The sequence below is a fragment of the Notothenia rossii genome (assembly GCF_949606895.1).
Source record: "Notothenia rossii genome assembly, contig: scaffold_205, whole genome shotgun sequence".
Classification (NCBI taxonomy): domain Eukaryota; kingdom Metazoa; phylum Chordata; class Actinopteri; order Perciformes; family Nototheniidae; genus Notothenia; species Notothenia rossii.
In genome coordinates this window covers 6,126-78,214 of record NW_027640338.1, presented here as the reverse complement: position 1 = coordinate 78,214, position 72,089 = coordinate 6,126, and the positions used below count along the sequence as shown (strand labels likewise).

General features: G+C 41.7%; 4 protein-coding genes and 1 long non-coding RNA gene across 8 annotated transcripts in view; 3 read left to right on the top strand and 2 right to left on the bottom strand.

Annotated features, from left to right (window-relative positions):
* Positions 1–8,067, bottom strand: part of rfwd3 (ring finger and WD repeat domain 3) — a gene marked incomplete at its 3' end in the record, with an annotated part of 14,557 nt that extends 6,490 nt beyond the window's left edge. The window contains 5 exon segments of the mRNA XM_079694902.1: positions 130–330; positions 2,770–2,858; positions 2,946–3,208; positions 4,096–4,298; positions 7,778–8,067. Of these exon segments, the coding sequence (XP_079551028.1) occupies positions 130–330; positions 2,770–2,858; positions 2,946–3,208; positions 4,096–4,298 (756 nt within the window).
* A 4,609-nt stretch (positions 8,068–12,676) lies between these two features.
* LOC307026771 (mixed lineage kinase domain-like protein) lies at positions 12,677–27,609 on the bottom strand. 2 transcript variants are annotated; one of them, XM_079694901.1, is made up of 12 exons: positions 27,592–27,609; positions 26,293–26,559; positions 21,236–21,689; positions 19,844–19,942; positions 19,496–19,679; positions 19,229–19,329; positions 17,708–17,843; positions 17,452–17,536; positions 17,214–17,353; positions 17,072–17,121; positions 16,514–16,651; positions 12,677–13,639 (listed from the first exon to the last, which is right to left on the bottom strand). In XM_079694901.1, the coding sequence occupies exons 3-12, from the start codon at positions 21,681–21,683 to the stop codon at positions 13,590–13,592; spliced, it is 1,431 nt and encodes a 476-aa protein (XP_079551027.1). In that variant the 5' UTR covers positions 21,684–21,689; positions 26,293–26,559; positions 27,592–27,609; the 3' UTR covers positions 12,677–13,589. The 2 variants fall into 2 exon arrangements, with proteins under 2 accessions (XP_079551027.1, XP_079551026.1); XM_079694900.1 differs by lacking the exon at positions 27,592–27,609 and adding an exon at positions 26,710–26,799.
* Positions 27,610–32,802: 5,193 nt separating this feature from the next.
* On the top strand, positions 32,803–58,058 carry LOC307026773. 2 transcript variants are annotated; one of them, XR_013804449.1, is made up of 3 exons: positions 32,803–32,888; positions 56,570–56,721; positions 56,963–58,058. It is a non-coding gene; the product is annotated as an uncharacterized lncRNA (long non-coding RNA). The 2 variants fall into 2 exon arrangements; XR_013804450.1 differs by lacking the exon at positions 32,803–32,888 and adding an exon at positions 44,722–44,852.
* On the top strand, positions 38,663–41,475 carry LOC307026774 (uncharacterized protein). 2 transcript variants are annotated; one of them, XM_079694903.1, is made up of 4 exons: positions 38,663–39,164; positions 39,528–39,766; positions 40,154–40,344; positions 41,147–41,475. In XM_079694903.1, the coding sequence occupies exons 1-4, from the start codon at positions 38,701–38,703 to the stop codon at positions 41,339–41,341; spliced, it is 1,089 nt and encodes a 362-aa protein (XP_079551029.1). In that variant the 5' UTR covers positions 38,663–38,700; the 3' UTR covers positions 41,342–41,475. The 2 variants fall into 2 exon arrangements, 1 of the variants encoding a protein (XP_079551029.1); XR_013804451.1 differs by lacking the exon at positions 39,528–39,766 and having other exon boundaries at positions 40,154–41,475.
* Positions 58,059–71,329: 13,271 nt separating the features above from the next.
* The window catches only part of LOC307026775 (uncharacterized protein), a gene marked incomplete at its 3' end in the record, with an annotated part of 2,788 nt that continues 2,028 nt past the window's right edge, over positions 71,330–72,089 (top strand). Inside the window, exon 1 of the mRNA XM_079694904.1 lies at positions 71,330–71,339. The remainder of the gene's footprint in view (positions 71,340–72,089) is intronic.

Genomic DNA, 72,089 nt, shown 5'->3' with positions numbered 1-72,089 from the left:
TTATTGTGTTGCTGAGTGGGAGGAGCCTGTGAGCTCAGATCGTCCTCGTCATATCTCCACTGTAGCTCTGAACACCTGACAGTAAAGGCCTTGAACCTTGAACCCTGCCGCCGCCCGTCTCTCTCTCACCTGTGGACATTTGGCGGCGGACCCCTGAGCTTTGAGCCAGCGTGTGATGCAGGTGAACCCGAACAGGTGTCCGCAGCGCAGGGCGGAGAGTCGGTGCTCGCCTGCTGTCGTCCACGGCTCGAAGCAGATGGAGCAGACGTCGCCTTCGCCTTCTTCTCCCTGAGAAGACGAGGGGGCGGGAGCCGGGGGAGCGAGGAGCGGCTGGAGGAGGAGGAGGAGAGGAGAGTTTCAGCTTCATTGATAAGGTTTAGTGTGTTTGTTGATAGTGTCGTGGACGGTCCTCATTGGTCAACGGTCACAACAAACAGTACATGGAGCCGCTTTACCCGACATGGCTAATTTCCAGCTGATGTCCAGATTAGGGCTGCACGATATTGAAAAAAACTGATATTGCGATATTCTTTTCTCCTGCGATATATATTGCGTTTTTTTAAACTATATTTAACCGGATGAAGGATTTTAGCCACGGACGTCTGGATCTTAACTGGTAGACTCATCATACCTTAAGTCATGATCTAACATGTCACGATAATGCAGGTTGCTTCCCCTCAAATAAGGGGGTTCATCTGTGAATGAAGAAGAGTGGGGTCCAGAAGGGATCCAAGAGATGAAACGTATTACATGAAACTATACACAAGTTATTGAGCCGTTTCCGCTCTACATCCTGAACTCCTCCCTTCGATGCAATGCACTTCCGTTTTGGCGGACTGGGTTTGTTTTGCTAGCTAGCTCCGTTGTGCCGACAAAGCACTGATATCGCAGAGACAAAGAGGATATAACAATTACAACATGAAGAAAAGTGGTTCGGGAACTACGTGTGCGGTAGTTGGTTGCAATCACTCGAGAAAGCACCTGAACGAGTGGTTAGATAGAGAGTGCTACGACCACAAACCAGCACCCAGCACCCAGCCATGTTGTTCATTAAATACAGATAAACACAACAAATACTGCATGCATTGTATTTTTTAATATTATATATGAATATTTTCATAGTGATGTAATTGTGTGGGCTGCTTTTATATTTTAATTTGTAATACCTGTTAGGATTAAACATGTGATCTTTCTTGTTGAAGCCATTTCTTTAGTTTCCTCTCAACAATTAATTCATTCAGTGTTATTTATGTACAGTATGAGCTTAATATGAATGATGAACTGTGTTAAAAGAAATTGTAGCACTCTAAGGAACATATGAAATGCAATAATGCAATAACAGTGCAATAATGAAATTAAATTACATCAAACTTTATTTTCACTCAAACAGTACAGGCACATATGATATATTGCACAGCATAAAGAGATCATGTAAATTGTGCATGATGTAAACAACAGACAACTGTTGGCTCCTGTGGGCATGACCTAAATAAGGCAGTTTATTTTGGTTTTATGCTGGGCCACGTCGTCATGTTATCCTCCCAGTTTTGCACTGAATTCGGGTGGGGGAGAGTAACGCCATCTCCAGTCAAAGAAGTAGAATCGTGTTCCCAAGCTAGCATCACTGTTAGCATCGAAATCGCTGTGTTTACACCAGTGCCCGTCTGACTGTTTACATCGGTTTACACCGACAGACGCTGTGCAAAAGACTTCCGGCGGAAATGAAGTGCATTTGTGTAGGGTTATGGCGCTACCCGTGGTTTGTCGCGTAAACTTGTCTATAGGAAGCTTCATAACATTAGGGAATTAACACACGTGACCAAATCGGTCATTTCACTTTTTATTCCACAGTTAAAACCTTTTTTGTGCAAATAGCAGCAAAGTAGTGGACCTCTTTTAAACAACATTATACAAATACAATGAAGAACAGCTAGACACCAGCTCCTTTCTCATATGGTGCAACACCGGCAAAGGCATCTGGAACAGCTGTTTGCTGTGCCTGCAGACTCAGAGACTGCAGACTCAGAGCCTGCAGACTCAGAGCCTGCAGACTCAGAGCATGCAGACTCAGAGCATGCAGACTCAGAGCCTGCAGACTCAGAGCCTGCAGACTCAGAGCATGCAGACTCAGAGCATGCAGACTCAGAGCCTGCATGTCACTCACTCAAGTGCCCCTGACATGAGAGCCGCGCAAGTTTTCCTTTTGTAGCGAGCAGCAAAATAATTGTAACATGACGTGTTTGAGTTCATTTACCTACTTAATATCGAACGCCCTAACAAAAAAATAAAAAAATAAAAAATAAATTGCACGTCCCTGCGATGTGAATATCACGCATTTCGCGGTTATCGCCATGACACGGTATATCGTTCAGCCCTAGTCCAGATGATAACAGACACCTTTTTTAAATCACAGCATTAGTTATAAAGAAAGGATGGAAGACAAGTAGCTAGAGGAGAAAGGATCAAGTCACAATCACACAACAGAGCCGAGATAGGAACGCACACAGAAAGCCTAAATCACAGTTCTTGTTACTTAAATGAAAAGACGTGATTATATGACATATGCACTTCTAACCTACTCAGTGGTACACAAAGTGTTACAAATGTGCTCCTACATTACAACATAAAAAACGGTATTTGTTTGTGAATACAAAAAAACTGGATCTTATCCTGTAATATTATAAGATAGACTTGGTCTCTTGATCATCATTATTACTATGCTGTTGAATCTATTGTGTGAAATTGCTATTCATGTGAAGCCGTTATTACCTGTATGCTTTGATGTTCAGCCATGTGCGTCCTCTCAGCGTGCGTCCTCTCAGCGTGCGTCCTCTCAGCGTCTGCAGCTGAACTTGAATCTGAACACAGACGGGAAAAAGAGGGAAATCAAACTGGGATGTTTGACTCAGACTTGTGAATGAAAGCAAACTGTGTGAGAGACTCACTGCTTGGAGCGGCTTCCTGGGGTTCTGTGTGCTGGGCGTTAAGGCGAGGGCTAGCAGGCAACACAGGGGGGTCGACGGGCTCCAGAGCAGCTCCCTGACCCCCCCGCTCTTCCTCCTCCTCCTCATCCTCAGACTCGCTGATCTCCGTGGTGCTGCCGGAGCCCGGCTCAGCCGCCGAGGCAGCTGGAGCTCGCAGCAGGAAGTCTGGGAATCCTCTAGAGGGCGCTGCAGTCTGGCTGGGGTAATGCACCCTGAGACCCTGCCTAACACACACACACACACACACACACACACACACACACACACACACACACACACACACACACACACACACACACACACACACACACACACACACACACACACACACACACACACACACACACACACACACACACACACACACACACACACATTTGACTTCTTACATTTTTAACCCAAATACCTGAACTTTCTACTTCTTACATGGGGTGTAACGGTACACGTACCGAATTGGCCCTTTGGTACACGTGTGTACCGAAGTGTACCAAACGAATATAACGTTTGCTGTCACTCACTCAGGTACCCCTGACACGAGAGCCGCGCAAGTTTTCCTTTTGTAGCAAGCAGCAAAATAATTGTAACATGACGTGTTTGAGTTCATTTGCCTACTTAATATCGCACGTCCTGCGATGTGACTTTCGCGCATATCGTGATTATCGCCACGACACGATATATCGTGCAGCCGTAGTCCGAACCTTTAAAAGTGAAAGAAACGACTGAAGAGCGATCTTCTTACATTGGCTTTTGTTTCTACTCGAGATGTGTGTGATGTGTTCTTGTGTTTGTTCCTTTGGGGGCTCAACGTGGTCTGCGTTTTGTTTAATGTTAAGAATCAGGTTTATTACGTACGAGGAATTTGACTTAAAACAAAAGTAAAACTAAAATTAAAAAACACAAATAGAGAACTACTTTAAGCAAACTATAATAACATAACAAAATATTTAAAATAATAAAAAAGATATTAAACTATAGCAGCATTTATATAGAAATAGAATGGAATACAATTCGGCAGTAATAACAAAAGGAAAATAGATATTGTGTAAATTGAACCTAATTCATTTCTGTGAAAGATGCTTTACTAAATAAACGTATTATATTAGGATCTCACCTGAGTCTCCTGCGCATGGGACCCCCTTGAGCAGCTGATCCCACCGCCCTCTGGCTGAAGGCCCAGGTGGCAGGAAGTCTGGGAGGAGATCGAGTCGTCGCCTGTTCTCTCTGATCACCTTCATCGTCATCGTCTTCGTCTACCTCCGTGCTGCTGCCGGAGTCCAGGATGATGAGCGAGGAGTCCACCTCCATGGCCTCCATCTGCAGGGAGAGGAGGGGCCATCAATCAAAGTTTAAAGGTCCCTCTGACACAGTGTTTCATCAATATGTCACAGGTCTCAGATATATCCAGAGCCTGTCTCTGATTGGCTGAAACACCAAACAGTTCATTGCAGCATTACCCATAATCCCCTCTGTTTCAGCCCTGTTTCCAAAGTGCTGATTCTCTGTTTGTTACTTTAGATGAAAATAAGGAGCCCCTCCCCACGCCCCTCTGTGAGACATTTGGTTACAAAGAACTCAATGGTGCTCTAGGAGGAAATTCAGGTGATAAGGGGGGGGGGGGGGTTACCTTGGTTGCTGATTGGCTAATGGTTACACAAGACAAAAAATCGTTATGACATCATAAAGTGGCCAAAATCTGATCAGCTCATTTTCAGACAGGTTTTTATAGAAATGGATCAAAAAGAGAGAGAATCTTTGTTCCTGAAACTTTCAGAGTCTCTTTCCACAGAGGGGACACATGTTGATGTAGAAGAGACATGAAGAAGAGGGGACACATGTTGATGTAGAAGAGACATGAAGAAGAGGGGACACATGTTGATGTAGAAGAGACATGAAGAAGAGGGGACACATGTTGATGTAGAAGAGACATGAAGAAGAGGGGACACATGTTGATGTAGAAGAGACATGAAGAAGAGGGGACACATGTTGATGGAGAAGAGACATGAAGAAGAGGGGACACATGTTGATGTAGAAGAGACATGAAGAAGAGGGGACACATGTTGATGTAGAAGAGACATGAAGAAGAGGGGACACATGTTGATGTAGAAGACACATGAAGAAGAGGGGACACATGTTGATGTAGAAGAGACATGAAGAAGAGGGGACACATGTTGATGTAGAAGAGACATGGAGAAGAGGGGACACATGTTGATGTAGAAGAGACATGAAGAAGAGGGGACACATGTTGATGTAGAAGAGACATGAAGAAGAGGGGACACATGTTGATGTAGAAGAGACATGAAGAAGAGGGGACACATGTTGATGTAGAAGAGACATGAAGAAGAGGGGACACATGTTGATGTAGAAGAGACATGAAGAAGAGGGGACACATGTTGATGTAGAAGAGACATGAAGAAGAGGGGACACATGTTGATGTAGAAGAGACATGGAGAAGAGGGGACACATGTTGATGTAGAAGAGACATGAAGAAGAGGGGACACATGTTGATGTAGAAGAGACATGGAGAAGAGGGGACACATGTTGATGTAGAAGAGACACGGAGAAGAGGGGACACATGTTGAAGTAGAAGAGACATGGAGAAGAGGGGACACATGTTGATGTAGAAGGGACATGAAGAAGAGGGAACACATGTTGATGTAGAAGAGACATGGAGAAGAGGGGACACATGTTGATGTAGAAGAGACACGGAGAAGAGGGGACACATGTTGATGTAGAAGAGACATGGAGAAGAGGGGACACATGTTGATGTAGAAGAGACATGAAGAAGAGGGGACACATGTTGATGTAGAAGAGACATGAAGAAGAGGGGACACATGTTGATGTAGAAGAGACATGAAGAAGAGGGGACACATGTTGATGTAGAAGAGACATGAAGAAGAGGGGACACATGTTGATGTAGAAGAGACATGGAGAAGAGGGGACACATGTTGATGTAGAAGAGACATGAAGAAGAGGGGACACATGTTGATGTAGAAGAGACATGAAGAAGAGGGGACACATGTTGATGTAGAGGAGACATGGAGAAGAGGGGACACATGGTGATGTAGAAGAGACATGGAGAAGAGGGGACACATGTTGATGTAGAAGAGACATGAAGAAGAGGGGACACATGTTGATGTAGAAGAGACATGGAGAAGAGGGGACACATGTTGATGTAGAAGAGACATGAAGAAGAGGGGACACATGTTGATGTAGAGGAGACATGGAGAAGAGGGGACACATGGTGATGTAGAAGAGACATGGAGAAGAGGGGACACATGTTGATGTAGAAGAGACATGAAGAAGAGGGGACACATGTTGATGTAGAAGAGACATGGAGAAGAGGGGACACATGTTGATGTAGAAGAGACATGGAGAAGTGGGTTTTGCAGAATAGGTGAGCACAGGTTTGTAATTCAATACTTCTAGGTTTTGTGGAAAGGTGGGCGTGCCAAAAATGATGTCTTTGTGTATTTTGGTTATCATGAAGGCTCTGCTGTGTTTGTGAAACTCGTGAAAAGTTAACACCTGGTTGTCACTGGACAAAGCTAGGAACAAGTCATGACCTTATAGGAGGCTATGAGGCATTGCAGTTCATAAAAGGAGTAAAAAAGCCCAAATTAGTACTGAAATGTGGGGGGGCAAAGTCTTAAAAATACCCCCAAATACATGTAACAAATATATATAAAATGGTCAAAAAACACACATAGGATGATCTTATAGAATGAGTTGCAGTGCTGCAGATTGAACAGTTAATGAGTTGAGTAAAATGCAAGATAATGCAGCAGTACCATTCCTCCACAAACACCATAACAATGACATGTCACTGCACAACCAATACTTGTACTTTAAATTCAATTAAAAGCCTTTACTGTGTGATTTCAGTTCTATTGGTTCACCGAACGCTTCGATACTTATTTCACAACTGCTGCCTGATAAGAGATGATATCAAATGAGGTGTTCATCTTGTTCTGCAGTGCAAACCCTGCACAGTCAAAAGTTACACAACCTAGCATGTTGTGCTAACTAGCCCGCTAACGTGTATATGTAAAGATAGATAGACAGAAAGCCAACAGAAGCTCTTTGGGTTTAAAATCATACTTAAGACAGGGCTATGTGGAACCATTTCTACAGTAAGTAAGCAACGTTACATAACAACAATTTAAAATGTAAAACAATAATATGATTAACCGTTAAGATCAACTGGTAACCACGGACGCTGGAGTTAGCTTAGCTTAGCATATGCGGTTCTCTTTACACAATGTGGGTCTTTATTTGAGTCAAGACATATGATAATAATATATTTTATTAATCAAGCGTTGTATCAAGTGATCAAAGACGCTGTTAATGTTAACTATGGTGGTTTTAGTGTAAATACGCTAAAGAAAATGGGTCAGATTCTTGTTAGCACGACTAGCTAAAATGTGTAGTTCATTAATTACATTCCTAACACACTAAATGTAAATAACACTATTTTTAAATGTTGTAAGCTATAATTTGACCCTTCATTGTGTCTAATTAGCCAGATAGCCTACATATATTGTTATATTTCAGGGTCAGCTTGTATTACTGTTAGTTCTGTTTCTGCTGAGATGTATTTTCCATTTTGATATGTTGTCAGCTTTTTATATTTAAATGTATGTGCAATGCCTTGTTTAAACACGCTGATGTCACGAAAACCTAACCCAATTCAGGATCAATAACGTGTATCTTATCTTATTTAGCTCGCTAGCTACTGCAAATTGGTAATAGCAGCATTAGCATTGTTAGCATCGTTAGCACGGTGAGAACCATACCTGTGGAAAGTGAGGGTTTAACAGCCACAGATCCCCCACTTGATAACGGCACACAGTAACATCATGGCTCCACTGCTAACACACAACTTAAAAAGGCCCGTTTTTCTGTGCGTTTTTACCAGGATTTACTTCCAGGAGCGTTATAGAGAAACCGCGCGTCAGGGATCGAATCTCCCGGCGCTCAGATCACTCTGCTCCGCCCCATCCTGCCACCGCGTCATCACCGCGTCATCGCCGCGTCGTCACCAGAGATCCTATGAGGAGAAGATGGACACCACGAAGAGGCAGAATATTGTTTTTTTTAAAGAAATGTAATTATTTAATTAATGGAAACACATTTTTGCTCAATAATTAAGTTAAGGGGGTTTCTTTTAATATGAAACACAAACAACAACCTGAAAAACAATGACACGTGCATTACGTCACGGTTCAATTACCTACCACATAATTCAGCCAGCTCTTTCACTGCGTCATCACCGCGTCATCAACAGAGATCCTATGAGGAGAAGATGGACACCACGAAGAGGCAGATTTTTTTTTATAATAATAATAATTTTAACAAAGAGATGCAAAACAGGTAGGCCTACAACAAATATAAATAAATACATTCTCAAACTATCTCTGTCATGTTCAACAGAGGCAAGAAGAAGCTTAAAACGTTTCTGGTCCTACCCCCTCTAGCGTACATTTTTCTTCAAAATAAAAGATTAGGTCATCGTCATCAGCGCCATGTTTGTCATGTTGTACAAAACAACCAAAAAATAAATAACTTTTACAATAACAAGAAATAACAAGTATGAGTTCACAGGTCCTGCTCATAACCATTAATGGAAACATTAATTGTACTTGGCCCGAAGAATCTACGAAACAAATTATCTAAAAGATATACTAACTATGGATGGCATTCATTTGGCCTCCAGTGAGACTGTAAGGAATCTTGGTGTTATATTTGATCAGGATTTATCCTTTAACACCCACATAAAATCAATTTCAAGGACCGCCTACTTCCATCTACGTAACATTGCAAAAATCAGGCATATCTTGCCTCAAAACGATGCAGAGAAACTAGTCCATGCATTTGTTACTTCAAGGCTGGATTATTGTAACTCCTTATTATCAGGGTGTACCAAGAAGTCAGTCAAGTCGCTTCAGCTGATTCAAAATGCTGCAGCTCGTGTACTAACCAGAGTTAGGAAAAGGGACCACATTACTCCTGTTCTGGCTGCCTTACACTGGCTCCCTATAGAACACAGGATAGAATTTAAAATTCTTCTTCTCGCCTACAAAGCCCTTAATGGGCAGGCGCCATCTTACCTTAAAGAACTCATTATACCCTATTGTCCTACTAGGGCATTGCGTTCCAAGAATGCAGGGTTGTTGGTTGTTCCTAGAGTCTCTAAAAGTACAATGGGAGCCAGAGCCTTTTCTTATCAAGCTCCACTTTTGTGGAATCAGCTTCCAGTTTGTGTTCGGGCAGCAGACACCCTATCCGTTTTTAAGAGTGCGCTTAAGACCTTCCTTTTTGATAAAGCTTATAGTTAGGGCTGATTAGATTCAGCCCCTAGTTTTGCTGATATAGGCTTAGTTTGTCGGGGGACATCTTACTTCTTCCTTCTCTCTGTCTATACCTGTGTACTCTCATGTTCCGATTAACCCAGCTTCCCCAAATGTCTTTCTTTTTGGTGTCTATATACACCGGGATCCGGAGTCATGGATGATCCTGCGGTCCTGTGTCATGGATCGCGAGTCCTGGATCTTGAGTCGTGGCTGTGGTCCTGGATCATAAGTCCTGGATGGATATCCTCATGGATTCATCTTCCTATTATACACACATGCATTTCCAAACATTTGGACTACCTATGTTGCAAATGTATTTTCTCTTCGATTTACACACGGCATCTATTGCACGTCTGTCCGTCCTGGGAGAGGGATCCCTCCTCTGTTGCTCTCCCTGAGGTTTCTCCCATGTTCCCCTTTAAACTGTGGGTTTTCTCTGGAAGTGTTTCCATGTACGATGTGAGGGTCTAAGGACAGAGGGTGTCGTATTGTCATACTGATATTCTGTACAAACTGTGAAGTCCACTGAGGCAAATGTAACATTTGTGATATTGGGCTATATAAATAAACATTGATTGATGATTGATTGAAACACATGTTTGCTCAATAATTAAGCTACGGAGGTTTCTTTTAATATGTAACACAAACAACAACCCGAAAAACAATGACACGTGCATTACGTCACTGTTAAATGATCTACCATTAGACAGAATTCAGTCTGCTCTGTCACTGCCTCATCACCACGTCATCCTATGAGGTGAAGATGGGTAACACCAAAATGCTAAATGTGTAAAAGAGAAACCAAACCTTACCGTCAGAATGGGAATCAGAGAGTATGTAGGAGCCATTTTATGGGTGTTGTTGGTGTGTCAGTTTATTTAAGTTATATGTATAGTGCTATATTATTTTTGAACACTTGGTGGCGGGGTTTAGCTGCACCGGGTGGATATACTGTAAGAGGTCATACATGTGACAGGAGAATACAGAAGGAAGAGAGCATACCGATTCCACCAGCCCGGCAGATGCTCACCATAACAACTAAACCATACAATTAAACCCTGGTATGTAAAACGCTAAATAAACCTCATTATAAACCGCACCAAAGGACCGGAAAGTCATCTGTTTGTGTCTGCGTCTGGATCACTCTTCAGCCCTTCTGGGAAGTAATGGTAAAAATATAAAGGACATAGAAACAGGAAATTGCCATTACAGAGTAGGTTCACACATAGTAGGAATTTGCCTTGGTGTATTTGTTGCAAACATAAACACAGTTAAATAAGACAAGTTGTAAGAAAAACAACCCAAAAATAACAACTATTATAATATCAAAATATAGAGAAATATTTACAGGAAATACAAAAAAAAACGACGTCCAGTATAACATGACATAATACAACAAATAATACAATATGAGAATTGCTGAGTTGTTCAAATTGCATTATGAATTTTAAAAGAACAATATTTTATATGTTTTTTTAATAATTGGATATAAAATGCTGTTTATTTATCAACACTCTTTTTGTATTGTTTTAAATATCAATAATATAGCCATGTATTTATTTAAATCCATGTGTTGAGTTGTTGAGCACATGTCTGAAATGTTTGCACATTAAATAAAGAATAAGTACTCGCAACTATTAAGATCTTCGTACGTTGTAATTTTTTAGAACATGTTGTTAAATACAATATTTCAGTTTTTAATTTAAAATATAATAAAGGGTTCAGTTCCCAGTGTGCATTGTACGTAATAATAACACAATCAAGCCCTCAAATCGAGCTTTGACTTCACTTTAAACAAGGAACATTTGACATTTTCTTTTTATAATTGGCAACATCTGCAGATAGTGCATGTGACGTTACTCAGCCTTCAAAGTATCCCCAAACTCTCTAGGGGGAACCCCATTTTTAAGGGGTGTTATGATCCCCTCCAGTCCACTAGGGGTCTCTGTGTTTGCGTTCTGCTTGCTGGCCAGAGATGGAAAAAGTACACACATCCTTTACTCAAGTAGAAGTACAGATCCTTGTGTTTAAAAATACTCTGGTGAAAGTAGAAGTACTGACTAAACTTCTTTACTCAAGTTAAAAGTAAAGAGGCTTTGAAATGTACTTCAGTAAAAAGTACCCATAACTAGCAGCTGTTTTAAAGAGTACCTGACCTCCCTTTATATTAATAGAACAATAATGTCATTGTTAGCTAATGAATGTTTCCATGGTGACCAACGGCAACATGACAACGTTTTCATTGGTTCCTCTTCTTTAGAGAAGACCAGGAAATGATGGATACACGGATCGTGTTCAAATCAATAGGCACGCAATGACTCTAAATAATAATGATCACGCCACCAAACACACATTCAGACTAAAGGAACCAGCCTGTTGGGAAAATGAGAGAAGTAGAAAGTACAGGTATTTGAGTTCAACATGTAAGAAGTAGAAAGTACAGGTATTTGTGTTCAACATGTAAGAAGTAGAAAGTACAGGTATTTGAGTTCAACATGAGAGAAGTAGAAAGTACAGGTATTTGTGTTCAACATGTAAGAAGTAGAAAGTACAGGTATTTGTGTTCAACATGTAAGAAGTAGAAAGTACAGGTATTTGAGTTCAACATGTAAGAAGTAGAAAGTACAGGTATTTGTGTTCAACATGTAAGAAGTAGAAAGTACAGGTATTTGTGTTCAAAATGTAAGAAGTAGAAAGTACAGGTATTTGTGTTCAACATGTAAGAAGTAGAAAGTACAGGTATTTGAGTTCAACATGTAAGAAGTAGAAAGTACAGGTATTTATGTTCAAAATGTAAGAAGTCAAAGTAAAAAGTCGTCAGAAAAATAAGTAGTGGAGTAAAGTACTGATACCAAAAAAGTGTACTTAAGTACAGGAACAAAGTATTTGTACTTCATTACTTCCCACCTCTGCTGCTGGCTCTAATTTGTGTTACAGGTGTTCAAGTCGTCCACCTGATGAGCCACACCTGGGTGCCTGGGGATAAAAGGCCAACACCCTCCCATACTGCCGGCTCTCCTTCTTTTGTTGGCCTTAAATTTGATTGTGTGTGTGTGTGTACACACACACACACACACACACACACACACACACACACACACACACACACACACACACACACACACACACACACACACACACACAGGTTTGTTATGTCCTTTGTATGTCCACATTGTAAGCTTGCCTGGTCTCCCATCTTTGTTGGAGCCTCCAGGCTGTATACAGTATCATTCATGTATTTGAAATCCATCCACAATATGAAATAATTTACCAGTCAAAGATCATTATCTAACATACTCACACTTGAAAATTCACCTGAAGACATGTCAGCCACAACACACGTTGAATCTAGCACCACTTTTATTGGCACAGAGAATCAAGGTAAACATAAAAGGTAAAAATGTAATCTTTAAGCTTGTAAACTTTATGTGTACTATATAGAAGTTATCATCAGGTTTGATCCCAGTTTAAGGAAGACATTTCCCACGTATAAAACAACCAACATTTCCAGTGTTTCCGCTAAAGCTTTGGCTCCTTAACATTCAATGGACTCACACTTGGACATTTACATAAAAATGGGAAGTTAAAATGTGCTTTTCCCCAATAAATGGCAGCAGCTATAGCTCAGAATGGCCAGTGCCAGCAATGCCAGACATTATCCCGTTGCTTTTATACTTCCTAACGGTTATATTTCTCCATAAGACATAGTTTGAACACCATACTCTTGGTTTACATATTCCCCAAGCTTTCAATCAAGACCCCATGATTGAAAACACAATAACATGCATACAGTATCTTCTATAAAAACACATCTTCCAGCTTAATTCTTTTGTAACACAACATCAGGTTTTAGTGTAATGCATGCCAAGATAATGATGTTCAATGTTTGCTTTAAGAGGCCTATGTTTAATTGGGCTTTAACAAGCGCTGGTGCGGATCACAAATGCCCTTTTAAAAAAAAATGTGTCCCTGATCTGATACATGCAGTCTCATGCACATTTGAACCAAAGACAGGACAGATAAAGTCCTGATTAAAGAATGGCTTTCACAGTTATACAGAGCTGCAGTAGTGTGTTGAGGGTTAGATAAGATGGGAAGTCTAAGATAGGACTTAAGAACCGTTAGGAACCAAATAGTGCGGTTGGAAATGGCTTCTCCGATAGAACAACTTTATAAGTGTATCATATCATTTGGTCTCCTGAGGAGATCCGTGATCAGAAACCCTGAGTACTGCAGACTGAGAGGCATGAAGGCTTTACACCTTATCCAACTGTGTCACCCATGTTTTCAGTTGATCCACCAGCACTGTGGGAGAGAGAGAGAGACACACCATATTAGTATTGTTATTGTTGGAGAAGTTCTACGGTTAAAGGGCCCTACTGTGCTTTTTTTGTGTTTTCCCATAACATAGTGACTTCACTATGTAACACTCACACTTCTATTGGCTAGCGCTCCAGCACATTGTACGTGATAGGCTATGGGGGACATCTCTAAGCGGTTGACCAATCACAACAGAGCCGGCCAGCTAACCAATCAGAGCAGACTGGGCTTTGGTTTCAGACAGAGGGTGAAAAGAGGTGCTGCAGCACAGGCAGTAAGAGAACAATAAAGAGCTTCTTGAAACATTAAAGCATGGAGACATGTAGAGACACTACATACTGATATACACCTGAACATCAGCAGGAGAGGACTCTTTAAAGTAGAGACACTACATACTGATATACACCTGAACATCATCAGGAGAGGACTCTTTAAAGTAGAGACACTACATACTGATATACACCCGAACATCAGCAGGAGAGGACTCTTTAAAGCAGAGACACTACATACTGATATACACCTGAACATCATCAGGAGAGGACTCTTTAAAGTAGAGACACTTCATACTGATATACACCTGAACATCAGCAGGAGAGGACTCTTTAAAGTAGAGACACTACATACTGATATACCCCTGAACATCAGCAGGAGAGGACTCTTTAAAGTAGAGACACTACATACTGATATACACCTGAACATCAGCAGGAAAGGACTCTTTAAAGTAGAGACACTACATACTGATATACACCTGAACATCAGCAGGAGAGGACTCTTTAAAGTAGAGACACTACATACTGATATACTCCTGAACATCAGCAGGAGAGGACTCTTTAAAGTAGAGACACTACATACTGATATACACCTGAACATCAGCAGGAGAGGACTCTTTAAAGTAGAGACACAACATACTGATATACACCTGAATATCAGCAGGAGAGGACTCTTTAAAGTAGAGACACTACATACTGATATACCCCTGAACATCAGCAGGAGAGGACTCTTTAAAGTAGAGACACTACATACTGATATACCCCTGAACATCAGCAGGAGAGGACTCTTTAAAGTAGAGACACCACTGCAACTGTCACTCTATACACTATTATAACTATGCACTGATTGGCTTAAGCTGAACAGCCAACCAGAGTTAACTTTGAGGTTTATTTGCTGACAGTGCGGGACTCACCGCATAGAACATGCCAACAGACGCTCAAAATTGGCAGACCGGCGATAATCTGCTTTGTGGGTCAGGGTCTTTAATTCTGTCCTTTGTAAGACAGTCTAGCACAGTGGTTCTCAACTGGTCAGGCCTGGGGACCCACTTTTTCCTTAGTCAATAAATCGCGACCCGAAATTTGTAACCACTCAAATCTATTCAACAAAAAATCGTGCAGTAAAATATACTCTTTTCAGCATACATTATTAATTAAAGTGAAGTACAGTGTATATATCCCTTATATCCCTTCACAGAACTAAAGTATGCTTTTAATTAAGGTTTAATGTAGGGATGTCCCGATCACCTTTTTTTGCTCCCGATCCGATTCCGATCATTTGATTTTGACAATTTGCCGATACCGATTTTTCCCGATCCGATCTTTATGCAATGCATTAAGAGGAAAAAAAGCATTCAAGTTGTCCCTTAAGGTTATTTTTTTTATTTAAATTGGATATTCTATCCAACATGGATATAGCTTCTTTCTTTCACAGCAGCATTGGATCAGTTCAGTTGTGCAGCATTGGATCAAAACAAAATAAAGCTTTTCAGTACTCGTTAGCTTACTGCTACAATTAGACACTGCGCCCACTCTGTTGCCAGATTTGAGAGAAATAAGCAACCAGGTCTATGAAAACAAGCCCCAAAGAAGCAACACACACATGATGTTCTGTCCTTTGAAACCAAAACTAAGGCCTCAGGATGACTTTAAGACTTGAACATGGTCATTTTTGTTTTGTAACATTGAATACAACATTTAAAAAAAGTATTTAATTTTTTTTTTTTTTTTTTTTTAAATCCCGATCCCCGATTTTTTTCTCCCGATCTTTTGAAAATCACGTGATCGGCTCCGATCCCCGATCAAGTGATCGGATCGGGACATCTCTAGTTTAATGAGATGATGGAATCAAAGCCGAACTGTATAACATAAAAAGGCACACATGCTGAAAACCCAACCCCAGCAGGGGGGTCAGGGGGGATTCTCCCCCAGGAGATTTTTTGAAATACTAATATATAAACTACCCATTCTGGTACACTCTGAGAAGAAAATATTAATAATATTTTATGCCATTGTTTGTTTTTCACTTTGTTCTGACATCTTGCTGCTCCACTCAGAGAGAAGAGCAAAGAGGAGATAGTCTGTGTGACTTACTTTAAATTGTGGGTAAGGGTAGATAGCTCCCATTGCTCTGTGACCTGTCAATCATCAAACCGGGGGTCATATTTCATTATGTGTTCATTTTTATCTGAAGTTGTACCCATGGATGTATAAAGAATAGTTCTACGGCAAAGTTATTCTCCGTGGGGACTTCCGGCAACAATCTTGATTCTGATTGGCCAGAAGACTCGGAAAAACATCAGCAAAGATGTTTTATTGAGAAGATGATCACTACGTGACAGAAGTTTTCAAAACCGTTCATGGTCTCCGGTACTTCCAGTCCAGCGCCTACTGGGCCTTGAAAATAAAAGTTTGACTTTCCCCTCCCCCCCTAAACAAAAAAAAAAAGGAAATATATTTTTTTCTACATTGTTTTTCCTTCACTCACACATCTGCGACCCACTTGAAATGGGTCCCACCAGTTGAAAACCACCGGTCTAGCAGATACCTGTTTTACCTAAAGGTGAACATGGTGATGGCGGTAAGTTACCTCCAGCAGACGGTCTGTGGAAGGGATCGTAGGCCCAGCAGGCGTTGATCAGAAGTCCTAGTTCTTTGGGACAGTCGTCAAGCGGCTCCTGGTATTTTTCTACGAATACTTTCTGATGGACTTCTTTAAAGGTCAAACCTGAAAGAAAATCACGAACACAATAAGGACAAAATAATAAGACCACATTGTAGTTTTAGTCATGCTAGCAGCACCATTTTAGTCCACACTTTTGGATGGATTGCCCTTCTGTTCAGACATTCATGTTCCTCGTTCTTAGTCAACGTTTCTGATATTTACAGACCAAAACAATGTATCTAGAAAACAAGCTAATTGTACAAGAAGAGTCAGGTGCAGCTGTGCTTTGATTTCATATCTTTAATGTTGTTTTTAACTTCTACTAATTTCTGTATGTGATTTAGATCAGTGGTCCCCAACCCAGCAAAGGACAGCATTTAATATTTTTCTGTAACGTCGATCAACCATGAGGTCCTTTTTTTTTTAGATGTTGCAATCACATCTAGAGTTGGAGAGTCCTGGCTGTGTTCTGCAGATACATACCGTCAAAAGGTTTGCGTCCAGTTGCAACTTCCCAGAGGACGATTCCAAAGCTGAAGGGCAACATTTCAAAGTTATCGTACAGCATTGAAAACAAACATGCAATGTCTGAATGAACCTGATGTCCAGAGGGACAGTATCTGACCTGTAAACCTCACACTCTTTGTTGTAGCTGTTAATGTCTTCCAGCAACTCAGGAGAGGAGTAGGTGAAGGACCTGTTGACCCCGCCCCTCGTTGGCTTTCTCAGAGACGTCTCAGTTTGTGAAAACTCAAAGCCTCCCAGCTGAAAACCACACCAAGACTTTATAAGTTTCCCCCAACGCCTTAAATACCGCCAATCATTGGACCGTCAGCAATCCCAGCATGCACCAGTGTCCGTACCTTGACTGTGTAGCTGTCAGCCACCAGAAACTTGCTGCTGTTGATGCATCCATGAACTTTACCTTTTTCTTCAGACTGGTGCAGTCTAAAAATGACACAGATGTTATCATCATGAAGGGACATTTTATCTTTTAAATTGAATTGAATTGAATTCCTTTATTGTCATTGTACAGGTACAATGACATTTAAAAAGCATTCCTGTGCATAACAAACAATAATGAACAGGACATCAAATAAATGATTGTGTTATTCTAACCGGTAAAGTCCCAGCGCTGCGTCCCGGCACATACGAGCTTTCTGGTTCCAGCTCAGTGTGCAACCAGAGTCTAGAACCTCTCGCAGACTTCCCTTCTCACAGTACTCCATGATGATGAGAAACTTAGGTTTAGGTCCTGCAGGAAGTCACAAGGCAACCTCAAGTTATTGTCATTTTAAAGGAGTGGTGCATGAATTATGTATTTTTGTAGGTGGGTTGGACCAATGAATGCAATTGCCAGAAGAAAAAAGCTAACGATAGGCTATAAAGGAACTACAGCAAGGTCACATGACTTCACGTTACCACCGCTAAGCTAAAGGAGGCAAATGTTGGGCTATGAAGGAACTACAGCACGGTCACATGACTTCACGTCACCACCGCTAAGCTAAAGGAGGCTAATGTTGGGCTATAAAGGAACTACAGCACGGTCACATGACTTCACGTCACCACCGCTAAGCTAAAGGAGGCTAATGTTGGGCTATAAAGGAACTACAGCACGGTCACATGACTTCACGTCACCACCGCTAAGCTAAAGGAGGCTAATGCTGGGCTATAAAGGAACTACAGCACGGTCACATGACTTCACGTCACCACCGCTAAGCTAAAGGAGGCTAATGTTGGGCTATAAAGGAACTACAGCACGGTCACATGACTTCACGTCACCACCGCTAAGCTAAAGGAGGCTAATGCTGGGCTATAAAGGAACTACAGCACGGTCACATGACTTCACGTCACCACCGCTAAGCTAAAGGAGGCTAATGTTGGGCTATAAAGGAACTACAGCACTGTCACATGACTTCACGTCACCACCGCTAAGCTAAAGGCGGCTAATGTTGGGCTATAAAGGAACTACAGCACGGTCACATGACTTCACGTAACCACCGCTAAGCTAAAGGAGGCTAATGTTGGGCTATAAAGGAACTACAGAACGGTCACATGACTTCACATCACCAACGCTAAGCTAAAGGAGGCTAATGTTGGGCTATAAAGGAACTACAGCACGGTCACATGACTTCACGTCACCACCGCTAAGCTAAAGGTGGCTAATGTTGGGCTATGAAGGAACTACAGCACGGTCACATGACTTCACGTCACCACCGCTAAGCTAAAGGAGACTAATGTTGGGCTATAAAGGAACTACAGCACGGTCACATGACTTCACGTCACCATCGCTAAGCTAAAGGAGGCTAATGTTGGGCTATAAAGGAACTACAGAACGGTCACATGACTTCACATCACCAACGCTAAAGGCAGCTAATGTTCACAGGGATGACGTGTATTACTCTTATTTAGTCATAATTGAGCAATTGCCCTTTCCAAGACCAATAGGACATTCTCCAGTGGGGTATTTACTGATGTATTTTGTGTCTAAGAACCAAAGTCTCTTCGGCTTGTGTTAACCACAGACCTTGACTTCAAGACAAGGAAATCAGACAAGCTACAATGCTGACTCATTCCCGGGTTTGAGGACTCATTGCTGCACCACTCTATATTCAGAATTGTATGCTACAGTCCACTCACCCGTCTCGTCCTCGATACAGATGCCATACATTCGCAGGATGTTGGGAGACTGAAACACTTTCATGGTTTTCACATCCTTTTTGAAACCTCTTTTCACCTCGCTATATGTCAGTGGCATTGAGGAAGAAGGGGAAAAAAAGGAACGGTAACAGCAAGCACTTATCTCCTCCAGCTTGTCTTTAAGGTGAATAAATCCACCAAAAGAACAAAAATGATGAACGCAATTAGGAAAAAGGAAATTGGTATTCTCGTGAAATGTGCACAGACCTTATGCTGGTGGTCGCAGGGTCAGTGTATCTCTTGATGACCACTGGGAAACTATGGTACTCTCCTCTGTAGACCTCTGAGGTTGGTGTTGTCATGAAGGGCTTCTTGGTCAGGCCGTCAACAGACTCGTATTTAAGCTCCTGCTGTCTGATGATCTGGGTGCCCACATCGTAGGGCTTCTCCACTGTAAAAAGATGTGGTCAAAAGTTAGTTTTAGCTCTGGTTTTGGTTTCCTCCAACTACTAAGGCAAGATAGATTTATTTATATAGAAGGTTTCAACAACAAGGCGACTCAAATCTGATAAATTGTTCTGACATTGATTATTATGCTGTTTATGCTATACTCACACATTTTCAGAATCTTATTAATGTCTTCCTGCAACTTTTTTGCCATCTGCTGCTGGACCTCCGCATGCTGCCGCTGGTCCTCCGCATACTGCAGTAGCACTGAGGTAGAAACAAACACGTATAAAGTAAAAAATAAAACACCACTTTGTTGCTGTGATTTCACAAAATATCCTACACAGGGATGTGATTTCATGTCCTTTTATCTGATAGTCAGTATGTTTAAGTTTTGATACTGTCATACGAAAATGTGAAGAATGTTTTGTCATTAAGCTTTATTTCAACCTGGACTTTGAGGGACTACAAGGTCCAGGAAGTGCCGAAGTTCCTCAAACTCATGCGTCTTTGCTTTCCTTTTAAAGGTCACCTATTAGGCAAAATCTGCTTTTTCATGTATTTTCTACATCAATATGTGTAAGTCTGTGTAAAGAGATTCTGAAAGTTTCAGGAACAAAGACCCCCTCTCTTTGTCCTGATACATTTGTATAAAAACCTGTTTTTTTGGCTTGTGTAACCATTCGCCAATCACCAACCAAGGTAACCCCCCTCTCCCACCTTATCACCTGAATCTCCTCTTAGAGTTCTCAGAGGGGCGTGGCCAGCAGCAGCTCATTAGCATTGAAAGATACAGACAGAGAATCCGCACTTTTGGAACAGGGCGGAAACAGAGGGGATTATGGGATGCTGCAATGATCTGTTTGGTGTTTCAGACAAATACTTCTGAGACATGTTCTGTATACCTGAGATCTATAATATATTGCTGAAAAATAGTATAATAGGGGACCTTTACACTTTTAAATAAAAAAAAAACAGTGGGGTATCAAGCTAGCGAATGTTAGCTATCCATCTAACTAGTAAACGTTAGTTTTTTATCTAACAGACTAACTAGTAGATGTTAGCTATCTAACAAGCTGGCCAGCAATGATAACTGTACCTATCATCAAGATGGCAAGCGAACATTAGCTATATACTTTACAAGCTAGCTTACATTAGCTACCTATCTAACAAGCTGGCTAGCGAATGTTAGCTATGTAGCTAGCGTTTGTGCCTACCTTGCAGGCAGGGAGAGTTATGATACAAACATTGTTGACATGTGAGTTTTTTTAAGCTGACCGGCTGCTAACAGCTCAAAACATTGCCTTAAATGACCAAATATGTTCTATATGGATAAACTAATCATGTATTGGTGATATAAATGGTTAGTTTCTTAACTGGAAAAAGTGTTATTATCTAATAAAAGTACATTTAGAACATCTTACAAACGTTTATTTGGCAAGATAAAGTTGATAAAGCTAATGACGCTAGGCAAAGTAATTGCAATTACGCTCTAACTGGAAGTTCGAACACAAATCAAGGTTCTGAAACTCTACAAAGCCACCATCAGTTTGCCCTCACGTATCTTCAGCTCACTGTCATCCTGCTTCCTGTCCTTCTCGTCCTGTTCCTCCCTGGTGGATTGTTCAAACCCCTTCAGCAGGATGTTGCCATGCTCCACCTGCAGAGATCCTGAAAGGACCTGGTGGGCGTCGTTGAGGCGGTCGTTCAAGCTGCTGAACTCGTCTTCGTGGCTGCCAGACTTCAGCACTCGCTTCATGAAAGATTCCCCTGAGTATTTCTCCATGACCTCCTTCGCTGATTGCAGAGTGATGGAGAGTTCCTTGAGGCATCGTTCTACGTCTGCAGAGGTTTGTCCCTTCTCTCTCTGCTGGATGGACTGCACCAGATGCTCTAGAGCTTTGACGCGATCGCAAACACGACGGCATCGCTTCTTGTTGGCCTTCACATTCTCCACCAGGGAGTAGATCTTGGAGGCGATGGACACGATGAATTCAATGCTGTCCATGAGCAGCTGGAAAGAGGGGGAACATCCATTAAATCAGGGGTTTTCAAAGTGTGGGTAGGTGAGCCTCCCCTCAGAGAACATAAGAACAGCCGCGCCCCCCCTCCCAATTATTATTATTATTATTATTATTATTATTATTGTTGTTGTTGCTATAATGCAGGGGTATTCAATTGCATTTCAAAGAGGTCCAGTGAGAGAAAATGTAATTAAATGCTCTGTTTTCGCCGTCTACCTTCCGCCATTTGAAATTACTTCGACTGTTTCTCTCCTCTTGTCGTGTCTCTGTGTGTGTTTGAATCTATCGTGCTGACGGCACCGATTTGATTGGCTGAGTAGCGTCACCTCCTTAAAACATTAAACAATAACTTTTTTAAACCGTTTTATTTTTATGTTTTAAACATATTGTATAAAACTCCCCCACTACTTGGACTATTCCTTGCACCCCTCTAGAATAAGCCCGAATGGTCTCAACCATATTGCATCAGTAACGTGCACTTGTTATTATAACAAGATCGCAAGGACGCTGATCGGAAAATTGAGTGTTGTTCAGTTTGTGTGTTGTGGAACATGCATGAAAATATACCACACACCCAATTACAATTGCATGTTCAATTCACTACCCTGGAAGTTAATACAGTTGTTAAAGTTGGAACAGCCTGTGGACAGCCGTTCTTCCTTGCATGTCAGTCGCCGACACCTTCTTACAGAGGACAGGCACATCTAGCTGCAGCACGACCCGTATATTTCCGCACGCCGTGTTCTCAAGACATCTTTTTTTTTAACATTTTCAACATGGTGGATAAATTTGTATATGCTCCCGGTAACACACTGAACGTCAACTTTGCCTCCTTATTACACTCACCCCTACTTTAGTGGGAACAATGAGTCTGCGTCTTTGATTAACACAGGAATAAACGAAGATCATCCTCTGGCTGCAGCCTTGACCGGTACTTGCTTTTGATCAAAGTCAATGCGGAAAACCTGCACTCACACAGGTAGGTGGAGGTGAAGGGAATGAGCACTCACACAGGTAGGTGGAGGTGAAGGGAATGAGCACTCACACAGGTAGGTGGAGGTGAAGGGAATGAGCACTCACACAGGTAGGTGGAGGGGAAGGGAATGAGCACTCACACAGGTAGGTGGAGGGGAAGGGAATGAGCACTCACACAGGTAGGTGGAGGTGAAGGGAATGAGCACTCACACAGGTAGGTGGAGGGGAAGGGAATGAGCACTCACACAGGTAGGTGGAGGTGAAGGGAATGAGCACTCACACAGGTAGGTGGAGGTGAAGGGAATGAGCACTCACACAGGTAGGTGGAGGTGAAGGGAGTGAGCACTCACACAGGTAGGTGGAGGTGAAGGGAATGAGCACTCACACAGGTAGGTGGAGGTGAAGGGAGTGAGCACTCACACAGGTAGGTGGAGGTGAAGGGAATGAGCACTTTTACAGCCTTTTTGGCGAGGTGGGGGAACTCGGTCTCCACAGACAGCCACAAGTGGGCAAGTGTCGCTTTACTCGTCTTTTTCTCGTTCCTTTGTGTCTCACGCTGCGCCTCCCCTGAAGCTCTCTGGCGCCCCCCAGGGGAGGCGCGCCTCACACTTTGAAAACCGCTGCATTAAATCAAAGCAGAAGCTGAACTGAAGCTAATGCTTTGATTTTCATTTTACATCTTCTTACCTAAAGGGCACACATTTTGTTCATTCTCAGGATATGTTTACATACTTTAAAGGGGCCCTATTAAGCTGATTTTCAGGTTTCCCCTGGGGGGTTCTATTGATCATTAAAGGTCCCATGTCATGCTTTTCTGGTTATTACCCGTCCCCTTGTGTGTTATGAAGGTCGTTCTGCATGTAAACGGTCTGCAGAGTCACAAACCCTCAAAGTACACCCTGTAGCGAGTAAAACTCTAACACAGAGAAGACCTGTCTATGCTGCCCCAGAACGCCTCGTTGGACATTTCTCTTTTTCCATTGTTTTCTTCCTCAGTATAGTGTCGTAACGAAACCCAGGTCCAAATGGACCAATCCGCGGAGCTCCTCACACACACTCACTCAGCCTTATCTTTTCTCAGCCGCGGCTCCGCACACAAACACCCAGGGGGGGGGGGGGGGCAGGAGCTCCAACAAGCCGTGTAGGACAGAGAGTGAATACACATACTATACAGAGATGCTGTATGAGAAACCAATGTGAGTTTGGAACATTGAACAATGTAAATCTATTCTAGTAGACCTCAACAATGGAATTATGATCAGTAGAAATGGCCGTGACATGGGACCTTTAAATCAGCCAATAAAACACAGAACACGTAATATAAGAAAAGTCGGTACCACTTTACAATAAGACTACCCTAATAAAGGATTCATAAAGGGTTTATAATTAGGTTATGAATTAGGTTGAAAACACTTTATTCATCATTAAGAACCATTTTTAAACCAGTTCTAACATAGGTTTCATACATCAATACAGGCTCACTATTTGGCAAGATGACTAAGCCTTATGTTGGCTTATTAGCGAGAATCCACTCAGTGAGCAACAGCTACCAAGGATGCTGGCTGATGAAGGAGACGAAGTAATCTAAGCAGCCACTATGAGGCTTAGCAGTAGACACATGTGGGCTCACTATTTGGCAAGCAACCGGTCACAGTTGCCCTGTTTATCTCATGTCTTGTAAAAGCTTATTAATAATTTATAAAGTGTTCACAACCTAATTAATAAATGTATTACAAACTATTCGTAAACCTTTTATAGTCTTATTATAAAGTGGTTCTGAAAAGTCACACAGGATAAAAAGCTTAATTATGAATGAATGTATAAGCAGAATTATGCAAAGTGGGACATCTAAGAAGCATGCAAAACCAGTTTAGACAGACACATCTTAAAATACACAACAGAAGACAGGTTAAAACATGAAGGGATGCAATCCTACAAACAGAAAGCAAAGCAAGGGAAGCAGACAGAGGACGCACGGACAAGCCCTGATCCTCCAGAGAGAGACTGATAACACCTTATAGCCAGAAAAATAAATAATAGTCTGTTCAATTTCTGTCATGCACATACCTGCATGATGACACACAGCAGGAGATGGCATTACCATTTGCTAACTATCACATTGGTTTCATTACTGCTGCAGATATTTGTACTTAAACCAAAGAGATATTTATCTTTACAAACTGAAAGCCGACATTGTCATCATAGCTATTCTGTTGACACGGCTGATAAAAACACTACCCACTTTTATGAGTAGAATAAAAATGGGTCCGGACAAGCTGACCTACATTAATACTCTCTATTTGATTGCACTTTCACAGTTACATTTGAGTGAACCATGAACTGTGTTGGATTTTTAAAGATCCATTTCCCTTCATTGTGATTTACATTTCTTTTTTTCATCGTTCCTTTCTTTTTGATACCACAATATTTGCATTATCAAGGTGTAAAGCAAGCTGCTAGATTAAAATACAATTACAATTCTTAATGTAATGTAACCCTAACCCTTGCACAGAAAGGACTCTTGCCTGGACTTGGATCAAGAGGACGTTTACTTTTAAGTTCATTTTCTGTTTTACTTTTCTATTTATGGTTTATTCCTATGTCGATATGCAACGAACACAGTTTCAACACTCTTTCCCTGTGCCTTTCCTCTGGCCTCCTCGTGCCCTGGTCAAAACCATATGCCATACTGGTGCTCAGCTCCCACCACCACCTGTCTCCAGTATATACAATTACACCAGGTGCCCCAATCACCCAGTGCCCAAATACTCCTTCAGAATAAAAGCATAAAACTACTTTAACTAACTTATCCATCCATCCATCCATCCATCCATCCATCCATCCATCCATCCATCCATCCATCCATCCATCCATCCATCTTCTCCCGCTTATCCGTGGTCGGGTCTCGGAGGTAGCTTATCCAGGTTAGGTTGAACCAGCTTCGTAGTACAGGCCTCAGGTGCCCTAATCACCCAGTGCCCAAATACTCCTTCAAAATAAAAGCATAAAACTACTTTAACTAACTCATAATAACACTAAATAATATTACATTTACTATAAACAAAAAACAGCGAGAAAATAAATGTTTAACTATTAAATAATATCAATCGAAATATAGCTCCAACACTGAGCAACTTTCCTAAAGCTTTCAAGGACACAGATTGTGAGTATGTTTGGATTTCTTGTCCGTCCGAAACTCACAAGCCGCTTTGACTATTTTCAACAACTTCTTCTTTTCTGTTCCCCCCTGTCGTTCCCACGAATGATAGCTTTGTGTTGCCCGGGGGGTAATAACTTGTCTTTGAGTCCGTCTTCAACAAGTTCACCCAGCGAGGAAAGTTCCTCTTCAGCAAACGTGCAAAAACCAGTCTGTATAGTGAATAGCAGGTCACCATTGAAAAAGAGGTCAAGGATCTCAAAGGGTTTTCACCTGAATAAATAAAGGCTTTGAATTTAATTGAATTGAATAAGTACGGCTGCACAGAAACGACTGTAAACATGCTGAATCTGCAGAAGACTGAACAGGAACAAGAGGACACAAGCAGAGCCGTCTGCAGAGGAGTTTACATGTTGATAAGATGTATAACAATAACAACAACAACAACAACAGTATTTTACCTTTTAGTTGATGTAAAGTCTCTCGTCTGAGGGATTTAACCTGTTGTGTGTCAAAATGAAACTAACTTCTGTCAGTTCCTCCCTCGGCTGCTTCCTCTTATTCTCTGAGTGTAGTCCTTCCTCTAAGTGTGACTCATGCTCGTGACACACCAAGGGTTTATGTATTGTACCCCTCTGAGCAGGAGTTTTAATCACAGCAGGAGGCGCAGAGTAGATGAGATCTGGGGCTCTGACGGCAGGGGTGGGAGGGAGGAGGTGATCTGACACCTGACAGGGACAGAGTCACACGGATCAGCAGGGGTGGAGGACAAAAGAAAAGAAGGGGGAGGGACGAGGGAAATTAGTCACGGGTCATAAAGTGTTATTACCTATACAACTTCAAAAGACATCCTTAAATGTCATATAACCATATATTACCAGAAAAGCGTCAATAACGGCCCGTCCACACACAGGCATGACAAAAATCTTTCAAAGCTTCGACCATTCACTTGAATGGGCTGACGTAGGAGATTTTTAATCTTCGCCGAACTGCATTGTGGGGAGCGGAGCATGGCTTTGCAAGCATCGTGAGCATCAAAAGTTGAGGAATGTTCAAGTTTTGATGCTCCCAATGCTTTCGAAGCTGGCATCAGCCAATCAAATCCCGTTTATGTAAATCTCGCCAGTACAAGCGCTAGCCAACCAAACCGCGTGCAAGCTGGGAGAGCCAGACCGCAGTTCATTTCCTCATATTCCAAACGAGAAATTACGGTAGCAAATCACCCGGTTCTTTACGACCACAACTATTTACCGGGATACAAACCGGAGGAACCAGGCATGGAGGGAGTAGGCAGAGACAGTGGGTGAAACTGGTAGGTTTTCGCCTGTTTGGAGAGTTTATATCCAGTTTACTTCGTTTAAACATTGCTATAGAGAGGCGAAGTCCCTCCCCTTCCGGGAGCCTCCATGGGACCCCGGAAGCGGAAAATTATACATTGAATTCAATGGAGAGAGAAAACGTATCTTTTGATCCCATTTAAATTGTGCCACGAATGACACATATGATGTTTGTCAATTTAAAAGAACATTTTGCAAGTCAAAATTAAAATTAAAATGTGTCGTAAAACTGTGAAGTAACACATTTTTTTGTGTTAAGCCGCTCAGTGAAGTACATGTCTCTGGTCCCGCACAATACGCGTCACCAACACAAAGATGGCCGTCACATTGGCACATTTCACCTCATTCTTTCAGAATGAGAATAAAAGTATAAAACGAGGTGAAAATCACTACAAGTCTGGGCACGTTGAGAGCTGTACTTACACGAAAGGGGAGTTAGTCGGTTCTGTAAGAGCCAGCATGCGGGACCGGCTTTACAAGGTTTCGGTGAGTAACATGAGTGCAATGTTAAAGGTTAATGTCAGTCAATAAGGAGGAGAATGAAAAAGAAGATGATGAACCACAGACCCGGCATATAATGACTGCAGTGTGCAGGGCTGTGTTAATTTATGTTACTGTTATCAATAGCATTAGTTGACTGAGAAAACCTTCAAGAAAAAAAGTTTAGCGATGTTACGAGTCGACTAGCATAATATGAACCACGGCTGTGATTGACAACCTGGACAGCCAGTCAGAAGCTAGAATGCCAACCTAGAGAGCCAATCAGAACCTAGAACGGGTGTACTGTATACGGGTGTGTATGCTGTGGATAACATTAGTGTTCACAAGAACAAGGTACACTCCCGTGTTTTGTTTTATTTGCTCTTCAGATTGAAGCGGACAGTTTTATATCGACTATATGTGTGATCTCCTTTTTACATCTCGTTGTGTCATTTGAGTTTATTTGCTGTGTGTAGATTCAAGGATTTTGGTTATCTTGTCAATTTGTTTGGTTATCTAGGCACAGCTGTGTGTGACTCCCTCTGGTACACTGGTATGTGTTTTCCTAATGTAGAGAGCATTGATTAATTCATAAACAACACACTGAGTCTAGATCCTGACCAAATCCTTTTTTGTTGATCAAATGTTTTTCAAAAATGTAATACACATTTAAAAAAATACAATGTACAATCACAACCAATACAACACAAATTACAAAAAAATCAGAAAAAACAAACAACAACAATCAGACAAGAGGACAAAACTATGGAAAAATAAACCCTCCCACCCCCAGATCTGGACCATCCTTGTATTGCTCATTCAATCTATTATAGCATGTTAACAAACATGGTACTTACTTTATTTGTACAGATCTACATGGGAGAGGATGGCGCGATGCAGAGCGCTGTCTGTGGTTGTGCACGGAGGATGTACAAATGCAGCCACGCTGCAGCATTGGCAATATTTGCCATGTGGCAGATCAGCTCCACAGAAGTTGAGTGCCAGTGGAGGAAGCCTGGCACTTCAAAAGTAGTCCAGCCGGTGTCTCAACTATACCAACAGCAAGAGGAGACATACAACCCACTGGCCAGAGACATCGCCACTGAGGAAGTAGACTGGTTCAGGTCTGCACTGAGGGGCGCAGCGTGGCATGGCATGGCTTTTGTCACCTGAGCCGGAGCTGCAGCCTCAACATCAGGCCATTTTCAACGTGCCGGAGCTGGTGAAGGAGCATGGGGGTCGGGGGCTTGAGGCAATTCTTGCCTCAATGCGACTGAGCAGAGACCAGCAAGCTGCCGTCCAGACAGCCACCGTAGGACAGCGGACAAATCCTCAGTGGCAGTTACAAAGGCAGGGCAGGTTGACAGCCAGCAATTTTGGTGCTGTGCTGAGGTCGGGACTTTCATCCATTCCATGCGCGTCCCTCATGAAGAGGGTGCTTGGGGGGTACAATTTAGACGGAGTCATGGCTGTCAACTGGGGAGTTGTAAACGAGGTGTGTTTGGCCTTTTAAGTGCGACACATATGTAGTGATAAATGCTTCACCAGACCACTGTTCCTAAATAAAAAAGTTTTCTGCATCGTCAGTCATTTTTTCCAAATAATTACCAATATTTCACAAATTCTTCATGTCAACTTAAGAGCACAGCTTTGTGTCAGCTTTGCTTGGTTCATCTTACTGGGGGGCAGCTACATGGATGTCGGTGCAGTCCGCAATCATTTTGCAGTTGAAGGCAGAATGAATTTATTATTGACTCAGAATGAAGCACAACTTCATGTCATACAATACATTGACTTTATTTGTAATTGTGTAAAACAATAAAGCATTGATTAGCAAGCAGGACCTGCAGGAACAGAGAATGGTGATGGATGGAGCTGGGGAGAGAGAAGAATAAAGAAAACAGATCAACTTTATTATCAGATATTAAAAATTCAATTTCAAAACAAGTTGCCGCTCCTACAGTTTTCTAGTATGTAAAGATGATTTCACATGACCAATGCAAAATATCACACTCAATACATGTGTCTCTGGGGGGTGCATTGTGCCTTTGATGTATATAAATAATATACCATAACCAAATACTATTACGTACAGTGGAAATCAGGTTGCCAGAGCAGGTCAGTGTGCATGTTCCTCAGGGTCTCAGCAGTTACAGGTGAGGTAAAGAAAATAAAAGAGAAAAAGGTCAGTAACAACACTTTAAAGAAACAACACTGAATAATTATCTCTTTTAATAATTTTCTCTCAGTAATCACTCAACTACTGTCTTTCCAACAAACAGATTGACTCACCCTCACTGTCATCACAATGACACATGTCCAGAAGAATGTCATGCAAAGCTGCCTGCCTTCCTTCGACTCTCCCTGAACTGCTTTCTTAGCACCCGGTGGAGGGCGCAGTAGGCTACTCTTCAAATGTTTCACGAAATACTTACCATGATGACTACTCTTACTGTTTAACATTTTGGTGTACTTCATGTAATAAAATAATAACTTCATGGTAAGGCTACTAAAAATGACAAGGCTAAGTAATGTAATGCTAACTAACGTGCTCGCTACTCGTCGCTACTAGCTAGGTAGCTAACTTGACTATGTTCCATGCACAACATGTATATTATCTATGATATTACCTGATATGTCTGATCCAGCGACTCCTGGTCCTTTCATCAGACGGGAAGCGATAGAACGAGCAAGTGGTATGATCACTTTTGTGATTACAACATGGTACAAAGCACACAGGCATCTTGTAAAAGTGAATTTATTGGAGCAATCTCTTATATTTATTGGAGGGAATAAATCAGTTATGAAATCTTCTTCTTCGCTTTAATTACGAGTCTCAACCACTTGGAGCATTATCGTCTGTGACATCACATGCGCGACCCAGAATGGGATTTGGGATTTGTAGTCTTTGTAGTCGCGTATTTTTCATAGTCTTATATTTCAACAGTTTTACGACAAAATGTGACTTTTTTGACATGGAAATGATTGTTTAAGATTGACAAACATCATATGTGTAGTTCGTGGCACAATTCAAACGGGATCAAAAGATACGTTTTCTCTCTCCATTGAATTCAATGTATAATTTTTCGCTTCCGGGGTCCCATGGACCGGAAGTAGATGGGCGTGACTTCGCCTCTCTATTGCTTTGTATGTCGGGGGCGGGAGCTTCATGTGATTGGTTGTTGGTCGCGTTGCTCGCAAAAAATCGCCAAGCTTCAGACACGCCCAGCATCAAGATTTTTCAAGATTTTTTTGATGCCTGTGTGTGAGTATTATTACACCACTATTTAGGAACAGTACCTTATAGGCGGGATTACAACGACAATAGGTGAGCAAACAAGTCATAAAAAGAATGAAGGCAATGGTTTATTAGAGGTCACTACAACAGGTGCACTGACACCTGTCACATCAAAGGGGTTTAGGGGCGGGACTAAGGGTTTATGGCGGGTCATAAATCAATCACTCAACATGTCATAAATAGAAACACATTTCCAATAAGCACAAATCCAATCACACAACATAAACAATGGTATCAATATTTAATCATCGCTTGTTGATTGAGGTTAGTTGAAAGCAATCATATTAAATTGAACCTAATATTTCTTACTGCCCCTCCAGCACACCCTGTCCTCACTGTGCAGCACCTTCAGCGACAGGCTGCTGCACCCCACCTGTCACACAGATACCGCAGGTCCTTCCTTCCTGCAGCGGTCAGACTTTACAACCAGCACTGCCCCTAGTAGACCCTCCTACACACACACCACAACACAGACTATAACACCCCTTGCTGCTAAATACAAACCAACTTTGTGTAATATGTGCAATATGTGGAATATATATATATGCCGTGTAATTTATACCTGGCTGCTAAACCCTTGTTACTGTTACAAGGTACGTATCTTGTATTTTGTAGATTGTGTAACTTGCTGCTGTTAAATACCGTCAAACTATGTGCAATATATACTTTATATACATGTGCCATCTTTAATAAATGTAATATATACCGGGCTGCTAAATCCTAAGAACTGCTACAGGATTTGATTTGTAGATTTGATTTGTTTTTTATCTGTATTTTTGAAAATTATGTAACTTTTTTATCCTTTTTTAGCCTATTGCTTATTATATTATAACTTAGTACTTTTTTAACGCATTTCAGATATGCAACACTAAGCTGTCTGTGGCTCTTTCTGCTGTAACGCTGCACATTTCCCCTCTGTGGGACTAATAAACGTATTCTGATTCTGATTCTGATTAATCTTAATATTATGGCTTTCAACTAACCTAATACAGTTATGTGGAATCTGTTAACATAATAAATGTAATTAAAGTCAACGTTTCAGTTTAAACAAACACCAGATTATAACAAACCTGTAGAAACAGACTGGACTGCTCTGTAACGTCCAGGTTATTTTGTTTTTTTATAGAAGTGAAGGATACGTTTTGATCAGGGACACAATGTGTTTCAGGCAGGGCTGCCACATTAAGTTGTATATTAACTGGGCATAGAATGTAGTACCATGTATGGTACATGACACCAGCGTTTCTGCCAGGGGGCCGTCTTGCCGTCATTTGACGCCCTTATTCAGCTCGCTTTAAGAGAGCCGAGCCAAATGATCCGGCTCACTAATGTAAAAATAAAGTATCTATAAGGGACGGCTCAAGTCAAAATGTAAAACAAACCCCCCCCTGCTCTCGGGGTGGACTCCCTCTCAGCTCTGGTCTGGCGGAAACACTGTATAAGATAGTGAAATCATAAAGCATAGACGTAGCTGACTGCTGCTGAACATTGATACCAAAGTCCATTGAATATAAAGATAAATTACATTACCCTGAATACAACTTAACTAAATTAAACTAAAATACATGAACTTGTTTTCCTGCCTGCTGCTTGTCACCACCACTTACAACAGGATACTTTACAATGAGCCTTTTTTATAAATCTGTTATTTATCCCTCAATTATTTTTGCTGCTTTGACTTTTGAGTTTCTATAGCAACTTAATATCCCCTTGTTAGGATGAATACATGTCTTATCTGATCCTATAGGAGATTGTTGAGACCAAAGTCTGTTTAGCGCTGGCTTGACCGTACCATAACTGTTATTGTGTTTAACAGAAAGATACATGTTCAAGCATCTCTTAGTCACAGACAGATCTGCAGAGACACGACTGAGGAGTGACGGATCAGCTCACCTGTTTGAGGAGTTCTTACTTTCTTTAAAGCATCTGCCTCCATTTACCAGTAAGTACTGAAGGATTATTTGAATTATTTGAAGGATTAAAGTAACGTGTTATGGCAGGAAAGTTAAATCTGGTATATTCATTTTAATGTCACCTTATATATATTCATGTGTGTTAAATTAGAAGGGACAAAGTATCTTTTCCCTCCCCCAATATATTGAGGTGAAGTCCTTGGGTTTAGAGAGAGATGTGAGCAGGGGACACCCTTATTTGGGGATAGTGCCAAGACGCTGGAATGTTTCCCTCGTAAAAGAAGGGTGTGCGTTACACATGCTTAGGGCAAATGTGTGTGTGTTTTCATTGCAGTAAATATATGTGCTGCATGATTACTGGTCAACTATACCTCTGTTCTTATTCTTTCATGTGTGGGTACTAAATGGCTACAAACATTGTGGAGAAATTAGCTTAAACATGTTTTATTACTCTATATGAAATGGAAGCAGTTTTTTATGATAGGGACGAGAGAGCATTTTCAGCATGTCAATTATCAGGGGAATCGACTTGTTCTCAATAGATGTGTGTGGTTAGTTACTTTGTATTAATAATAACAGTATGTGTAAAGGAAGCTGGAAATATGCAAAGTGAAACCTTTTATTTGAAATAAAGATTCTGCAGGGAATATTCTTAAAGAACAATAGCTCAAGTGTCTGAAAGAGCTGCAGGCTAAATGAGTGTGCGGTACTTTTTACTGCTTGAGAGCATAGGTAATGTGTTCCTCGTTATTATTGATATGAAAGTAATTAACATGTATTACGTATATTTAGCCAACTATAACAACTATATCTTAAAACATACTTTTAACTTGTGTGTGGCAGTCAGGAGGCGGGAAGATGGACACAGGGACAAAGGGCCATAAAGGAGATGTGTGTGTGCTGGCTGCAAGCTGCTGTGTCGCACTGATTGGGTGCGACAGGCCATGTGTTGGTCTCTGCCAATAAGATGACCTCTGGGGGAAAGCACGTACACACCTCCTCCTGTGTTTTAGTATGAAAGACTGTGTTTTCCTTTGGTTCGCGCTCTTGTTTTTCACCGGCCGTTCCTGAGACCTGTCTCACACGTGGTAGAACCTGAGCCCGGAGTACTCTGCAGAGTGCTTCGTGATTTCTTTGTATTTGTATTGTTACCTTGTATCATTAAAACAAGATTATTGTTTCACTTGTATTCTGGTGTTTCTTAATCCCTTCCTTTTTACGAATTTACCCAGCTTATCAAACGACACGCGGAGACGAGGTTGGTTTTAAACATCCTCCAAATCTCCAACAGTACTCATCTCTGTTATATTATTATGTTATTCCTTTTATGTTTTTAGTGTTATTGAGTCTATGGGTGGAACATTATATCTCTACGTAAGAGGAGGAATATCATGTTTTATTAAAGCTCACACAGCCTTGGTCATCTCAGCTTGACTCATCTTATGTTCATAATATTCACTCACTTTTTCAACATGCCGTAACAAGAACTATAGTTCCATTAATGTCAGATTATATTTCGTCCATTTTTTGCAAGCTAATTGCCTCCGTGTCTCTGCAGCTCGTCATTGAACTCATGGGGGTCATGGAGGTTGTGGACACTTTAAGAGAGTTCATACGGCGTGTCGTTTTCACAGCACAGCTATTCATTCTAATCTGGACAACAACATGGACAGCTTACAAGAATAATAAGCAAATCAACAGAATTTCTGAACGTTTCAAAGCCCTGGAGAAGATGGTGGAATCGATTGAACCGGAGGAGAAACGTCATGCCGGCGTCTCTTATGCTCTGAGCTATGTCCATAAAGATCTGATAGAAGCTGAGTGTACGCTCAACACGTTTAATGGTTCAAACTTAATGAAAAAGTTTCTGAAATCAACCCACTACAAAACAAAGTTTAACAATCTTGAAAAAAATCTCAGTCATGCTTGGGAGAAACTCTCTTGTGCTCTTCATCAGAGAAGGAGGAAGGAGCAGAAAAGCATCGTGGAGGAAACGATCAGAAGACAGCAGAACACATGTATTATACTATAAAGCAGAGGGTCTGTTGTTGACATACTTGCCAACCTTCAGACCTCAGAAATCGGGAGCATTGCAAAATGGGGGGGGGGGGGGGGGGTGCTAGTGAATCGCCGGAGCTGTTAGATTAACATTAACATGCTTATTGTAGTTGTAAGTTCAATGCCTTGCGGCCTGTAGCACCATCCTTGATGGAGCATATGTGTGGGCTGGACCTGTATTTTATAGGAAAGGAGTGAGCAGAGGGTCGAGTTGTCGATTCTTGTTCGGTTTTCTGTGACTATCTTCCTCACCCTCTCAGACTTTGAGTTGCGCGCGCTACTAAAGAGACGTGTTACCATGGAAACCAAACAATGGTGTAGCTGTATTAAAATCCGAGTGGAAACAGTCCTGAGTAAATCTGATTTTGTCAGAAATCGGGAGAAATGCGGGAGAAATATGACCCCGGGAGGAAACCGGCGAAAATCGGGAGGGTTGACAAGTATGGTTGTTGAGTGCTAATGACAGTTTGATCATGGGGGACTTCATTGTGAAACCCACTTGGGTATAATGCCTTCCAATCTGTGATAGAAGAACTTGGTTGAAGGTTTTTATTTGTATTAGATATATTTATTTTAGACACTGAATAATCGTATTTTATAGACATAGATTCGATTGTTTTAAAATCAGTCATGTTTTAGATTAATTATCAACATGTTAACCATTAATTCCATGATATTAAGTTTGGTCAATGAACCGTTTTCTTTGCGCAAATGTATGAGAATCACAGAAATGCCGTATTGTTTGCACATGATCTTTACATTTAAACCTCAGGAAACATCCATGTAAATGTTGCTCATTTTAAAATAATATGAATTGATTTTATCTTCATCCATTTCTGTTTGATCCTTTTCTGCTTTTATTTGTGTTGTGCACTGACAGATATGCTAGAGAGGTTCATTTTCACGGTGTTTTATGTTTGTGTTGTCAATCACCATTTATCTCTTATTCCAGGCTTCCTGATTGTCCACCCCTTGTGTGTCTCCTGTGCTCATCAGCACCAGCCCCCCCCCCCCCCCCCCCCCTGATTGTTTTCACCTGTGTCTTGTTGTGTGTTTAAATTCACCTGTCTCCCAGTGTCAGTTCGTCTTGTCTCTTGCCATGGTCAGGTCTATGCTCTCTTTGTACTCTTGAAAAGTTTTGTTCCTCACTACGCGAGCGATTTCATTTTGTTCTCATTTTTTGTCATCTCAACTTGAGATTCGATAGTGACAATTTTTTGTTCATCTTGCTTTTTTTTGTGGAAAAAGTATCTTACCAAAACTTTACCTCTGTCTCCCGGGTCGTGCAATTGGGTCCTATATCCTGAGTGTCTGAGTTCATAACAATTTGCCAGTTATGAGCTTCTTCCCTGAGGCTGTGACTCCGCTGAACTCCCCTCCATTACTCACTAGCATCATTGCACTCACCTGCACTTATTAAACTTAACGGACATGTTATTTGCACAATCGTGTTACATATAACCATTTTTTATGTCTTCTTATAATATTACTGTTTGTACATACAATCTGCACTTCTGTTAATATTCTGTCAATACTTACATCTGTATATTGTAGATGTTATCCTCATTCAATGCTCCCTGTATTGTCAGTATTTATTTATATGCACCTTGTTTTTATTTATAAATAGCACATCTCGCGTTTCTGGTTGGATACTAACTGCATTTCATTGGCTTGTACATGTACTTTGCACAATGACAGTAAAGTTGAATCTAATCTCATTTAAAACTCAGGAAACATCCATGTAAATGTGGCACATTTAAAAAATATATGAATTGATTTAATCTTCCATGTGTATACTTTCCTCCATTTTTGTTTGATCATTTCGGCTTTTATTTGCCAGTTATGGTTGTTTATTAATGCTATAATATTTACTTTACACGCAGCAGGTTATGACTAAATATAGATACCATTGTTTATGGTGTAGGGTTGAACTTGTGCTTATTGGAGATGTGTTTCCTCAAATAAAATCCATAAACAGTGTGTTCACGACAAGACAAGTTTCATGTTTTTTTTTTCCAGATATTGAGCATTTATTTCCTAATGTGGGAATCTGACGTCATTCTCACCTGATGCGGTTACATGACCGGTGACCGGGTAAACAGGAAGTCATAAAAAGTTTGCCCTCAGCTCAAGAAAGTCTATCTTGGTTGCACGGTCACTGGTCTTCTCCCTCTCACAAAGGGCGAGTGCAAGACGAGATTTTACCGTTGACGGAGGGAAACTCACCCGACAGGCACGAGACTGGAGCTTAATGTACACAACCGGCCCAGCTACCCGGGATATTAAGTGACCATTTCGCCAGCAGGATTAAGCTGAGTTGGAAATCTACTCTGTGAAAGACCAGGCCAGCCACTGTCCTAGTGTTTTTTTGTATTTTCTTGTTCATTTTCTTCATGTGCAGTTTATGGCAATATAATTATTTTATTGTTCGTGTCTAGGTTGCGCTCCTCTTCCTCGGCGGCGTAGGCCTGGGTGGAACGCTGCCTGCCTTCAGTGTAGGGACTGCACGGTGTGACACTTTCTTCTCTGTATGCTAAATATCTCACTGTTATTATTTTATAGAGATTGTGGTTTGAATATTGCATGCTTTCGTTGTTTTGGTGTGTGGCTTTTCTTGTTTTCGTCCCTCACGATGAGCAGGCACTGCAACCCAGCGTACCAGGCCTGCCCAACTGAGGAGGGTATCTTATATACGTGTTGAATTATATTTGCCATTTTAACACTTTACATGAATTGACCTTTTAAACTGTTTCCAACATTTGTTAAATAAAGCTGCGTATATTTTTGGAATTCATGCCTCTGTCATAATTGAACCTATAGAGCTCCTGCGGTCACGTGACTTTTGGTTATCAGCCACCATTTTGGCAGTAAACATGACGACCGGCGCCAGCGTTTTCCTACCGTGCGAGTATACATCTCATTTTAATTCAAGTGAAATTCGGCTTTATAGTACAAAATTAGAAAGATTAAATATAAGCGACCCATATAATGCACCCGGTGTGCTTTTCAAGAGCATAACCTCCTGCTCTGAAGACGATGTACCCGACTTGCGCTACGCGGACATCCACAGCTATCTTGTAAGCTTTCCATCAGTGTACTCAGGAGACTCCCTCAGAGCTTACAAAAGCTTGGAGGCTTACAAATGGTGTCAGTCCGGCTTCGTAAACAACATTCAACTGTGGAGTCTTACATCCAAAAACTTCGGCATCATCACTGCAAGGGTAAGTATTAAATTATTCCAGTTTGATAGGCAGTGTCATGTTAGCATTGTTTGTTTATTAGCTTGTCTAGCTACGGCAGTGTCACGTTAGCATGTTTGTTTATTAGCTTGGATAGCTACTGCAGTGCGTCTGAAACTAGTTTGTATTTTTGCTTTTTGAAAACTTTTTGTAGCATTGTACTGTATTCCTTCACCCACCTGATATGAAGTGATCACTGCATAAGCGAAAGCAAACGGCCGGGGGTCCCATCTTTCAGTCTTGTTCAGACGGCTCCTGGCTCTTTTAATCGCTGCGATCCACTTTTCCCTCCTCTCCGCGTCTTTTGGAATGCGATAATAAGATACACCTTTCTTCTTCCCACGCCTATTTGTGCAACCTGGTGCACAGCAGTTATCCACCATCCTCGACAGTCTGCCAGTGCCTGCCAATGAATTTACTGACGCGATTACTGCCAAAATGGCTGCCCCCTTCGTTTCTCGTCACGTGACCAGCATATGTGACATCATCCGCAGGAGCTCTATAGACCCTTTTTGTGTTTGTACACAATGATGACGTAGAACGTATGCGCGCGCATTGTGGCAACAGAAGGATGGCAGAGATAAACAGCTTGTCAAGCTACGCAAGGGGATTATCAACTAAAGATCGTGAATGTTACCTTAACAAGTTGACTTTGACAAATGGTGTCCGACTTCCAGATCCGTGTTCTATTGATGAGTGGGTTGAAGACGTTAGCAAGTGGCCGAATATACAGTGGCCAGATATATATACCTATTTAATTGAGAAACCGAGCGTGTACACCAGAGAGAAATTACGAGCCTATAAGTCAGTGGATGCTTACGAATACGTTGTCTGTGGTCATGTACAGAACGTCAAATACCATGACATAGACTCAGAGTTTTGTATTTTGAGATCAGAAATTCTCCCTAGTCAAAGACAAGGACACAAGACAACGATGTATGAGGCTTGGGTCATAATCAACCAACGAGAAAACTACGTCCTCACAGCGAATTGCACCTGTATGGCGGGGTAAGTAGTCTATTATTTGGTGTTGTGGGCTTGTAGGTAACAGTTCAGGGGTGTGTTACTGTCCTTTCAGCTGGCTATTACTCTCCTTTCCATATCAAAAATCGTATGCCTTGCCCTGTAACTTTCTCATCATAACCAGGGTTTGAAACTAACATGTTCATGAACAACAACACAGCGACAACAGGGTTCAAAATGTCAGCAGCCAATATCATTCAGTTACATTCAAAACCTGATTAAGCTTAGGATACTCACATGTCTAGTAAGTTAGATGTTTACCTACTTCATAGCCAGAGCCGAGATTTGTCTGAGAGCAAATGTTACTTTCAAGCCCAGTATGTTTATTATGATTTTGTGAATTTTCAGGCTTGGGTCATGCTGCAGCCATGCAGCTGCAATATTATTCAAAGTTGAGCTCTATGTTAGGATGGGAAGGACAGAGAAAGCAGTGGTTACTTCTGGATTGTGCATGTGGAAAGACATCAGCAGGAAAGAAGTCAGACCAGCTCCATTGAGGGAAATCAGCTTCCACAAACCAAAGAGGCTTGGCAGGCAACTTCCAGCAGCTTCAACATCTGCTAGGAAGAATAGTATCACACCCAGAGGCATGTAATAGTTGACAGAGCCTAGATAAGTTTCCTTTTGCCATAGTGCATTTAATTAATTCTCAGGATTTCTCCTCAGTGTCTTGACACCATAATGTAGCCTGAGAAAGGTGTTACTTGGTGATGCAGAGATGAAAAGGCCTACAGACCAACGTGGCATCATGACTTTTTGTAAACATACACGCTCAGTTTGAATAGTTTCAGTATCATTTGTTATGTTAGTTTGAATATGTCTGTCCTTTTGTCTTCAGATTACTGATTCTAGAAATTCGATTGTTTGTTATCTACAGCTTAACTGGTCTGGTTTTAGAATAATTCAGTCATTATTCTTAAAATGTGAACATTATGCAGCACACTAATTGTGTCTTTTTGTTGCTCTATTATCAGTGTTGACAGATGATGACATCCGGGAACTGCTGGATGTGTATCCAGGTGCTGCAGTGCTGACGAGCCTGGAAAACAGTGACACGGACACTGCATCGTCTGACACTGATTCAGAAGAGCATCCAGACTTACCTGAGCCCTTGACTGCTTTATTTGATGCAACACTCCGGGAACTCTCACCACAGGAAATGAAGGTGAAATGTGAGGATACATTTCACAAACTAAAAACTACACTACAACCTCAACAATGTGAGAAACTGGAATTTGTGACACGGAAACAGTCAAGGTCAAATGAGTGGCAGGGAAGCTTTAAAATCGGTCCACGGCTTACATTTAGGGTCCACGGGTTCCTCCTGCCCCTTAGCAGGACTAGCTTTACATGTGGTAACCTCAGTCACGGTTACCACACTAATAAAGACTAAATTATGAGACATATAAACGTAAGGCACCGACACAAGTTGTGAAAGTGACTCACAAACAATGACACTTGTCTTTAATGCAGAATATAATTGATGTCCATAATCAATAATAACATCTGTGTTGTTTAGTGTAAAGACCACAAGATGGTGCTATGAGACTCAAGAAATATGGAGCCTTTGTGGTCTGTGTCCTTCTCCTAATACAGATTTGCTGAACAAGCAATACTGGAGAAGACGATTAAAGGAAAATATGACAAAATAGGAAAATCATTTATTGTTACAAATCCTTCAAATCATGAAAAGAAATCATGAACAAATAAATTATAGATGGTTGCTTGTAATTTGACAAAAAAAGTGCTTCACATAGGAATAATGAACTGATAATGAAGCTCAGCGGAAATTCAACCAGGAAGACCGTCTTTCCTCATTCATTTACTATTTCTATGTTACTACTCTCTCTCCTCTCAATAAGTGTTCGGGGGCGTCACTCCCCAGCTTAACCAATCATTTCGCTCTATGCTCACAAGCCTATCATAGCGCTCCGCTAACCCTTTTAAATCTGCACTCCCTCTGACAGCTGTCATTTCAGGTGACTCTACGCAACCCTCCTCCACCCCTTTTCCCCTCCTGTCCCTCTGAATCCAGGGTCAAGCTAAGCTCCTCCCCCTCAGACCGACCCCAACCATCCATTCACCACCACCAGGGTCAAGCTAAGCCTCTCCCCTTCAGACCGAACCCAACCATCCATTCACCACCACCAGGGCCAAGCTAAGCCCCTCCCCTTCAGACCAAACCCCAACTATCCATTCACCACCACCAGGGTCAAGCTAAGCCCCTCCCCTTCAGATCGAATCCAACCATCCATTTACCACCACCAGGGTCAAGCTAAGCCCCTCCCCTTCAGACCGACCCCGACCATTCATTCACCACCACCAGGGTCAAGCTAAGCCCCTCCCCTTCAGACCGACCCCGACCATTCATTCACCACCACCAGGGTCAAGCTAAGCCCCTCCCCTTCAGACCGAACCCAACCATCCATTCACCACCACCACCAGGGTCAAGCTAAGCCCCTCCCCTTCAGACCGACCCCGACCATTCATTCACCAACACCAGGGTCAAGCTAAGCCCCTCCCCTTCAGACCGACCCCGACCATTCATTCACCACCACCAGGGTCAAGCTAAGCCCCTCCCCTTCAGACCGACCCCGACCATTCATTCACCACCACCAGGGTCAAGCTAAGCCCCTCCCCTTCAGACCGACCCCAACCATTCATTCACCACCACTAGGGTCAAGCTAAGCCCCTCCCCTTCAGACCGACCCCAACTATCCATACACAACCACCAGTGTCTAGACCCCGGGGGGGTTTCATCGGATCGGTTCTCCCCTCCCGAATGATACTCCTGCACAACGGGGCCTTATCGCCAAAACTCCATTACATTCATTTGTGTATTCCTGGCAATAAATATATTCTTCCATCAAAACCGTCTCTCCTGATTGAATTGACTTTATTGAATACAAACAGAATCAACAACATGTACACTGAAAAAACTGAACATTTAATTAAATGTATGATGTCAACAGATTTCACATTACTGCATTAGGTTAGTTGAAAGCAATAATATTAAGATTAACTTAATATTATTGCTTGCAACTAACCTAATGCAGTAATGTGAAATCTGTTGACATAATACATTTAATTAAAGTCAACGATTCAGTTTTCCTCAGTGTACAGAACAAGAAATGCTCTGTGACATGCAGGTTATTTTGTTGGATAATGATTTCACAACTCTAGAGGTTTTTTTATAGAAATGAAGGATACTTTTTGATCAGGAGTCTCAATGTTTTTCAGGCAGGGTTGCAACAATAAGTTGTATATAGGCCATAAAATGTAGTATGATATATGACACTAAGATAGTAAAATAACCAAACGTAGCCGTACCTGACTGCTGTTATTAATCTAGTATTGATACCAAAGTCCATTATAAATAAAGCGATAAAATACATTAACCTGCCTACAACTTATCTAAATGAAACTAAAATATGTGAAACTGTTTCGTGCCTGTGTCACCACCACTTACAGGATCGTTTATAATGAGACTAGATCTTCTTTATTTTATAAATCCTTCTATGTATTCCTAAATAATAGTTGAGCCTTTACTGCTTTCACTTTTGAGCTTCTGTAACAACTTAACATCCCCTTTCTCACATCAATACATTTCTTATCTTATCTTATAGGAGATTGTTGAGAACAAAGTCTGCTTCGGGCTGTTTAGACACATACTTAACAATAAAAATATAGTTGTATTGCCTTTAGCAAATGCTGATGAATAAATGAAGCTTAGCGTAAATTCTTTCAGGAAGACTGGTATACTTCAGGCATACTTGTCAACCCTCCCGATTTTCGCGGGAGACTCCCGATTTCATTGCCCTCTCCCGGTTTCCTCCCGGGGTCATATTTCTCCCGCATTTCTCCCGATTTCTGACAAAATCAGATTTACACACGACTGTTTCCACTCGGACTTTAATACAGTTACACCATTGTTTGGTTTCCATGGTAACACGTCTCTTTAGTAGCGAGCGCAACTCAAAATCTGAGAGGGTGAGGCAAATATTCACAGAAAACAGAACAACAATCAACAACTCTACTCTCTGCTCACTCCTTTCCTGTAAAATACAGGTCCAGCCCACACATATGCTCCATCAAGGACGGTGCTACAGGCCGCAAGGCAGTGCACTTACAACTACAATAAGCATGTTAATGTTAATCTAACAGCTCTGGCTATCCACTAGCCCCCCCCCCCCCCCCCGCCCAATTTAGCATTTTTAAATGCTCCAGATTTCTGAGGTATAAAGGTTGGCAAGTATGACTTCAGGCCGCAGCTGCTTATAATCAGCTCATCACGGGCGTTCTCTTCTATTACATTCACCTCATTCTCCAGCAGCCAATCACCGTGCTGCAGCCAAACTTTAAAATGGTTCTCCTCTCTCCTGCAGTCAGCTGTTATTTCAGGTCGTCATGCTGCCACCCGCCTCCTCCCCCTCCCCCTCCTTTCATCACATCCAGAGCCAGGAGAGCTAATCCAAAGACCTCATCACACCTCCTCTTCATCCCATCTCCTCATCAAATCCAGATCTTCATCATCATCACCAGTGTCTAGACCCCGGGGGGTTCCCTATATGCTCACGGCTGCATTTCCCCCTTTAGATATACCATTTCAGGATCGGGGTCTAATCGCCAAAGATCACGTGACATGTGTCAATAAATATTCTTGTACAAAATGAAGTCTCTCCTGATTGAAATACTTTTACCTACATTTAATTTACTCGCAATACATTTTTACATCTGTACTTTTATTTAATTGTTCAATTTGTAATTTCTTCCGCTATGGGGCTCCTGGTTTGTATTATTATTATTTGATATGTGTTATTGTTCAGGAAGCTTTTACCAGGAGCCGAACTATCCACGGGGGTTTTGTGAGTAGAGCCGGTTAACGAAAGGCAAAGCAGCCACTTTTTAAGGAGATAAGTCCTTACATTTGATGCATACTAAAAAGTTCCTCCTTTAATGAGGTATAAGATAAGATGACACTTTTTAACAAGAAGCAATTGTACTTTATACATGGGACAATATTATCTGCATTTTGCATACACAGGCCATTTGCATCATTCATTTGGATGTGGGGAAAAAATGTATGATAGCAAGTATTTTAGAAAAAAGTGCTTCAGTTTATTTCTGCTGTTAAGTTGGTCATGTTAACATGGAGGTCTACAGAGATGGTACAATTATAAAACGTAGCCGTAGCAACGGCTGTTATTAATTTAATAATGATCCCAAAGCCCATTACAAATAAAACAATAAAATACTAAATACTAAATGAAACTTAAATACGTGAAATAGTTTTCCTGCCTGCTGTTTATCACCACCACTTACAACAGGATAGTTTATAATATAATATACTTTTTTATTTTATAAATGCTGTTATGTATCCCTTTGATCCTTTACCTTCACCTTTGAGCTTTTGGAACAACTTAATATCCCCTTTCTCGAATGAATACATGTCTTATCTTATCTTATAGGAGATTGTTGAGAACAAAGTCTGCTTTTGGGTTGATGCACAATCAACTATTCAAACATATTGAATTGCCTTTTGGAAATTTTGATGAATGTTCAAGCATCTCTTCGTCACAGACAGATCTGCAGAGACACGACTGAGGAGTGACGGATCAGCTCACCTGTTTGAGGAGTTCTTACTTTCTTTAAAGCATCTGCCTCCATTTTCCAGTAAGTACTCATCTCTGTTATATTATTATGTTATTCCTTTTATGTTTTTAGTGTTATTGAGTCTATGGGTGGAACATTATATCTCTACGTAAGAGGAGGAATATCATGTTTTATTAAAGCTCACACAGCCTTGGTCATCTCAGCTTGACTCATCTTATGTTCATAATATTCACTCACTTTTTCAACATGCCGTAACAAGAATTATAGTTCCATTAATGTCAGATTATTGTTTGTTTGTAGCCTTTATTTAACCAGGTGAAAATCCCATTGAGATCAACGATATCTTTTTCAAGGGAGACCTGCAGCACATTGGTTACACATAAAAACAACAGAAAACAAAAAGGACATCAATACAACATAATTACAGGGGTATACATTAGCAACCTATTCACAATGACAGACATCTAATAACATTTCATCTATCCGAGCTTTAAAATGATGCAAGGGAACCAAAATGCTCAGTTTCAAAAATGTTTGCATAGTGTTCCAAGCTAGAGGAGAAGCACACATAAAAGCTTTAGTGCCTAAAACAGCACTTGGCTCATGTAATAAAAACACATCCTGGGATCTCAGGCAATAGCTGCTTGCCACTCTCTGTGAGATCAGAGAGCAGATATGAGCTGGTCGTTTACCCAACATGGCTTTATAGATGTAACAGGGACAGTTATGTCTCATTTGTATATAATATATTATGTAAATATGTCTATATAATTACACAAAATCTGTGTTTATTCTTGTTTCATCTTGTGTTAATACCTGACGCAGTAGGACTCACATCAGTATGTGGAACTATAATTTTAGCGTGTACCCCTACGTTCCTTATGTATGTGACACTGTTCCCCTTTTTTTCGCGGGGTTCATGCATCGTTCTCCCCTTTTGATACTGATCTCTGTGGGAGAGGTAGGCGGCTCTTCAGCCAGAAGCAATTTCCGTGTTTTAGTGTTGACTTTATGCACTTTAAGTTACTTTTTATTACTTATTTTTGCTGTAGTGTCTCACGGGTGTTCACAATGTATTTCTGTGTTGTTTAATTTGTATAGGGGCACGTTAAAGAGAGTACTGACTGGAGAAATGTTTTCTTTCTGTCGCTGTTTCGTCAGGTATGTTGTGTTACTTTTTACGTTATGCCCTTTTGATACTGATCTCTGTGGGAGAGGGGCACGTTAAAGAGAGTACTGACTGGAGAAATGTTTTCTTTCTGTCGCTGTTTCGTCAGGAGTGAAAATAAATGTACATCCTGAATGAAGCTACACGTCTGGGTCGTCGTCTTTCTACACAACACAACGCAGAGTCAGACACAGCCGGTTACACTTGGTGCCGTGACGACCCGTTGTATCCGCGACCAGCGCCGTCTGGTCCCCGGGGTAAAGCTGCTGCCCACCGGCGGGAAGAAGGAAAGACTGGAGTGTGTGTTTTTTTTCCTCTTTTTTTTCCCCCCCCCTCTCTTGCTGCGACGGCAGGTGCGTTAAAGGGACAGTGTACATATTCAAATTGAGAGATGCACTGAGTCTGAGAGGACACTTATCACTGAGTATATCTGTCTATCTGTGTTTTATCATTTTATTTTATTTTAGTGTTTTATCTTTTGTGGGTGGCTTTAAACTGTGTTTTGATTGCTTTGTGGGATTTTTTTGTTGTTGTCATTAACAATATGGATGTTAGTGGGCATGATGTCACATTTGGGTTGGGGAGGGGCCAGCGACTTAAAGGTAGTGAAAGATTTGGGTTCACTAGTGATTTCAACCCGACATTAATACCTGCTGCAAGCTCCACACCTATTATGCAGCCAGACCGTAAACTTACACAAGTAGTATCTGTTGAAGCTTTTGGGGAAATGATAACAAGTTTGGCTAAACAGATAGGTGAGAACATATCAAGCACCATGCACCAGCCCAGTGCTGCCCAGCCTCAGTCTCCCACCAATCCACACCCGTCCCACCAGGCTGATTTGTCTCAATTGAAGGTTGTGGTGCAGTCAGACACCAAGGCTCCGCCTTACTTCAGGGGTGATCGTGCTGATGTATTTTCTATTCATGAATGGGAGGACATGATGAGATGTTACCTGAATAGAGTGAAATGTGACACTCACGTAGAAAGGTTTGATCTGATTATGTCAAGACTAACAGGTAAAGCCAGGGATGTGGTGAAAGTGTCAATCCGCAGCCGACCTGACTTGAGTGCGACCGACCTGCCCACAGCTGTGTTTGACATATTAAAGGGTAACTTTAGTGAGCTGTCATACTCTAACTTGCCCATGAAAGATTTTTACGGCACTGTTCCACGTGCTGGTGAAAGTGCTATGGACTATTGGATACGCCTTAACAAGTCAATAGATGCTGCGGACGAGTGCCTCCGGAGGCGAGGTAAATGTGTAGATGACCCCAGTGCAGAAGTGGTCTTGATGTTCATTAATCACTGTCCTGACCCCAGTCTCGCCATATCATTCCAACTGAAGGCACCTGAGCGGTGGACCACGGCTGAGGTTCAGGAGCGTCTGGACGCCCATATGAGAAATGTGAGAAAAACAGCAGCGCAGTCTCATAATGTGGTGGGTCTGTCAGTTTATAGTCAGAGCCCTGTGACTGATTCTTTTCGCCCTGTCAATCTGGGGATGTCTCAGGCCTCATTAGCGCACCAACCAGACCCCCCTCCCAACTCTCTACCGGCCACTGCCCTTGCTTACAGTCAGCCTCAGCCAGACCATGCTAGGGTGAGTCCCCAAGTGTCCCCCTTATCCCTGCCTCTCTCTGCTGTCTCTGACCCAGCCCCTACCACCGTCAACCCACCTACTACCGACGCTGGTGTTCAACAGGTAGTTGCAATGTTTGACAGAGTTCTGGCTATGTGCAACGCTTCCCTTACAACCAGTCAAAGGCCAGACTACCATCAGCCAGGTAACCACCAACAAGCCCACCGTCAGAATGGTCAGCCAGGCAACCACCAACAAGTCCACCGTCAGAATGGTCGACCCCGTTACCAGCAGGCATCTGAGTCCTTTCCATGCAAGGTTTGTGGCTCCAGGGACCATTCAACCCATGCACACTGCAGGCTTTACAGATTATGCCTTAACTGCTTCAGTCCTGGTCACATAAGAAATCAGTGCCCACAGGCCTCTCCTTCCTCAGCCATGCCACCTTCTCCCTCCAATGCTGGTTTAAACTAGCCCGCCCGTGCAGTGAGAGGGATAGCATGGGCGGCACTAGTGACACCCTCAGTGAGGAAAATGACTTAAGATCAACATATGTGAACTGCTGTAGTAATCTTCCTGATGACAAAACTGTGATTGCTGTGGGTTCACATAGAGTTGAAGGAGCCAATGACTTGTTTTATACCCCAGTGTTAGTAGGGGGTCAGTCAACTTTAAGGGGGATGCTTGATTCAGGGAGCATGTCATGCACACTCAGCGAAGAGGCAGAGTCCAATCTTAGAGCTGCTGGTGTCCTCCCTTGTCCTCAGCCTGTGCCAGAGAAGGTGGTCCTAGTTGGCTGTGGTGGCCTTATGACACAACCCAGATGTATCTATGACCTGGAGATTGAGGTTTACGGTTCTAAATTCATTGTGCCAACTTTCCTTGTCCCAGGGCAGAGAGACGAACTCATTATTGGTAGCAACGTCATCAGGCCCATATTACAGAGGATGAAGTCTGATGAGAAGTACTGGGAGCTCATCCAGTCCAACACCTCAGACCCCGACTGTGAGCAGTTTCTTCAGTTGCTCAGCTGCATCACTCGTTGGTCTGGTCCTGAACTGCCTGACAAGGTTGGCACGGTCAAGCTACGGCAAGCTATCACTCTAGCACCACAGAAGGAGTATCTGGTGTGGGGAAAGCTACCTGGCAGTGTTCCTGTGTCCCCTGGGAGCACTGTCATTGTGGAGCCCACCTCCTCCCGTTCAGCCCCCAAAGACATTATTGTGGGACGGGTTGTGGCACCCATGTGGGGAGATCGTTGGGTCCCTATGAAGGTCCTTAACCCAACCAAGAGTCCCGTGACACTACGCCGCAATGCTAAAGTGGCCGATGTGTTTACTTGTGTCGCGATGGAAGACCTTCCCCTCTCTCAGGGTGTGAATAGGCCACAGACCAGTCAGGCAGCTGACCCTCCTCCCAACTCAGATGCCAGCTCTACCCACGCTCAGCAGCTTAAAGACTGTGGATTGGCAGACATCGACCTCGAAGGCTGTGCGGTGTCAGATGAATGGAAAAAGAGACTCTCTGAACTGTTGCTCACTTACCAGGATGTCTTCTCCAAAGACAAGCTGGACTGTGGGGAAGCGAAAGAGTTCGTCCACCGGATTCATCTCACTGATGATCACCCCTTCAGGCTACCCTATCGCCGTGTCCCTCCAGCACACTATCACAAACTGAGAGAGGTGCTGTCTGAGATGGAGTTGAAAGGCATCATCAGTAAATCAGTCAGTGAGTATGCATCGCCGCTGGTCCTTGTCTGGAAGAAGTCAGGAGAGTTAAGGATCTGCACTGACTTTCGCTGGCTTAATGCCAAGACCGTCAAGGACGCCCACCCGCTGCCTCACCAGGCCGACTGTCTTGCTGCCCTTGGTGGAAACGCCTTTTTCAGCACCATGGATCTCACATCGGGGTTCTACAACATCCCCCTCCATGAGTCTGACAGGAAGTACTCGGCATTCACAACACCCTTAGGCCTGTATGAGTACAACAGACTTCCCCAAGGTCTTTGCAACAGTCCCGCGTCCTTTATGCGGATGATGATGAGTGTGTTTGGTGATTTGAACTTCTCCAGCCTCCTCTGTTATTTGGACGACCTGCTTGTCTTTGCTCCATCCGAGGAGGAAGCCCTGAAACGGCTGGAGACTGTCTTCTCGCGGCTCAGAGCCAACAACCTGAAGCTGTCTCAGAAGAAGTGCTACTTCCTTCGCAGGACTGTGGGGTTTCTGGGTCACGTGATAGACAGCAGTGGCGTCTCAGTCGACCAAGAGAAGGTGAGGGTCATCTCAGCTTTCGGGAAGGAGGATCTCATGAACGACGACGGTTGCACCCCATCTCAGCGGAAGGTCAGGTCTTTCCTCGGGATGGTGCTGTATTATCAACACTTCATTCCTGGCTGTTCTTCCATCGCAAAGCCACTCTACGCCTTAACTGCAGGGCAGAAGAGGAAAGCCAAGGGCTCTTTCGGTCGGAGAAGAGCTGGCACCTTTCGAGAACTGACTCCTCAGGATTGGACCCCTGCCTGTGAGAAGGCATTTGATGATCTGAGACACGCACTCCTCAACAGCGTGGTGCTGGCACACCCAGACTTTGATAGGCCTTTCATCCTCTCCACCGATGCTTCCCTTGATGGTCTGGGTGCTGTACTGTCCCAAATTTCTGCTGGTGAGGAGAAGGCAAGACCCATCGCCTTTGCAAGCAAAACTCTCAGTCGCAGCCAGCTCAATTATCCTGCACACAGACTGGAGTTCTTGGCTCTAAAGTGGGCGGTTTGTGAGAAGTTTAGCCACTGGCTCAAGGGTCACAGATTCACCGTCTGGTCAGATAACAATCCTCTCACATATATCATGACCAAGCCGAAACTTGACGCCTGTGAGCAGCGGTGGGTTGCTAAGTTGGCTCCGTATTCCTTCGAAATCAAACATATTCCCGGCAGGTTGAACGTGGTGGCGGATGCCCTCAGCAGAGACCCTTTCGTGAAACCTTTGAGGGAACGGTTGCTGCGTGAACCCTACTTGGAGCTACTGGACCAGGTCTGTGACGTCAGTGATGGGTCTGTGCAAGATGCCTTCCGCCTCACCTGCCAACCACAGTCACTGGAGGGTCCATCTCACTCTGACGCCATTGAAGGTTCAATGTCTGAGGATGAGGTCTCTTCTCTTCTTTCCTCCTTGGACGAGTGGGACTCTGCTCCTAGGGAGCGTGCAGCCTCCCTGGTTGATCACCTCACCACCTTTGAACCACCTGGCCAGGACACGTTGCATTCCCTATCTCTTTCTGAGCTGCAGTCACACCAGCAACAGGACCCAGTAATTTCCAGGGTCGCTCTCTATGTCGACAGGAAGCGCAGGCCTTCCAGACGGGAACGCTACAATGAGAGTCAGCCGACTCTGAGAGTCTTGAAGCAGTGGGATAAACTGACTCTTCTGAATGGCGTCCTCTACAGGGTCACGAAAGATCCCTTGACTAGACAGAAGAGGTCCCAGTTCGTGGTGCCGGAGTCGCTAAAGGCAGATGCATTATCTGGTGTTCACGACCATGCTGGCCATCAAGGTCAGCCCCGCACACTGTCTCTGGCCCGCCAGCGTTTCTTCTGGTACGACATGGAGAAGGATGTCCGCAATCATGTGAAGCACTGCCACAGATGTGTTCTCAGCAAGACTCCTGAACCTTCCGCAAGAGCCCCACTGGAGAGCATTAAGACCTCTGCCCCTCTGGAGCTTGTGTGCATCGACTTCTGGTCAGCTGAAGACCGTCACAACAAGTCTGTGGATGTTCTTGTGATCACCGATCACTATACAAAGTTGGCACATGCTTTCCCCTGCCAGGATCAGACAGCTAAGAGAGTAGCCAAGAAGCTGTGGGACAACTTTTTCTGTGTTTATGGCTTCCCTCAGCGCCTTCATTCTGACCAGGGAGCAAACTTTGAAAGTGAGCTGATTGCTGAGCTCTTGCAGTTGTCAGGGGTTGACAAGTCCCACACCACACCTTACCACCCTATGGGGAACGGCGGCACAGAGAGGTTCAACCGCACCCTGGGCAACATGTTGAGGTCTCTACCACTTCGCTCCAAACAGAAGTGGCCGCAGATGATACAGACAATGACTTTCGTGTACAATTGCACTGTCCATGAGACCACTGGGTTCGCGCCCTTCTATTTGATGTTCGGGAGAATCCCAAGGCTGCCAGTGGACCTTCTGTTCAGGAATGTACTTCATGATGTGACTGTGTGTGACTACAATGCCTATGTGAAATCCCTCTTGGAAGACCTGCACTGTGCCATGGCACTGGCCCAGAAAAACTGCACAGCGGAGCAGAGACATCAGAGTGACCAGTATAACAAACGGGTCAGGGGCCAACCTCTGTCTGTCGGTGACCAGGTGCTGCTGGCGAACAAAGGCGCCAAGGGAAAATGCAAGCTTTCTGACAAGTGGATGCCTGTTGTGCACGCTGTGGTGGCCTCAAAACCAGCCCTCCATATCTACCGGATCAGGGATCCAGAGGGACATGAGCGTGTTGTTCACCGAAACCTGCTGCTGCAAGTCAACTTCCTTCCGCTGGAGGAGGCCTCGGATGGTGAAGATGATGCTCCTGTGCCCGCACCTACCCCTAGCATGACCGATACCGCTCCGGCATCTGATTGGCATGGGACAGAGGTGTCCGAGTTAGACACAGCAGCTGCAACAGCTGGGCCATCCCTAGCTGGTTCCCTCTCGGATGTTGACGGGGAGGATGGCCGCACCGCCTCATGGGTCCTTGAGCAGTCCCCTTTTGATGACTCTGTTCATCCAGACCACCCACCACCTCCTTCTGTGTTGGTCACCCCCGTTTCTAGTGACCCTGCAACTGCTGTAGAGACCCCAATGGCTTTCCCAGCTCCTCTGCCACAACGGCCCCCTGCCAATAAGCGTCAAGCATCACATGTAGATGGCCAGGTTACCTCACGATTCGGCAGAGTCATTAGACCTGTGCGCCGCTTCATTGAGTCCATGGCACAACTTGAGTCCCTTCTTGAGGGTTGAGATAAGGCCGCGTGCTGTTATTAATGTGTGAAATGTGGCGTGTTAGCCATTATTTGTGCTCTGGTGATATACTGCTGTATTGAGCCTTTTTTTATTTTTCGCTCATCCACATCGTTTGGCCAGGGTGTGGGGTGTAAACTGCACCTCACCTTGTCTGTAGAGTACTGTGGGTTCTTGCTGGGCCCAAGCGAGTCCCTCATTCTCTTATCCTTTAGGTAGGAAGCTCTTATTGCTGTTTCATATGGTTTTGTTGCTTGTTGTAATGGCCAGTGTGTTTATATGTGGATTGTTTTGCGACCCAGAATTTTGCATAATTCTAGCGGGGTGAGTGTAACAGGGACAGTTATGTCTCATTTGTATATAATATATTATGTAAATATGTCTATATAATTACACAAAATCTGTGTTTATTCTTGTTTCATCTTGTGTTAATACCTGACGCAGTAGGACTCACATCAGTATGTGGAACTATAATTTTAGCGTGTACCCCTACGTTCCTTATGTATGTGACACTGTTCCCCTTTTTTTCGCGGGGTTCATGCATCGTTCTCCCCTTTTGATACTGATCTCTGTGGGAGAGGTAGGCGGCTCTTCAGCCAGAAGCAATTTCCGTGTTTTAGTGTTGACTTTATGCACTTTAAGTTACTTTTTATTACTTATTTTTGCTGTAGTGTCTCACGGGTGTTCACAATGTATTTCTGTGTTGTTTAATTTGTATAGGGGCACGTTAAAGAGAGTACTGACTGGAGAAATGTTTTCTTTCTGTCGCTGTTTCGTCAGGTATGTTGTGTTACTTTTTACGTTATGCCCTTTTGATACTGATCTCTGTGGGAGAGGGGCACGTTAAAGAGAGTACTGACTGGAGAAATGTTTTCTTTCTGTCGCTGTTTCGTCAGGAGTGAAAATAAATGTACATCCTGAATGAAGCTACACGTCTGGGTCGTCGTCTTTCTACACAACACAACGCAGAGTCAGACACAGCCGGTTACATAGATAAACGTGTACCAATGACTGAGCCTCTTTACAGTGACTGAAGGCAGACCTGCCCTGGCATACAGGGTACAGTGATGAGTGAGTGCTTTACAGTTACTAACAAATCTCAGTGTGCTGTGATAGGCGGCATCTAACTTGTTCAGGCAATGGGCAGGTGCATTCATATAGATCAGATCACCATAGTCCAGCACAGGTCAAAAGGTCACAGAGCCTTTTCCTGGCTTCAAATGAGAAACAGGACTTGTTTCTGAAAAAGAAACCTAGCTGCACCCTCAGCTTTTTAAGCAGATTATTGACATGAAGTTTATGTATGGTTAATGTAAATCCACTTTACAACTAATTGCAAAAGTATAATGAGTCAACTGATAATAATGTTAATTGATTTTAATATAATTAAACATTTACTAAACAAACATGTAAAACAGAAAGAGGAGTGCTCTGTAAAGGCCCAGATACACCGGCCCGAAATCGGCAGTAAGGGCCGAACATGAGCGTGGGCACGCCCTATTCGGAGTGGTGTGCGCCGCACCGTCGGGTCTTTTCTGCCGACCTGACGCCTTTTCTCGTCGGGAACACCACCGGAAGTCGGACAAAGGGATAACACTGATTGGCTGTTCAGCTAGCGAATCAGTGCATGAGAAGTGTTAACGGAAGTGAGGGAGGTAAACAAATGATTTAAAATTGGAGATGGAACACACACGGACGGCTATTTCACCTGATCGGTTTATAGAGCTCCTGTTCGTTCAGGTTTTCAATGGACGAGAGTGAACATGGAAAGAAAAACGCTATTTGTTGTTTGTTTACATCACGGAGTCTGTTCTTCTTCTCTGTCTTCCGGTTGTTCCGGTTGTTGCCTCTTTTGAATGATGAATACACACTACCGCCGCCTGCTGGTAAGGAGAGTTATTGCCACTCATGCATGCGCAGTTCATACGTGCTCGGCTCGGATTTGCGGTGTGTTCCAGTGCGCGAAGTTGGCAAATACGCAGGAGAGTCCTGCGACGCAACAGTCGGTGTCGGCGTCGGCGACTTCTCAGGTGACTGGCCTGTGTATCTGGGCCTTAACGTGCAGGTTATTTTGTTGGAAAATAACTATCACCACTCTGGAGTTTTTTTCTTGAAATGAAGGATACTTTTTGATCAGGAGTCTCAATGTTTTTCAGGCAGGGTTGCAACAATAAGTTGCATATTAAACTGGGCCATAACATGAGGTACCACCATGTGATGATGTTTATGGAAGATATGACACAAGAATCAAGATAGTAAAATAATAAAGCATAGTCTGCTGCTGAATATTGATACCAAAGTATTTTACGAATATAAAAATATAATATATTAAGCTGCCTACAACTTATCTTAACCCTCCGGTATCACTGTGGACATTTTTGTCCAAATGGGTAATTTTCCAAGTTTCATTTGGCAATAACTTTGGTTGTGTTGGTGCAAATGGCCTGATTTTTTGTAACAAGGATATTTTCTCTCGATCTATTTTGATATTCCAATTAAAAATGTTCAAATGGGTCTTTAATTCACTGTGTAACAAATCCACTACCATAATTGACCATTCGGGACAATGCAAAAGACTTTGATAAAAACATAATATAAAAATAATTTTTTCACCACTGTTTTGGGTTCAATCTTTAAAGCAACTTCCGCCCTAATCAGAAATACCAAAATGTAATCATTCTAAGGATTTTAACCCTTTAAATGTCATTTTGAATACATGACATCGCTGTTGTTTTTCATGATAAAAACTGAGAAAATGAGTTATTTTCCGTGTAATACATATCTGGGGACTGGCTTCTTTTTTTATCACAGTCTTGGATATGTCAAAGATTAGCAACAACATTTATTTTTTTGCATTATTAGTTTTTGCACAGAACCAGATTAAACATGACATTAGTCATTCGGGACAAACATTTCCACTTCCAAAAACTGCTCTAAAATTATAACAAATTAATATTTTTAAAGACTTTTTGAGGTTAAATCTTTCAATCAACTTCAGTCCTGATCAAAAATACCAAATATTATATTATTTTCAGGATTCTAACCCTTTAACTGACAGTTTGACAACATGATGTTGCGTTTTTTTTTAAAACACACACACACACACACGCACACACACACACACACACACACACACACACACACACACACACACACACACACACACACACACACACACACACACACACACACACACACATGTGATTAACTCCTTAGCCAAAACATTATTTTAATGTGATGGACTCCTTAGCCAAAACATTATTTTAATGTGATGGACTTCTTAGCCAAAACATTATTTTAATGTGATGGACTCCTTAGCCAAAACATTATTTTAATGTGATGGACTCCTTAGCCAAAACATTATTTTAATGTGATGGACTCCTTAGCCAAAACATTCTTTTAATGTAATGGACTTCTTAAGCCTACCATTCTTAAATGTTTCAGGATTTTAGAACTAATTAGAGAACCTTCGCCACCACGAGGAAATTCCTTTTGAATTTCGTCGGAAGACTTTAATGTGTGAACTATGAATTAAGGTTTTATATTAGAACATGATCACAGCATGATATGATTAGTATGATTATAATGTTGTAACGAGAGAAGGTAAAAACCCTGTATTAGTTTGGACCTATTTTTCTTCAAATAAACTGATCCCACCTTTTGGATTGGGACAACTTAAAAGACATCTGTGCTCACTTCTCCTGCTTCAAAGGTACGATGCACCCTGCCACACTCACACTTAGGTAGGGCCACACCTCATTACTGATATCAAAATCCTTCGGGATCGCTTAAAAAGATTAAGAGAGTTGTCTGAATTGAAACAGCAGTTCATTGAACCTGGTTCTTCAGGAGTTAATAGAGGTGAGATCTTGCTGACGTTGGTGGATCTGAGCCAAGCAGTAAACTTACACTCAATAACTTCGGTTAGGTTAATTAGTAGGTCTGAGTCATTTCCCGGAATAAATGATCAGGACCTCACCAACTCTAACAGTCTTATTGTCTTTAACAGATGCTGACGGATTCATGTGTAATAATCTCTTCGTCACAGAACCAGACCTGCAGAGACACAAAGGACTGAGCAGTGAGGGGTCAGCTCACCTGTGGGAAAAACATCTTATTTGACTTCTTTCAAGCACACAGTCCTCCATCCTCCACTTTACAGTAAGTTATCATTTCCTTTATCATTATTTGATTCCCTTAATGTGTTTAGTGGTATTGAGTATGACAAAGTTCTGCAAAAGAGCAGAATAATAAATGTGATCATAGATTATTCAGTGTTTGTTCTCATGTTGTTCAGCACCGCTCACCTGTTCAACATGCTAACAGGAGAATGTAGTCTCATTAATGTCAGATTCATGTTCGTCCATTTTATAGCATGCTAACTGCCTCCCTGTCTCTCCAGCTCATCATGGACGTCCGTATGGCCTTTGACACCAGTGGCTGCGTGAGTCCCATTTTGAATTCGATCATGTTACTTGAAACTCTAATAAATAATATAGAAAGTAATAGTCAGCAATTTCACAGACTTTCAACAAGACTCAACATGCTTGAGAAGCTGGTGCTATCAATTCAAGAAATGGAACGAATTAAAGACTCCGACGATGTCCGTAAAGCTTTGGATAATCTCCAATATGCTCTGACCGAAGCCAAGGAAAAGATCGAGAAGTTTCATAACTCAAAACCTTTACTAAAGTTTGTGAGATCAAGCCACAATGAAACAAAGTTCAGAGATGTGAACGAAAGGCTCAGTGATGCCTATGAGGAGCTTTCTGGAAGTCTGCATGTACGACAGAACCAGATACAGGAGGAGCAGGACAAGAAGCGGGGCAAGAAGCAGGACAAGAAGCAGGACAAGAAGCAGGACAAGAAGCAGGAAGAACGAAAATGTCTTGTACTTTAAAAGGCAGAATGTTGTCATAGCAACGTACCAGGAGCAGTTGTTGAGTGCATCAAACAGTTTGATCACGACTAAGCTCTTTCATTTAACAATCAAGTTAAAGGAAAAATGGCCAAACCCTCTTTTTCTGTTCTTTCGCACTGACAGTAGGGTTTAGTGATTGCCTACCAATCTACAATCTTTGATACAAGACAAATTGTTGTTTTTTTTAAAACATTGTTTCCATCCAATCAAGCAAATCAGAATGGATTGAAGTTTTTATTTTGTATTTTAGTTGTAGTCACTGATTCATTTATAGACCGAATCAGAATCAGAAATCTCCATGTCATGTTTCAGATAAATTATCAACATTCAAACTATTCATTTCATGATATTAAATGAGCCATCTTAGCGATCATATAACCAAATGGCACCAAAACAAGTTGTGAAAGTGACAAAGACACTGGCCTTTAATGCAGAATATTGTGTAATTGATGTCCATAACAGCTTGTTGTTTACTCTAAAGACCACAAGATGGTGCCAAGAGACTCAAGAAATATGAACCCTTTCTGATCTGTGTCAAAATAAAGAAGGAATCTGTTTGTACACGAAAATATGACAATCGTTTATTGTTACAAATCAGGAAAAAGTCATGATAATGCATTAAATACAGTTTTTATATGACATGAAGTAGAAAGTGAACTTTGGGTTTTAACATTGCTTTGTGTTTCAGAGTGAAAACATTTATAACACTGGTTCCTCATATTCAAACGTATAACAAGAAGCTATTGTACTCTAAACATGGGATACACACAGGCAATGGACATGATTCATTTGGATGTGTGAAGCAAATGAATGCAAGTATTTAAGAGTGGAGTCGAATAAATAAAACTATAGAAACCAAACCTTTTTTTTCTTTGCACCAGACTGTAAACATATTTATTTCTGCTGTAAAGTTGGTATTTTTAACACGGAGGTCGACTTGCTTTTGGACCAAGCTTGGCTTCACTTTAAAGTACCAGAAGTTGGCGCTTTGGGTTAGAAGTGTGAACTAATTTATGTTTACAACTGCTTCAGTCTTATTCCTAACCATCCTTCTTTGTCCTCACATATGGGATACACAAAAGTTACATTTTTTATAGCTTGTTTCCGTCTTGTTTTAGGAGGAAAACAAATAGTGTTGCAGCAACGAGTCCTAAAACCCGGAAATAACTTAGCATTTTAATACTTCTGGTTCCCTCTTCTCAAAGTCAACAGGTTTTTTGAAAGTTTTTGAGCAGGATCGGAAGATGGCGGAGCAAGATAGGAAGTTTGCAGAGCAGGAGAGGAAGCTGGGCAAGCAGGAGGCATACTTGTCAACCCTCCCGATTTTCGCGGGAGACTCCCGATTTCATTGCCCTCTCCCGGTTTCCTCCCGGGGTCATATTTCTCCCGATTTCTGACAAAATCAGATTTACACACGACTCTTTCCACTCGGACTTTAATACAGCTACACCATTGTTTGGTTTCCATGGTAACACGTCTCTTTAGTAGTGAACGCAACTCAAAGTCTGAGAGGGTGAAGCAGATATTCACAGAAAACAGAACAAGAATCTACAACTACTCTACTCTCTGCTCACTCCTTTCCTGTAAAATACAGGTCCAGCCCACACATATGCTCCATCAAGGACGGTGCTACAGGCCGCAAGGCATTGCACTTACAACTACAATAAGCATGTTAATGTTTATCTTACAGCTCCGGCGATCCACTAGCACTAGAGGAATGTGCAAGGTATAGCTAGGTTCTTTAATGTTGCTATCATGTTTAGAAGTAGACCCATGAGCAAAGAATCTCCTGTTTCAGACCTGAACAAATATTTGTATTATTTGAAAGGTCTACTTTTCTGTTTTCTGTCTTTTCTGATTTCTACAGTTTGCAGACGATGTCTTACTTATCCATCGTGAGGAAGCTGGACGAGGAGCTGGAAGAGGAGCTGGAGGAGCTGGAGGAGGAGCTAGAGGAGGAGCTGGAGGAGCTGGAGGAGGAGCAGGAGGAGGAGCAGGAGGAGGAGCTGGAGGAGGAGCTGGAAAGAAAACTTGAAGGAAAAAAATGTGTTATACTTTAAAAAGCAGAATGTTGTCATAGCAACGTACCAGGAGCAGTTGTTGAGTGCATAAAGCAGTTTGATCACGACTAAGCTCTTTCATTTACCCATCAAGTTAAAGGAAACATTGGCCAACGCACTTTTTCTGTTCTCGTGCACTTTAGGGTTTAATGATTGCCTCCCAATCTACAATCTGTGATTTAAGAGAAATTCAAGCAAATCAGCCTGGATTCTTTTATTTGAGTTGTAGCCACTTAATAATTTATAGACAGAATCAGAATCAGAAATCTCCATGTCATGTTTCAGATAAATTATCAACATTCAAACTATTAATTTCATGATATTAAATGAGCCACCTTTGGCATGAGCCGCATGTGGCCCCCAGGCCGCAGTTTGGACACCCCTGCTCTACAGGAACCAAAGCTTGTTACAACAGCATTTTATTTTATGTTTAAAAAAGTATTGGCTCCATGGTGCTCTTGGCAGGATTGGAGTCAAAGGTAGTGGAAAAAGGCACGGAGGACATGGGGGTCATGGTCCTGTAAATAACAGAGGGTGTGGGGTTACATGTTGCCATGGGGGGAATGTGCAATATCTGCCCACTGCTACGAGTACCACTTCACTGTTCACTGTGTGTGTGTGTGTGTGTGTGTGTGTGGGGGGGGGGGGGGGGGAAATACTGGAATCAATTGCAGCGACTCACTTTTTACTGAGAAAAATAAACAAAGTTTAAACAAAAGATCACTTTTGCGAGGACAAAATAAAGCTCTTGGTTTCTAACAAACAAAATTCTCCTCTCTGGTAACACGCTGGTTCTCTGGACATGTGAATCACACTGAAACAAGACGAACTGGCACAAGACAAAGGGAGACAAGGACTATTTAAACATGAGGGAAGTGGGAACAGGTGGAAACAAAGGCAGACGCTGACGATGGCGGGAAAACACACAAAGGGAGGAAGTAACAGGGCCTGAAATGAAAGACAAGAGGTAAGTGCAAAATAAAACAGAAAATGGGAAACGAGCCATGACATGAAACACGGGGACTTCACTAGAGATGAATGACATAAATAGACATGACGTGAAGTATAATGAACGCTGAGCTGTAGTCAATAAAGAGCAATCTGACATAGCTCCCACGATGCTCCAGGTGGCTCAGTGCAGAGTGGATCTATTTGCTCTGTAGGCAAACTGGTGTGGGTCGAGGGTGGGGGGAAGGCAGGCCTTTATGTGATGTAACACCAGCCTCTCAAAACACTTCATGATCACAGGTGTGAGTGCACTGGGGCGGTAGTCATTGAGGCTGTCTGTGGTTGCTTTCTTAGGAACAGGAATGATAGCGACAGTTTTAAGGCAAGGTGGGATAACAGCGAGTTTCAGGGAGAGATTCAAAATGCTGGTGAAGACCTGTGAGAGCTGGTTGGCACACGCTCTGAGCACCTTCCCAGGTACTCCATCTGGACCAGCAGCCTTCCTGGGGTTCACTGCTTTGAGCACCCGTCTCACATCAGGCTCCTCCACAGTAAGTGGGGTGGTTTAGTTTATAGTCCACGCCATGTCTTATTGTTCACTTGTTAACTTACCTTTTCCTCTCGTTTCAGAGCTCTTCCTGCCATTGTGTGTTTCCCCGCCTTTGAGATTGTCAGCCCCTCCCTTGATTGTTGCCGCCTGTGTCCCCTTACCTCATATAGATTTTCAAGATTCAAGGCTTTATTGTCATGTGCACAGTACTGTAGATACAGTGTAGATATGGCAATGAAAAACTTAAGTCACAGGCTCCTGTGTAAAATGTAGTATTTATGATCTCAGAATAAAAAGAAAAGATAATCATATGTTGGTGAAATTCTGTCAGTTTGATGGAAAGTTGCCACAATATAGGTGGAGTGATATTTATAATGCACTATATATGGTGCATAATAAAAAAAGCAATAAATAAATAATGGTACTTGGCAATGAGAAGGATGGTCTCATCTGCAAACTGTAGACATCTCTGAAGTCGACCCTCTGCATGCTTCTCTTCAGTTTTTAACAAACCAACAAATAGAAATACCAACAGACAAATGGAGAGAAGTTTTAATGATTGACATTATTTAGATTTGGCACAAAACAAGCTTTGGCCTTGATTTTCACTAAAAACCTTATATATGATTAATGAACAAATATGCATGTTTTTTCTAATCGTTGTGAAAGTGACTAATCGACAAAAGATACAGCTCTTTAAAGCTTAATATAATTTATGTCAATAATCAATAATAACAGCTGTGTTGTTTAGTCAAATAAACATAAGATGGTGCTATGAGTCTCAATAGTTATAAACAACTTGTGCTTAAAGGTGGGTAGGTAATTTTGGAGAAACCAGCTTGAGTGCGCTACAATTTGAAAATACACAGCCGGGAAAAATCTGCCACTTCCTCACAGAGCCCCTCCTCCAACGAACGGGCACATGACCAATGAGGGCACGAGATCAGTTTGTGCACAGATGGAAGGCTGACAGGCAGGTAGGCCATCCAGTTACTTTAGCCGGCTCAGATGATTGGTCGTGCTTTTTACAGCGCCACGGCTTCCACAGATGAGATTTTTTTATGTATTTATTGTCAAAGCACTTCAGATATTCATTGCTATCGGGATGTTAAGAGCATTCTATGGAATATAACATAAAGTGTATCTGAAAAAAATTACATACCCCACCTTTAATCCTTTCATACACAACACAATCATAATCAGTATAAATTATTACATTAATCTAATCAATTTATACTTGATTCAAACTACTTATTGTGAATTATTTCTTATAATGGTTTCTATAATTACAGATCATTACATTCAACTTTTACTGAATTTAAACAACGTTTCCTTAACCATTCCTTACAAGTTTACTGACATAATTGTTGTAAATCATTACATTTAAAAAGATTAACTTCTCCTAAATTCTAAATACTTTTGATTCATAAATTCTTAGAAGTTTCCACTACAAACAAAAACATTGTAAATCATTTAATATAATCTAGACTCAGATCGACCACTGGGTCGAACACCGGCTGTATGTATAGCCTATTCATTAAGCAGAATTATTATTAAGCGGGTATCTTCAAAATATTTAGCGAAAGACACTTTCACTAAATATTTTTGAAGACATCCACGGTTGTTTAGTTAAAGAGTGAAACAGAACGAAGTGTTGAACAGTGTCGTAACAGTAAAAATGCTCCGTCAACTAGGACTACATAAAAGTCAGAGCCACCTGCCGTCTGTGAAACCTCCTCCTGACTGCAGAACGTCTCTCATTATGTGTTATAATTATTTTTAACGGACGTTGTCTGATTATATAATCATGTGTGCGGGCCGCTACAGTTCAGAGGTGCATGGTGTACTTTTCCTCCACTACATGTATTTAATCCCTTTAGTTACTTCACAGATGTGGATGAATGATCTGAAATCTAATCAAGTGTTAAATCAGACTTTAGTTCCACCTGGAGTAAATCCACCAGCTACCCTGCAGTATACAAAGTCATTCAGACTAGCTGCACCTTTACCAGCTTTGAGAACACTTTCATGATCAATCATTATAAAACATATCATATCTATTATTCTGAAATGGACCAATCTGCACAATGACTACTTTTACTGTCGCTACTTTGACTATATTTTGATGAGAATACTTTTCTACTTTTACTTGAGGAACATTTTTGAATGCAGGAATTTTACTGAAACAGAGTATTCCTACACTCTGGTACTTCTACTTTTACTCTAGTACAAGATCTGAGTACTTCTACTTTTACTCAAGTACAAGATCTGAGTACTTCTACTTTTACTCAAGTACAAGATCTTAGTACTTCTACTTTTACTCAAGTACAAGATCTGAGTACTTCTACTTTTACTGAAGTACAAGATCTGAGTACTTCTACTTTTACTACAAGATCTGAGTACTTCTACTTTTACTCAAGTACAATATCTGAGTACTTCGAGCAAAGAAGTACATCCACCTGTCACTCAAATCCACCATATCCTTTAAAAGATGCATCACTTGAAGTCTTAATATAATGTAAACAATTGAATTATATGAAAGTTCACCCCCATACAGTTATTATGAATGGGGGAATTAACAATAGAGGCCAAAAACACGTTTTTAACCAAGTTGTTTTTTTCTGCTGTGAAGATGGGCATTTTAACGTGGAGCTCTACGGAGATTGACTCACTTTTGGAGCGGACATCAAGTGGCCATTTGAGGAACAAATGTATATTTACAACGGTGGTGAGTCTTCCTCCTGATCAGCCCACATATCCCACAAAATATTTTTGGAGTTTGTTCTCATGGAAAGTCTGGGGCCAGTAGGAGTGAGAAACCCTTCGAAACTGTGGTACGTAGTGCTGCAACTACAGGGTGCAGGGGGTGCAGCATCCTTGCTTCGCCAGGCGCAGAATCGGGTGAGGCACTTTCTGCGAAGTAAGGCCCCCTCCGCGAGGTGAGGCCCCGCGCAGTCTGCGTGATCTGCGTGTAGGGAGGGGCGGCCCTGACGGGGTGTGGCGCCTAGCGTTATTATTGGGGGCATTGGTTGGGTATCTCCGATATTCACGTTACAAATTCTGTGCAGCGTTTCGCCCTGCTCAATGAGTAGAGCCTCCGACAGAACTAGGAAGTGATTATAAAGCCTTCTGTCCAAATTTGACAATTGTTCTTCATGTCTCCTGGACTTCAGGAATCTGATAAACATTTTAGTTCGGTTGATTTTCTCCATCAGCGCCTTTGCAGATGTGAGGGTGCAGCAGATTTCCTTCAAAGTGTCGTCCATAGCAGGGGATAGTTGTCCCGTTCCTCTATGTTTGATGCTGAGAATGAGACCCTCAAGTGCCTTCACTCTCTGGGCGATTTGTTGGCAGCGCTCCTTGTTGGCGCTGACATTCGCAGCCCTCGTGTAGATTGATGAACAAAGGTTCAAGGAGAAATCCAATACGCCCAGGTATGGATCTAGTGCAGCCATGTTTAGCTGTAGAGACAAAGAAGCAGCTTAAATTGGGACACAGTAAAGTTAACATAACCAGAATGAACTAACCAAGCCGTGAATTAGCAAACTAAAAATATCCGGTGAACTGGAGCTGTTTCTATTCCATTTCTTATATCTGTTTTTGAAAATATGAAAATCTACGGAAGAGGATTAGGGCCAATTCTGAATTAGTATTTTTTTTGTTATTCTGTGACTGAAGTCCAAATTCTGAGAAGACAGTAAATATTCTGAGATTAATGTCAGAATAAAGTCAGTTTCCTTTTGTACCTTCCTGTGATTTAGTCTCTGTAAATTCCCCAAATTCCTTTACTCAGAGTTCTCGGAAATGTACTTTTAAGAGAGTAGGCGGAGTTTCAAAGGCTACTCATAATTAAATCGTAAATACATCTTTGTAATAAAACAGCGACAACTAACTACCTTAATATATTTTAACTTCATGTTTACAGATAGAAACGTTTACCTGTCCAGCTTAAACATGTTGGCACAACAAATTGAAAACACCTGTCGAAAACATTTGTTTTGTTCACACATTAAAGTTGAAGCATTTTTGTTACTAACTTACATTTAGAGTGAATTTGGTAATTAAAAGATTATAACTTTAAGGAAAAGTCTATTTTAGCTTTAGATAATCTTTGGAACATATGTTTTGACTTTGGTTTTTATTCTCCATCATTAATTGAGCATAGCAAAGGGAGCTTTAAATGTACAAATAACAGAATTACTATAGTTTTATAATATACTTCAAAAGCTGTAAACCTTTAAATGTTCCTTTATTACTCTAGGAGCTCTGGCAAAAATAAACCATTAAACAAACAACTTAATAAGCTGAAAGAGTAATATTCAGTCCATGTAAACAACACTTTCTAAACTAGATTATCTCTTTAACAGCAGTGCTAATGTACGATCTCAAAAAGGAACGTAGTTTAAACAAATGATTTACCTGTTGACAGGCGGCCGGTCGGGTCTGAATCGAAGTGAAAACAAAAGCACATTTGTGTTTTAGCCTAAGGAGTTTATCAGAAACATTCTTGGCATCCATTGGTATCTGTTCAACCTGCTCATCCTGTTCAAGGTTGTATGATATATAGATTCCACTGTCACGAATCATGTAACGTCACGCCATGTTTGGTAATTGATTTGTATTAAGTTGAGTTATTTATCAGGTCTTATGTTATATGTTTCATGTTTAATTTATAGTCCAGGTTTAGCCATGTCTTATTGTTCACTTGTTAACTTCCCTTTCCTCTCGTTTCAGAGCTCTTCCTGCCATTGTGTGTTTCCCCGCCTTTGAGATTGTCAGCCCCTCCCTTGATTGTTGCCGCCTGTGTCCCCTTACCTCATATAGATTTTCAAGATTCAAGGCTTTATTGTCATGTGCACAGTACTGTAGATACAGTGTAGATATGGCAATGAAAAACTTAAGTCACAGCTAGGCTCCTGTGTAAAATGTAGTATTTATGATCTCAGAATAAAAAGAAAAGATAATCATATGTTGGTGAAATTCTGTCAGTTTGATGGAAAGTTGCCAAAGTAGAAGGTCAATGATAGAAATATAGAATAGAACATATCAAGAAGATACTGTAAATGATATCTAGAATAAAACAGTTGAGTGCCGGATGTACAAAGATATAAATAGGAGGATGTGTGCAAAACAGACAAACTAATTAGGCTTTATTTAAACATTAAATAATACTGTAGGTTAAGGTCTTCTTTTAAATACATGTAAGCAAAAAGCTTTGGGGGTATCTGATAAATATTAAGCCTGACAGAGTACACTGAAAAAAAGGAGAAAGTGGGGTTGTTCAATTTGCAAATATGCAGTTAATATATGAGACATAATTTATTCATGTTTCTCGTCTAAACATGAATCAATCATGTAGAACTATTTTAATCTTGAGGGCTGTACGTTCTATAAATCTCAATCATGTTAAGAAATAAGAACAAAGTTATGTTTATCTCTGTAACTCCGCCCACTGAGCACACACGTCAGCAGCTTGCTCTGCAGCCGATTACTCAGCTTCTAATTATTATTTACAAATATTTTATTCACAAATTAATATGGTCGGACTCAAACCAGTACTTTAATAGTTTCGTAATTGAACCTGAACAATATGGCACTTTAATGGACAAGATGTAAAGCAGAAAAAAATTGCAAAATATTTTTATTTTAAAGAATGTGAAGCTTTTTCTTTTTTAAACAAAGGAGGGGGGGAGGGGTTATACCATATTTTCTTCCCGCATCGGAGGAGTAAGCTGGTTCTGTCCCGAGAACATCTCTACAAGGTAAAAGTTATTTAAAGTTATTTAATGTCATCAAATGTTCGTCATAGTTACAGGTTATCACAAGACGCATTGTTTGCAAAAAGCAGAGTTCACATTTTGCCGTTACAACGAGCAACGTAAATACAGCTGTCAATTTGTAAACATTGTCATTCACTGGTGTTAGCTAGGATAAAGCCATGAAAATCATAAGGTGAGTTTATATTGATTGACTTGTGTTTAGCGCGTTTTTATACGGTGAGTATTTGTAGAGCATAGTTCCGGTGTTGCAGTATAAATTGAGTCATGACAACTGGGTTATGGCTAGAAAGGATCCGCCTAATGTAAATATGACGTCACGTTCTCGTTCTAACTCTCGTTGTAATCGGAGCGGCTCGGTTGTAATCGGAGCGGCTCGGAAGCGCAGTCACGTGGCTGAATGTTTACGTTTGGGATGGCGAGAAACTAAACTATATTAAATATGTAAATACTTGTTAGCGGTCTTGCTGTTGAAAGAAGAATGACAACACTGTAGATCAGCAACACTATGGTTTATTTTGTATTCAGAGGCAAGTCAACGTTGTTGCAGCAAAAGTCCCAAGATTGCTCCTGGTGCAATAAAATGTATGTTGCATGTTACTGCTGTAGATGTGTTTACCTCTTTTATATCCCGTTGGGTAGTTTAATCTGCAGCAATGCATCATATTCTATAATATCATCATATATGTGTAGCTTTGTCTCTGTCGTATCTTTCAAAAGTAAAGTGAAACAGCTGTTTTCAGCTTTGTGATGATGTATTTTCCAGCTGATCCAAGAGGCTTTTTAAACACCTTACTTGGCTTAAGAGGGAGGGGAATTTCTCAACACATAAAGGAACACTTTATCCTTCAGTTTATCACAAACATTACATCAACACATTTGGAGATCCTAATTTGAATCCAGTCTGTAATTTGATATTAAGGTTTTAATAATGAAATGAGGTCATGAATCGAGTTCAAGGTTAAGATCATCTTTATTATCCTATGTACAAAAATGAACATACAACATTAATATAACAGTAACTAACGAATAAAACAAAATAACATTATGCAACTCTGATCTTCTTGCTGATACTTTTCAAAGTTACTTTTACATTTGCTCTACTTCTCCTGCTCCTGTTTGCTCTGCTTTCAACTTCTCTTTCAACTCTGCTCTTTACTCTGCTTTCCTTGTTTCCTCTGTTCTCCTCTCCTCATCTTCTCCTCCTTTTGCTGTCTCCTCTCCTCTGTTCTCCTCTCCTCATACTCTCCTCCTTTTGCTGTCTCCTCTCCTCTGTTCTCCTCTCCTCATCTTCTCCTCAGACTATCCTCCTTTTGCTGTATCCTCTCCTCTCCTGTTCTCCTCTCCTCATACTCTCCTCCTTTTGCTGTCTCCTCTCCTCTGTTCTCCTCTCCTCATCTTCTCCTCAGACTATCCTCCTTTTGCTTTATCCTCTCCTCTCCTGTTCTCCTCTCCTCATACTCTCCTCCTTTTGCTGTCTCCTCTCTTCTGTTCTCCTCATCTCCTCTCCTCCTCATACTCTCCTCCTTTTGCTGTCTCCTCTCCTCTGTTCTCCTCATCTCCTCTCCTCCTCATACTCTCCTCCTTTTGCTGTCTCCTCTCCTCTGTTCTCCTCATCTCCTCTCCTCCTCATACTCTCCTCCTTTTGCTGTCTCCTCTCCTCTGTTCTCCTCATCTCCTCTCCTCCTTTTGCTGTTAGATATTTAGACTGTAATGACAGCTTATGATATACTTTTTATAACTACATAAATCACATGCAATGAATTAAAAACGTTGTTTTACTTAGCACCTCTTTACAGCTTCATTCATCTCCAAGCTTCCAACATTCACCTGGCGCTGGTGCCTTGGATGAAAACAACTTTTGATACGATACAATACAAGAACAATAGTTAACACCTATCCACAGCAATAAGCACAATGAGAAGACTAATGGTCTCTTTTATACCAGTTTCTATTGGAGTGAAATGAACTGTGCCATGTCACATAGGATTGGCTGTGTTTTGTGAATATAGAGGAGATGGCAAAAGTAAATATACTTTGTTCTTACCTAAAGCATCTATCCTCCTCTTCGTACCCCTGCCTGCTCCTCCCGCATTAGACTCTGGGGACTTAGCTTTTAAAATCTTGTTCAAGCTGTCCACTCTGTAGTTGGATCTCATGACCTCAGCTTTATGACCCACCCGGCCTGAAAAAGGGTGTCTACGATGGCTGGTACTGAGAGGTGTTATGGTCCTCTTCTGCCCTTTATGTTTGGGGGGCGTGAAGGTGAGAGGAAGACTACTGTCATGTGGGGTGTGTTGCTTTACGTCCTCCAAAAGATCATTTAGTCTTGATATCACTGTACACATGAACGTCTCATCCTGTAGGTGGTATGTGTGCTCAGTCATTTCCCGCAATAAGGTCCCACACTGCTGTCGTTTCCTATCTCTTGAGGACTTTGAGTGGTTACAACTGCTCTGATTACAACGAGAGTTAGAACGACGCCTCTTCTCGATCTTCCCGCGATTTTCCCGCGTCCCGCCCACCCCGACCCTTTCCGATTACAGCCGAGCCGCTCCGATTACAACGAGAGTTAGAACGAGAACGTGACGTCATATTTACATTAGACGGATCCTTTCTAGCCATAACCCTCAAAGTCTGAGAGGGTGAGGCAGATATTCACAGAAAACAGAACAAGAAACGACAACAACTCTACTCTCTGCTCACTCCTTTCCTGTAAAATACAGGTCCAGCCCACACATATGCTCCATCAAGGACGGTGCTACAGGCCACAAGGCAGTGCACTTACAACTACAATAAGCATGTTAATGTTAATCTAACAGCTCCGGCGATCCACTAGCCCCCCGCCCCGCCCCCCCCAATTTTACATTTTGAAATTCTCCCGATTTCTGAGGTCTAAAGGTTGGCAAGTATAGCAGGAGGACATGTTGCAAAAAGTGGAGACAAAACTAGCGTCTGAGAGTGGAGACTAAATTGCCGTTTTCTGGAAGGAAGGAGCATCAGAATCAGGTTTACTGCCATGCAGGTTAACAGGAGTTCTCTTTGGAGAACATGTGCAGTGTAACATAATTAAAAAATGAAGGGCTGTGCAGGTTTAAAAAGGTTACCATTGTACAAAATGGGAGGAATGTGCACGGTATAGCTAGGTTCTTTAATGTTAATATCATGTTTAGAGGTAGACCCAAGAGCAAAGAATCTCCTGTTTCAGACCTGAAAGAAATCCAATTTTAATTATATTATTTGAAATATCTAATTGTCTGTCTTTTCTGATTCCTACAGTTTGCAGACGATGTCTTCCTTCTCATCAGTGTAACATCGTGAGGCACAACGCATTTTATAGTGAATTAAACTATTTTAGCTATCGTTGCCACTTACCAACAAACTACCTTCATCTGTAATTTATTTACTACACGTTTTGATTTATTTTCGAGATCATAAGTTCATTTCCTTTACCATATAACTCCTGCTCCTTGCATTACAGGGCTACGGAAGAGAATTACGGACACGTGGGCATTTTATGTTTAGATCTGACCAAAAGTGAATTTTTTTCAGAGCTCCAAGAAAAATATCAGAATTTTGAGAGTTCTCTTTTTTTTGGAAAATCTCACTATTATCAGTTTTTCCTCAGAAATGTTGCTCTTTTTAAAAAGTCCAAATCCGGAGAGAATTTTTTTTAATTGTTTTTTGTAAAACGTTTTTCACGTGTGGCTCTAATGTTCTTGCGTAAGAGGCTGAATGTCATGGTTTTTACTTTCTTGTTTACGTACTTTAATTTAAACGTAGAATGTGTCATTTCTGCTGTTCTAGGGCTCTGAATAAAAACCATAATGTAAGACAATGCAACGCTCCATGTGTCACTGAGCTTCACCCAGTTAGGATTATTTGTATTATTATTGATTTATTGTTTGAAGATTTTACCAGGAGCCGGATCATCCACAGAGGTTTCTTTTCACTAAAACAAATGGTGAGTGAAGCCGGTAAAAACACAGAATAAGGCAATTTCACAAACAAATCTGTGTTATCCCGGTGAACACTTGGCAAAGCAGCTACAAACTCAAGACATAGTTTACTAATTTTATGGATATATATCATTACATTTGATGCAGAACCACTGATCAACTGTAACATCAACCCTAAATAAGAATTGCAATGCACAAAGTTTGAGTAAAACAAGTTATACAAATCAGGCGGGAAAAAGACAAAGGCAGGAAGTAGAAGGAAACATGACAAATGAGAAAAGTGGACTTTCAAAATAAGACAGGAAATACTAGCACTTACAAAAACAAAGCTATTTTTCAGGTGTTTTATATTATACTAAGGGATACAATAATTGTTGCTGGCATTAACATGCTGGAAAAGCGTTAAATCAAATGTGTGTGAAGGTTCGAGATTCTTCTGTGCAATAAAGGAGAGCAAAGTCTGAGCTGTTGTCAAGCAGTTTTTATTATGACAACCACCAAGTGAAGGTGTTGTTATGGTTTGTTTCACGTTCTTTCATTCGATCACACGGCATCCATTTTACAGTAAGTCATCATTTCCCTTTGTTGTTTTATAGTTTTTGTTGTTGACTCTTCTCAAGATTTTTGAGAGTGCCAACATCTAGATACGTGGGTGTAATAATGGATGACTTAACATGGAAATCTCATATATCACGGGAAAACTGAAGTATCTAAAAATGGTTTTCTGTTGAACTCAGCGAAGTAAGGGCTGGACTTCAAGTCAATGCGCATTGTGTGATGTTTGTGGAAGTGTGTTTCACCTGATGATCAACTTTGTGGGAATTGTTCATAATGAACATCCACAAGAACACACGGTTATTGATTCAGGGCTGATCAATCTTGAACATGTACTTTTATTTGATCCCCATGCAGAATTTGTATGAATTAAAGTCAACGTTTCAGTTGTTTCAATATAAACGAACACTAGAGTTGTAACAAACATGTGGAAACAGAAAGAGGAGTGCTCTGTAACAGGCAGGTTATTTAGATGGAAAATAACTGTCACCACTCCGGAGTTTTTGATAGAGATGAAGGATACCTTTTGATCAGGGACACAATGATTTACAGGCAGGGTTGCAAAATGAAGTTGCATATTGAACTGGGCCATAACATGTATTACCACCATGTATAAATGATGATGGAAGATATGACACTAAGATAGTAACATAATAAAGCATAGCTAACTGCTGCTGAATATTGATAACAAAGTCTTTTATAAATATAACAATAAAATATAATAACCTATAACTTATCTTAAAGATCCTATTGTTTTCC

Coding starts and splice junctions, on each gene's coding strand:
- LOC307026771 (XM_079694901.1), bottom strand. CDS start 21,683: ATGGACAGCATTGAATTCATCGTGTCCATCGCCTCCAAGATCTACTCC. Junction 17,354..17,451: donor CTGACAGCTACACAGTCAAG/GTACGGACACTG, acceptor TGTGGTTTTCAG/CTGGGAGGCTTTGAGTTTTC. Junction 13,640..16,513: donor CCACAGACCGTCTGCTGGAG/GTAACTTACCGC, acceptor TCTCTCCCACAG/TGCTGGTGGATCAACTGAAA.
- LOC307026774 (XM_079694903.1), top strand. CDS start 38,701: ATGCGCGCGCATTGTGGCAACAGAAGGATGGCAGAGATAAACAGCTTG. Junction 39,165..39,527: donor AATTGCACCTGTATGGCGGG/GTAAGTAGTCTA, acceptor GTGAATTTTCAG/GCTTGGGTCATGCTGCAGCC. Junction 39,767..40,153: donor GAATAGTATCACACCCAGAG/GCATGTAATAGT, acceptor CTCTATTATCAG/TGTTGACAGATGATGACATC.